This window comes from Palaemon carinicauda, chromosome 12 (assembly GCF_036898095.1).
Source record: "Palaemon carinicauda isolate YSFRI2023 chromosome 12, ASM3689809v2, whole genome shotgun sequence".
In the NCBI taxonomy this organism is placed as follows: Eukaryota; Metazoa; Arthropoda; class Malacostraca; order Decapoda; family Palaemonidae; genus Palaemon; species Palaemon carinicauda.
In genome coordinates, this window is record NC_090736.1 from 140818988 (window position 1) to 140891076 (window position 72089).

The 72089-nt window shown below is 41.0% G+C and overlaps 1 long non-coding RNA gene across 1 annotated transcript; it reads right to left on the reverse strand.

Annotated features, from left to right (window-relative positions):
- Positions 1–5527: 5527 nt before the first annotated feature.
- LOC137650669 (uncharacterized) lies at positions 5528–60267 on the reverse strand. The gene is made up of 3 exons (XR_011046036.1): positions 60173–60267; positions 38112–38246; positions 5528–5827 (listed from the first exon to the last, which is right to left on the reverse strand). It is a non-coding gene; the product is annotated as an uncharacterized lncRNA (long non-coding RNA).
- Between the last annotated feature and the right edge of the window lie 11822 nt (positions 60268–72089).

Consider the following 72089-nt stretch of genomic DNA (forward strand, 5'->3'; position numbering starts at 1 on the left):
GGTAGGAGGAGAGGGGGCGACTGACTAGAAGGGGCCAATAGGCATCTGTCAGGTCTATCGAAACTGTGAACGCCCCTTTTTGTAACAGGGTCCTTACGTGTTGAAGGATTAACATCCTGAACTTGTTGAGTGGTGACAAGTCCAGAATGACACCGAGTTTTTCAAAGTCCTTCTTGGGAACACAAAACAGCCTTCCCTGGAATTTAATGGACTTTGCTTCCCTTATAACCCATATGTTCAAGAGCTATAGGGTATATTCTTCTAATGCGGGGGTGGAGTGTTGGAAGAATTGAAGAAATGATGGTGGAGACTTGTTCCGTTTCCCTCCTAGTCCAATCTTGATTAGGCCGTGGGCCCAAGGATCGAAGGTCCAACGATCTTGAAATTGTTGGAGCCTACCTCCTACCGGAAGTGTCTCCTTGCTTCGAATGATCAGAGGGTTTACCTCCTCGACCGCATCCTCCCTTACCTCTTGAGAGATGTCTAGAGGAGCCCCGTCTGGATACTTTACCTGTCAACCAAGAGGTAGTGGTCTGCCTCTCAACCCGGGGTTGAATGCTGGTGACTGGGCAACCAGCTGTTGAGGCACCACTTGGAAGGTGGTCTGTGTTTGGGATGTTGTTGACCAGGCTGAGGGGAAAGTCTAGACTTCTTCGTCTTCCTTTAGGTTGGGGACCTGCATCCGGGGAAGACTTCCTCTTTGAAGAGATGCCCCACTTCTGGAGAAGGTTCCTATTCTCCGTGATGGCTTTCTCGACTACCTCTTTGACTACTTCGTTTGGGAAGAGGTCTTTACCCCAGATGTTAGAAGATACCAGCTTCCTGGGTTCATGTTTCACTGTTGGAGCAGCGAACACAAACTCTCTACAGGCTCTACTAGCCTCCATGAAAGCATACAGGTCCTTTACTAGGGTGGCCATATGCATTTTGGCCAGGACCATGAGCATGTCTGGGGTACTTCGTTGGCCTGCACACATCTCTATGCAATTTTGTAGGGATAAAGATGCCGCAAGTCTCTCCTTCGTCTCTTGTTCCTTGCACAAGATTAAGTCAGAAAGTTTAGGGAGATTCTCGCTAAACTGTCGTCCAGCGATGTCTGCGTCCAGTTTCCCTACTGAGAAAGTTAGGTGGACTTCCTTCCATTCCTTCTCCTGCCTGGGCAAGGCTAATGACAGAGGTCTGCACTCCTCTAGTGCAGGGCATGGTTTGCCTGCCTCCACTGCCTTGGCAACAGATTTAAATGCCTTCAACATAAAGGAGAAGGCTATTGAAGCAGGAGCAAGAAAGGTAGGGTGTTTCTTGCTCAAGGCGGACACTTTCGACACCGAATAGCCCGCCTTTCTAGGGCTACTTGACAAGAGAGCCTGTGCCTTAACGTGGTCGAAAACCATGACCTCCTTCGGTTCCGTCCCCTCTTTTGGCATTGGTTCATTCTTCAGTCGAATGAAGCAATCAGGGTAAGCGTTAAAGCTTGGCCAAAACTGGATGTCGTCTAAGGGGACAGCTCCCATCTTCTCTGAGATGTAGAGTTTGCCGTTCGAAATCGGCATAAACTCCGCATGCCTCCAGGGATTGGTTTTGGAGCAGGTCGGGAGGTCTTGGCCTCAGGGTTGCTTGTATGACCCTCGGGAGGCGTAGGTGGAGCTTCACGGAGCTCTGTCTCGAATTTCGCTTCCCTTGCTTCGCCTCGTTTGCAAATGTTCTACATTAAATCCGTAAGATGGGCCACTGCCTGGCTCACGTTGTCCAATGGAGGGGTAGAAGGTGAAGACGTCGAGGGTAACCGCTCCAGTGCCGGCAAAGACGGAAGGAACTCCAACTCGACATCATCATCATCTTCCAGAGGTAGAGTAGACTCCTCCTCGGGATCATCCTTTAACAGATCCTTTTCAGTGTCCATAGACACTTTCGACATCCTTACCTCCAGGTTAATGTCCATACTTTGCAATGCCTCCCTGACATCCGTCTCAATGGGAATCTGGACGCAGGGAGGTCCGCGTCGTGCTTTTGGGGCAAAACCATTTCACTACCCGCTTTCGGGAACAACAAGCTACGCATCCTATCGTTAGGTAGGTATGGTCCCAGAGTGTTCTTCTGGAACCCTCTTACCCACTTGCGCAGCTTTTCACGTGCCGCATCCCTCGACTCCGTCGACTTGGGGTAGTCAAAACCTTTGGTCACCAAGGTCCGGCAGATATTGCAGACTTGGGGGTCCCAATATTGCAGGGATTCGGTAATGATGGTGCAGGAGGCATGAGACCTGCACACTTCGTGACCGTAGAAGTTCCTACTCCTATGGTTGCAGAAGATCGCATCGCATTTCATCTGGGGTTCCTCCTGTAAAGAAAGGAAAATAAAATGAGTATGCGATTGTTTATCTCACATGATAAACAGATATGCAAATATTAATATTCTAATCATTATCGCTTAGGATAGTAAGCTAGAAAGAAATAGGGAAAGACATACTTATGTATCCCTCCCAGTCAATTGCTGTGACCTCCCCCAATAATAAAGATATAGAGTTTCCTTTATCAGGGCAACTCAAGAGAGAAGGGTTCTAACCCCTAGGGATATAAAAAGTGTACACTGCCACTGACCCTTCTTAATTATTTAACATTGTGGGGTAAGTATTAACTGATTTTCAATCAGAGTATTGAAGGTGTTATATTCTTTCAATATAGGACTGGTCTCGGCAAAAGACTGTACACGGGTACACAAGGTATGTTGGAAAATAACTACTGTATAATAAATACTATAGTTTTTTGTTTGCAGTATATACTATACTGAAAATATACTGGCTACGGTATAATCATATACTGCTGTTCAGCCGGCGTGTTGCCAGCATGGCTAGCACCTGGAGGCACAGTCCGGCCGGCATGTCGCCAGCTGGACTAGAAATTAGAAAAGACACATACTTGTGTATCCCTCCCAGCCAATTGCTGTGACTTCCCCTTCCAATATTAAGACTATAGAGTTTCCTGATCTGGGAAAACTCAAAAGAGAAGGGTTCTAACCTCTAGGGATAGAAAAGTGTACTATCACTGACCCCTCTAAACTATTTAATATTGTAGGGTAAGTTATTAACTGATTTCTAATCAGAGTATTGAAGGAATTCTATTCTTTCAATACAGGATTGGTCTCAGCAAAAGACTGTGCAAGGATACACAAAATATGTTGGAAAATAACTACTGTATAATATATACAATAGTTTTCCATCTGCAGTAAATACTATACTGCAAATATACTTGCTACTATATAATCATATTCTGTAGTTCAGCCGGCATGGCTAGTACCTGGCGGCACCGGCCCAACCGACATGCTGCCGGCTGGGTTAGTACCTGGCAGCACTAGCTGACAGAGAGAGAAAAAGCATGGAGTGAAGGGCTGACTTATTAAAATGTATGTTTACAATAAATAAGGGTGTAAGTGTATAACCTTACTGCCTTCCTCCAGAAGGAGGGTTCAAATGGAAGGGGAGAATACATCATTCAGGCTTCCATCCAGCCACAAAATCCATTGCCGGCATTGCCAGTTTCAGGAATGTGGATGGCAGTCCAAGGGAGGACTGAAGGACCTTCAGCAGCATAACGGAAAGACTGAGTGACTAAGCTGCTTATGTAGGATTGATTGATTGATTTCAAGTTTTCAGGCATCCTGACATCTAAGGTCATTGACGCCGGGCTTATGTAGGAGCCCGGCCGGCACCGCAACCCACCCGGCAAGTGGTGAGATTGCAGGAGAACGGCCACAAGATTGCGATGGCTAAGTCATCGCTAAAGGACAGAGAGGGGAAGGGAAAAGGGTCCTGTATCAGGTGTAGATGAAGGTAGCAGGATTTCCGCCACTTCCGCACAGGAGTGAAACAATGTTTCAGTATCGGCGCCATCCTAGGTGGCAGAAGAATAACTATTCTTCAGCCTAGGGATCTGCCGAATCTATCAGGTGTAGAAGAAGGCGGCAGGATTGCCGCCGCCTCCTCACAAGAGAGAAACAATGTTTCCGTATCGGCGACATCCTAGGTGGCAAAAGAATACTATTCTTCAGCCTATGGTCTGCCGATACAGGACTAGTCTTCTAGACTGCAAGGGAGAAGGTGGCGGCATCATACTACCACTTCAGGTGCGGCCTAGGGAGGCTTAGCCTCCTATGCCGGCAGCTGTAAGCTGGCAGGGGAGTGACTACGCACCCTGCTGCTCTGCCGCCGGCATAAAGACTGAATACTCTGAGGTTCTGTCGAAAACCAAAGCTGGGATCTCGCCGGCACAGGTGGGAGACAGAAAACCCTGGCCTAGTTAAGCCGGAGTGAACTACTCTATGGCAAGACCAGATAGGGTTGCCGCCTGCGATGGCACTCAGAGGGAAGGAAGGATTACCCTTAAATCTCCACAGGAGACAAGTATCGAGTTATATAATTCTAGGAGATGTACTCACAATAGACAAGTATCGAGTTATATAATTCTAGGAGATGTACTATCTCCCGTTGAATCAATAAAACGAAACACGAGGGTAAACGGGGATAATGTCTGAAAGTACTGTATACTATAGCACCTAGGCTAGGTAGCCTAGCGCGAGACGAGATCTCGGTTACCTAAATCGCCAAACCTCTAACGTATACGATCGACAGAAGGAAGAGGAAATTATGCATAAAATATATATCTTTATTAGTATAATTGTGCCTAAATAGCTTTCATAATTTATTAATGCTATTACAACCGGGAAAGTCGTTCTACTAACTAAATAACACTTGCCCATGGCGCCTCAGGTGACAGGTCTAGCTCCTTAACACAATAAATTACTCTAATTTCACTGTGAAGCAGGAGCTAAAAATTATACACTGTAAAGAATAAATCCTCAACTTTCCAGTGGCCAAAGAAGATGGAGATTGCATATCAAATCCTCTTATAAGCGATCAAAACGTTAGATCAACAGGGAACACCACTGTGCGAAATCGCTACAAAAATAGGAATGAGTGCCATCTAGATACTCAATAGTAGTACGGGAGGAAGGGTAACCTTGATAATGGCTCCCCTTCTATTTTTGCCGCTCTTCCCCCTCGAAACGAAAACGCTATTCGGGGTGAAGATTGCTATGTGTCGTATCAAGATATACGTTCCCTAATATTACGCGATAATCTTAGGAGAAATTCTAAGGATATTCGCGCCAGGAGTTAGAATTCTGAAGAGCTAAAGGTTAATTCTCTGGGAATATCACTGTGGCCAAATTTCTCTTAGAAAGCTACCTATAGGAACCTTCCATCAGGACGACATGGCTTGAGCCCAAAAATGCTATTTAACTTTTATAACATTTACTTTTCTGGTTTTAATTGAATATTCTTTTAATCTTTATTTAATGAACAATGATGCCAGAGAACTCCAAATCAATCAACCAATCTGGTAATATCGTTATTGTAAATTACTTATTTGCTGTACAGTAACTTGAATGATTTCCTTTATATTGTTAGTAATTTCTATTAAATCTATAGGATATAAATAACCAATGTCATAAACAACCCTCTAAAACCTCAATAACTTTTCAATTGAACATTTCAAGATATTTGAAGTATTATAATTATATTTCTCATGAGGGTTTTCAATACTCCAGAGAGGTTTGAAGATAGTGTGGCCACTTCAGATGAGACGATTTGGTACTCCTTTCTGAAATTAAAATTTGGTCTTTTTCGGAAACTTTGTTTTTTTTCAGTATTAAATTCCAAATTATTTGCTGATGATCATCATCTTGATGTCATTAGGAATGTCTCACATACAACAGTTTAATTATCTGGTTTGAGCTGGAGGCTATAATTTCCTTTTCTTTTGATGATTCTAGTCTGAAAAGTAAATAAAATAGGTTAATTGTACAGATCTGTCTTATTCAAATGGTCAAATATTTTACTGTGCACTTCAATATCAAAATCACTTTTAGTCAAAAATTTTGGATGATAAACTATAACGAACATGAAATATTCTTATGTAATGAAGAGGAGTTGGAAGACCCAGGCCTACATGGCTGAGGACTATGAATCGTGAAGTCGGGGATGATGAAGGGAGAAGTATTGATTTAAACGCTCAAAATAGAAACAACTGGTGAAATCTAACCGAGGCCCATTGCGTCAATAGGTGTAGATGATGATGATGATGATGAATAAATATAAAATATGACAAAACAGGCACATCCATTAAATTTACAATAGCAAATAATAACCAAAAGTATATGTTGTAAAGTGGAAAAGCATTACTTCCTAAATCCTAACAAAGAAATACTTCACTACAATAATCGAATGATTGACCGCAGGTATTCCACTGTCTTCTTCCAGAGATACTCAATAAACCACAATTCCCTGAATAAAACATTTTACCTTACACCACAGAGGATACCTGGTCAAAAACATACAATACTCATAAACAAAATTTGTATAAAATAGATGTGTATAAATTCTGGGCAAAAATAGAGTTTACTGACACGGTAACAGTTCCAGGAGTATAATATTACTTGGAGTACAAGAGTATTGTGCTGTGAAAATTAACGATCGTGTTGTTTTCACTCTTAAAACCATTGAAAAACGACATGCAGCGTGCAAAATTTATTAAGGAAATGTACCGTTCTCATAAATGAAATGGCATACTAAATTATATATTGTATGGATCCTCCATAAACTAACTCCAGCTATCCCACCATTACTTATTCATTTTCCAAGTGGATTTACTGGTTAACATTCAATCAATGGAACAGCTTATTCTCCCCTCACCATCTTAATTACCTTGCCTTACACTAAGGAAAACCTTATCACATACTCTGACTCACTTACCTTGTCTCGACAAGTTCACTGACAAGCTTAGTCATTTTTCATTTCATTTCATTTGATGGCTGCTTTCCCGGTCCCATACAGCAGGGAAACCCCACTCTCTACAGGACCTCCACTGTCTTTTTATCGAGTTCATTCAGAGTATTTAACGGTTCATATTGCGTATTGTTCATTTACTGTTAAATCGTCACTGTCAAAAGACTCATGAAATAAGAAAGTCTTCAGTTTCCTCTTGAAAACCTTAATGTCTTCAATCATTCAAATGTTTCGTGGGAGCTTATTATATAGTCTCGGGGCCGATGTTATTGTTTTTAATATACTGGGCTGCTTACGTGAATTGGACATTTCGCTTGAGAGTGACCTTAACCTTCGAAAAATTGAATCATTTCCAGTTTTTTACATAACAGTTAATCCGTGCCAGTTTCATTACTCTACGTTTAAAATTGCGGTCAGAAAGCTGTTCTCAAACACACACACAAGGGTAAAAAACGTAAACTCTTTTCAACTTCGTTGGCGGAGGTAATTATATAATCCTGCCTTTGCCCCCTGACTAACCTATCATTGCCTAATCGAATTACAAATTATATTTTACACCAATTAATAAGTTAATTATCATTTTGACCATTACAGTGTGTTTACATCGCCGAATCTTTAGCTAGAGCCGGCATGGCTATCACAATGGCAAGCTCCTAGATTTTAGTGTTCCTTTGTATGAATCTAAGCTTTAGGTTATATACTTTATCTAATAATTTAATAAAAGACAATGAGTTGGGTAGAACTAGCTATCTTACAACACTAAGAATTAATAAAAAACATCACCACAAGATGAGTCCATAATTCAGTCTTTTTCTGTATTAGAAGTATACAGTGAACCCTCGTTTATCGCGGTAGATAGGTTCCAGATGCGGCCGCGATAGGTGAAAATCCGCGAAGTAGTGACACCATATTTACCTATTTATTCAACATGTATATTCAGACTTTTAAAACCTTCCCTTGTATGTAGTACTGTTAACAAACTACCCTTTAATGTACAGAACACTTAATGCATGTACTACAGTACCCTAAACTAAAACAGGCACAAATATTAAAGGTGATTTTATATCATGCATTTCCTAAACACGCTAAAAAGCACGATAAAAAATGGCAACCAATGTTTTGTTTACATTTATCTCTGATCATAATGAAGAAACAAACTGGAGGTAGAGCTTTGCTTATTACCCAGACATATTTCCCATACTTTTCCCTTAGAACTACATCACATCTTCCTACTTTAGATAGATATATATATATATATATATATATATATATATATATATATATATATATATATATATATATATATATATATATATATGTGTGTGTGTGTATATATATATATATATATATATATATATATATATATATATATATATATATATATATATATATATATATATATATATATATATATATATATATATATATATTTATATGTATACACATATACATACCTACATATATACATAAATACATGCATACATATATATATATATATATATATATATATATATATATATATATATATATATATATATATATATATATATATATATATATATATATATATATTACTGTATATATATGGGTTATGGAAAAAATCCGCGAAGTGGTGAATCCGCGATGGTCGAACCGCGAAGTAGCGAGGGTTCACTGTATCTTTTTTATATAATCCCATCAGTAATTTAAAACATTTAATGAAATCTGATGTTGTATGGGTATGCAACTAAACTAAATAATAAATTAACTATTAGTTATATAAAAAAAACTATAATTTTTATAGAGGGTTAAAATACCAAATGAAAAATGCAGGCCCATGAAATAACTTATGGAACAAACTACAGATTTTTCTTATTGCAAAGTGCAATCAATTGTTAACAGGTCTGGGAGACTGCAACTTATTAGTTTCCTTTCTTCAAAACCTAAAATTTCTCTTTACCTTGGACTTTCAGCGATTGGAGACCTAGCTCGTAGGGATCCAGCGAGTGGGGACCTAACCGTGGCCGCCGTAAGAGTACACCACTATTCCAGATACAAAACAAGCGGATGGGGGAAAATTGGCCCATGTAGACAACATCTTTGCTCCGTGGAGGACAACTTCGCTAGCTTGCAAATAAATATTATCTTACTGCTCTCAGTTCTAGCAAGTTGTACATGAATGAGTTGACCATGCCAATCATGTGGCATTATTTCGGGGATATTTATTTTTACTTTTACATGAACAAAAAAATAGCTATATACTGGGGGATATTTTTACTTGAACGTGGGCAACAACAGCTATATACTGGGGATATTTTTTACTTTCACATGAGCAACAAATATCTATACACTGGCGGATATCTTTTTATTACTTTCACGTGAGCAACAAATAGTTGCGTATCTTCACTCGGCTGTGCATGTGTACTTTCACTTGTGTGCGTTTATGTACGTCGGATATTCTGTGGTTGCGCGCCGCTCCTCTTCTCGTTCAACCAAGAATCTGTTCATTAACTGTTCTAAATTTTCTAACTTATTCTCCAATTCTTGCGTTCTAATTTCCTGTCTATATTCTTCATCGGGAACGCTATATCCCACTGCTCCTTCGTTCTCATCTCCTGCAGCAGCAGCGTCTGTTATGTTAATCCTTGTGTATCTAGGCATCTTAACCTTTTATTTCACCGGCTCAAACAACACCTTCGCTCACAGCATACTCATACAGACGTATTTTTACACCTGACACCAATATGTCCCATGTCGACGGATATTGAGACGTCGGAATATGGGTTTTCTTCAGTTATTACAAAAGGTTCTTAAGTACGCAATATACTGTACACAACTGGGCGTTGTCAGTGCTAGAGTGTGGACGTGTTGTGTCGAGCTCTGCTATACATGCCCTGAATTGTGTTTTAGCTTTGCGTTTCTCGCTTAGAATATCATTGAAAAGATATATGGAGAAACCTAAGTGATAAGAAACAGTACACTATGTCTGCTTCATATGTAATGACACGGAGGGAGAACGGAGAAAATGGATAGTATGTGAATGTAATAAACTCTACCATAAGAGATGTGTCCACATAGTGACAGCCATCAAGTGAGAATGAACGGAATAACCTATACTGGTTATGCCCACACTGTGTACGTGAAGCCAGACAAAACAATTTAGTAATATCAAAATTAAAGGAAGATGTGCACGTGAGAGATCTGGCCCTGAACGAACAAGATGCGAAAATAGAAGACTTGGTAAACAAACTTGCAGACCTTATCGCATATGCAGCAAATTCCACCCAGACCACCGACCTCACTGAGAAAGTTGACATTCTTCCCATGAATATGGAATAAAACAACACTTCAAACATTGATAAACCCAAAACCGGAGAAACCGACATTTGCTGACAAAGTTAAGGAAAAAAATCTGTTGATAATTAAATCAACTAATACAACAACTAAAATTACTGAAAGAAAACGTGAGGTTGAACAAGCACTTAAAGACATTCCTACACTTCACACAAGGTCAACTACGATTGGAAATAATGTTGTAAACTTTGCAAACAATATGATCAGAGAAGAAGCGGCAAACAAAATTCAGAAATTGGTGGCTGACACTGAAACGAGAAAAATCGGAAACCTAAAATAATTATATGCAATGTATACAATGATAAAGATGATGTAGTAAATGCTTTGATTCATATAAATCGACCAAATCCAAAATATAGAAGAAAAGTGTAGTCCTAAAGAAAAATGCCTGGGGGGGGGGGGAACACCCACCATGTGCTGAAATGTGATCCTGAAGTTCGGAGGGCTATTCATAATAATGGGGACAGAGTTTCGTTACGATGGGGTATCTATAACATACGTGACAGGTACCACGTGATCACCTGCCACCACTGTCAGAGGTATAGACATTTTGAAAAAGATTGCAAGTCTAAGAATGAAGATAAAGTCTGCGGGAAATATTCAAGGAGACACTCCACCAGGGGGTGTAATTTGCAAGTGTCAAAGTGTATAAACTGCACAAAGTTAAACAGACCAAGTGACCACTCAGTAAATTCTAGAGACTGCAATGCTTATGACTTGGAATTGAAAAGACTAGCGGAAAATACTGATCATGGTTTCTAGGGATGTCATAAACTGTGGCCATGTAAATATACAATCTGTAGCTAATAAGACTGTTCAAATTTGTGAATTGATAAACAAAAATTATCTAGATATGCTGGCATTATCTGAAACATGGTTAAATAACTTGGACAAGGCAAAGATCACTGAAATGATGGCCCCCCCACACATGCCTTTTTTGCATAGCGAGAGAAGGTAGGTCTGGTGGGAGTGTAGGACTCTTTATTCATAAAAGTTACTCAAATCTCAAAACGCTGAAAAGAATTAGTGTAACAAGCTTTGAATATATAGAAATAAAATTTACGCCAAAAAATAGAATATCCTTTGTAACAATCTACAAACCTCCTAGAACAAACACTAGTATCTTTTTTGAAGAATTCGGTGCTCTCATTGAGAAGATTATGGAGAAAAACGAGTTAGTTATCTGTGGAGACCTCAATTTTTGGAAGGATGACACATCAAATCCCGACGCTTTGGCATTTAGTGAGTTACTAGAATCATATCGACTAGTGAATAATGTCGACTGTACAACTACTTTAACTGGGCATATGCTAGACTTAATTCTAAGTGATGACATGAATAATATTGTATCTGATATAAAAGTCGAAGAGAAATGTACTATCTCCCGAGTACACAAACTTATTACGTTTAGTCTACCTCTACAGAAACATGCATTAGTAAAGAAAATAAACTTCATTCATAAGTCAAATTTTTCCCCTACCATATTTATTGAAGTAGTTACAAGAAAATAAATGATGCTAAACACCCTCTGTGATCATGATGACCAACGTCTGTTAGGAGCTAAGAGTGCTAACTGTCTTATGACCACTTATAATAAAAGTGAGTAAAAGTGAATATGATACCATGTGCCCACCGATGAAAAGACTATAACCGTAAAAGACCAATCTCCTTGGTTTGATGGAGAGACTTTGGTAAAAAAAAAAAAAAAAAAAAAAAAAAGATGTAAAGAAAGAAAGTGGAATAGGTTAAAAACTGAAAGTACTTGGGTAGAATACAAAACTGCTGCGTGTCAATATAAATACCTACTAAGAAAGGAAAAAAAGTGAATACTATAAGAGAAATATCCTCGAAACAGCAACAGACATAAATAAGTTATATCGTCTCCTGAATGGTATAATGGGAAATGTAAAAGAAAAGAAGCTACCTGATGGATACAGTGACCAGGAACTAGCAAATAATTTTCTAGTATTCTTTAGAAACAAAATTGAAAATATAACCAGGTCATTTGTAAATACTCAACATCAGATTAATGATACACCAGGCACACAGACAAAATTAATATGATTTAACAACATAACACAAGATGACATCACCAGAATTAGCAAGAGCGCAAAGAAAACAAATTGCGCGATCGATCCTATGCCAATATCTGAAGCAATTGGAGAGAGAGACTTTTCTAGTCTAGCCGAAATAATAATGAGAATAGCAAATGCAAGCATTGATGAATGTAAGTTTCCTAAATCTGAGAAAATGGCTATTGTCACACCAGTTCTGAAAAATGCACCGACTACCAGGAATTAAGCTCATATGGACCTATTTCAAATCTATCCTTTGTCTCAAAAGTGCTTGAATATGTAATTCTTGAACAAGTCAGCCACTTAGAAGTAATAGAAGCTTTGCCTGACAACCAATCTGTTACAGAAAACTATACTCTAGGGAGATAGCCATCTGCTGTGTTTTAAATATGCTAGAAATGATGGATGAAAATAAATGTGGTATCTTAATACTGGTCGATCTCAGTGCTGCTTTTCATACAGTTGTGCATGAACTGCTACTAAATGATCTACGGTCCATCGGCGTTGAAGATCAAGCCTTTGAATACCTAAAAGACTAATTAGTTGGTAGAAATTACTGTGTACAAATTGGAAACACTTATTCAGCATATGAACCCTTAAACAGAGGGGTACCCCAGGGGAGTGTACTTGGCCCAATCTTATTCTGCATCTATACTATTGGTCTATCGAAAATGCTACAAAGGCATGGTGTGAAGTTTAAACTATTTCCAGATGACACAATTTTACTTCTCCATAAATGATATACAGTACATGACACTACTGAAACTCTAAACCAAATCCTTGATAGTGTTAGAGAATGGATGACATTTAAACAACTAAAATTAAATGAGAACAAAACTGAATTCAGGGTGGTGGGCAAGCGAAACAGCGTGAGAAACTTAGGTGATATTCAAATGAACATAAATAATGACTCGGTGCCGATATCTAGTAAAGTTCGAGATCTAGGTGTATTTCTTGACTGTAACCAGTCTCTAAATGCCCAAATAAATATTGTAATAAAAATGACAAACTTATAAAAGAGTTTGTATTTTTCCTAACATACAAACCCAAATTCTTTACTATAGGAGATATTCTAGCGCAAGCCGGAAAATACGGCAGAAAAACCTTAAAAAGGTCATTAACGACCGGGCAGGTAGATACCCCCCTGTTAGCGGTGGGGGACCTCCGGTCGGTAGCTACTGTTTACCTTCAATCGGATTCTAGCTAGGACTATTCTAGGGGGCAGTGATGGAGGGAAGATTTGCGTAAAGAATTCAGGTTTGTATGTTAGGAAAAATATAAACTCTGTTATAAGTTTGTCATTTGTTCCTACACTTGATACAAACCCTCATTCTTTACTATAGGAAAATTAGTCTTGAGGCTAGGGTGACCAAGGAGTTCCCTATTCTTAGGGAAGATAGTCCTCAGACTAGACTCTTTTGAAGAAAAAATCTCCCGTAAATATTCTTTCTTTGTAGATCCCCATAATCTTAGCACAGCTGAAGAGTTGTAGCTTTGTGGAAACAAATGTTTCAACATGAAGTGGGTCAGGAACATTCAACTCAGACGCCTTCATACTTAGGATTACCCCGACCTTGAAAAGGGGAAACCTCGTGACCACGAATATAACTTATACACTGTGAGAGGAATCAGATGAGTTTCATACCTTATTTCCATTGGCGAGTTCAGCTGAAACTGGCTACAGACTAGGATCCCCAGATGGGAAGGAGAAGGAAACGAAGAAGATAGATGGATGTCCTTCTTAAAACCTAGTGTAACCCATTATCCTCAGCCAATGGCTACTGTCCTCTGAAAGGGTGTAAGGTAGCTACAGCACCTGTTGACCTGCCACAATAGGCCCTATAGAAAGAGTCTAGAGACTTATGTGTCACGTCACTCAAATAGTGAGTGGTGAATGTAGATTGGCGTTTCTAGACCCCAGCTTTTAAGATTTGGGAGACAGAAATTTCTCTTGAACGCCAGTGAGGCAGCCACTCCCCTAACTTGATGGGTTTTGGGTTGTGCTGCCTCTGGGTCTCCGTGAAAAGCCCTCGCAATAACTTTCTTGAGCCAATAAGAGATGGTGTTGTGAGAGGTTCTCTTCTTTATCTTGTTGGTACTAAGGAAGAGATGACGGAGACGTGGTCTGAAAGGTCTGGTGCGCTTCAGTATTTCTTTAGCACCCTGACTGGGCATAGTGTTACCTTATTGAGGCTGGGAAATTGAAATTCTTGAAATCTCTCATCGGTAGATGAAGGATTATGAGTCTTAGCCACAAAGCCAGGTACAAAGTTGAGAGAGACTTTCCCCCCCCCCTTTCCCCTAGAATGGGTGACGTAAGACAGACCATGTAGCTCACGGACCCTTTTAGCCGAGGCCAAAGCTACGAGGAAGATGGTCGTAAGGGTCAGAAAGTAGTCTGAGGCCCTATTTAAGGGCTCATAGGGCGGACCCTTCAGGGAACGTAAGACACGTCTCAAGGTGGTGGTCTAATCTCAACTGGGGGACAAGATCACTCAAAACCTTGAATTAACAAGGCAATATCTTCCGAGGCGGAGAGGTCAACCCCTTCTCAGTCTACAGATGGGGCTCAAGGCTGAATGATAGCCCTTAATCACCGAGACTGAGAGGAGTTTTTCCTCCCTGAAGTACAAAAGGAGGTCTGGGAACTACTGATTCCTTCCTTTTGAAAACCCAATTGCCCCACATGGTCCCTGTTGTAGGAAGTCCATTGCCTTAGCCCCAGCAGTTAGGACTTCCTGTAGGGACTGCATGGAGTCTTGGTTTGACAGGTCCTCGTGACTCGCAAGGTAGCCGACTGTACCAGACAACGTGTCAAGCTAAGATAGAGCCTCCAGAAGGGACATTGAAGCCGCTTCCATTGCCAAGGCTTCTGTGGCTGAGAAGGAGACACGAAGAGTAGTGTCTCTTCGAGGAGCAGCCAGGTGTGAGGCTCGCTGTGAGGGGATCCAAGATTATAGAAGGGTTGGAGTCTCTGATCTTGTAAAAGGGCTTTTGTCTCTTAAACGGGAATTTATGGGATTCCTGAGACTTCAGGGAACCCGTTTCTCCCGAGACCGCCTGCGATACCTTCCTAAGATGGCCTGCAGGGTGAACAGACCAGGGGAGTTCAATTCTGGTCGTGGGGTTTGGTGGAGGACGACATAGCCTGTCTAAGGCTGGAGCGTCAAGAGGTTGAGGAGACAGATGCAAATCGCTGAGGCCTAAGATATTACACACAGTTCTTAGAGCCCTTAAATAGGAGGATTCTAAGTCCTTCGACAGCAGCTCTTCTGAGGAATCCTAAGGCTGCACTAATTCCTCGCATGTTATTACAGGTAAAGTGGAGACGCGAGTAGCAGACAAACCTTTTGTCTCACCCCTCGCATCCTTCTTATCAAAAGGGGAAGAGCAATAGAAGTCACTCCGTCTGGAGGTAATAGCGAAGACCATTGACGAGTCGGAAGACTCTGTCATGAGAGTAAAACTCTTGATGACGATGGTCGCAAGCATAGCGCTAATTGCATGCATGCACGAACACTTTATGCTAATTGTTATGAGCCCAAAGGCTCAGTGTAACTGAAACTCAAAGGTTCCAAGTCGTACGAACTCGAAAGTCCAGCGCGACAGAGGGCCTAAGGACTCCTAAGGTCATGAGAACCTGTAGGATCAACATGATGAGAGCCCGAAGGCTCACGATCACGCCAGCCCAATGGGTGATCGTCACGAGACCCCGAGGGGTCAACGTGAGGAGAACCAGTAGGTTCAAAAAGACGTCTCCTTACGGCATGAGGGGGAGAACGCCAGGGAGGGGAGGAGTTACAAACCCTCCCACCTTACGAACCTCCGGAGAGGAACGACTCCGCCCGATAGGAGACTGTTCCAGATCTAAAGATAACTCCTCCGAGGGAGAAGTTTGTTCTCCCGAAGGAGAACGTTGCTTAAGACAAGGCTCTCGCTCCACCCCTGGAGGAGAACCATAAGCGTAAGGGGGAGGATCATGGATCACCAAACTCCTACAAGTTTCCTCTCGTGAACGAGAGGCAGGTTCTCCTAAAGGATATCGCAAAAACAAGCTTTCTACCTGCTCTATGAGAAAAAGCATAGACATAATAAACTCACTCTCGTGAATGAGGGAGAAGTCCTCGCGAACGAGGGAGAAGTCCTCTCGAAGGAGGACATCGCCTAAGGCAAGTCTTCTCCCCGCTCTATGGGAAAAAGCGTAGGCATAATAATTTCTCTCTCGCGAATGAGGGAGAAGTCTTCCCGAAGGAGGACATCGCCTAAGACAAGCTTTCTCCCAGCTCTATGGGAAAAAAGCATAAGCGTAATAATCTCTCTCGCAAACGAGAGAGAAGTTCTCCCAAAGGAGGAAGAGCCTAAGACCAGCTTTCTTCCAACTCTATGGGAAAAGCGTAGGCGTAATAATCTATCTCTCGCGAACGAAGAAGAAGTCCTCCCGATGGAGGACATTGCCAAAGACAAGCTTTCTCCCAGTTCTATGGGAAAAAAGCTTAGGCGTAATAATCTCCCTCGCGAACAAGAGAGAAGTTCTCCCGAAGGAGGAATCACCTGAGACAAGCTTTCTCCCCGCTCTATGGGAAAAAGCGTAGGCGTAATAATCTCTCTCTCGCAAACGAGGGAGAGGTCCTCCCGAAGGAGGACATTGCCTAAAACAAGCTTTGTCCCAGCTCTATGGGTAAAAAGCATAGAAGTAATAATCTCTCTCGTGAACGATTGATTGATTGATTGATTGAAAGTTTTCTGGCATCCTGACATCTAAGGTCATTGATGCCGATACCATTTACTGTATATGAAAATTAAAAGAGAATTTGATTAAAACCATACAAATTAAGAAGTCATTAAAATAGTTAAATAGTTTTCAGAAGACCTGCTTCTGAAATAAATCTAAAAATTCCGCTCGCATAGTAAGACACATCATGTCCAAGAATCTTGGCAAGGATAAACCTGCCATCCTCACCTTGAGCCTCAAACAGATATCTATTTCTTAAGTTAGTAAAATTAGGGCATTCGGTCAACAAATGCCTCACTGTTAAAGGTACTAAGGAGTCCTCGCAATACGGTTGGTGTTGGCCCTTCAGCAGAAACTCGTGTGTCAACCGTGTGTGACCAATACGGAGACGACAAAGAGTCGTCTCCCATTTTCGGGGAATCATGTTATACCTCCAAGGTGATATGATATTTGTTACTTCCCTCATTTTATTGCCGTCTTGACTGTCCCAGTGCTGTTGCCATTTATCACAAACCAATTTCTTGATGTAAGGTAGGAGATCGTTACATGGAATGGGATACCTCCTTGGTAACAACTCGGATGCCGCATTCTTCGCCAGTAAATCTGCCTTCTCATTCCCAGACACACCTACAGTAGGGTCCCGAATTATGCGAGAATTTGGTCGATTAATGACCTCGTGGAAATGGAAAATCGCGAATTTCGAAACACAATTAACAGAAATAATTCCATTGCGGCCATGGCAACCAGCAATTTGCCTATTCAAATGTGTTTACTACCCATTTCCAATACTTTCTTTGTACTATACTGTATTTCTTTACAATATCAAATTGTTCTTGTAAATAAATAAAACATTTAATATACTTTAAAGTTCTAATAACTTGAAAAATGGTTAAAATTACAACCAGGATAGGTGTAAACACCATATATTTCCCGTTATAACACAACCCAAAATACAGACAAATTTTAATGTTTGTCATATCTATTGTATAATACAACTGGTGAATAGCAAAACCATCACTCTATAGACTAGCTTGTTGTATGATTGAAAATCCAGAATTATCAAAATAAAGGCGATTTTATATCATGCGTTTCCTAAACACGCTAAAAAGCACACTAGAAAACGACAACCAATGTTTTGTTTACGTTTATCTCTGATCACAACGAAGAAACAGACGCATTTATACATCTGTGTTTTTGAATTGACAGCAATTTTACCAAGTATAGATTATATGTTGAATTTGTTATAACCAATGTTCTAATTAATTTTTATTAGAACTTTCAAATAAATGAAATGAATGCCATTTATAAAATGTTTTTCTTTATGATGCCGCCTGAAACGGAAACCTTCCATTTGTTTACGCTCCATCTTCGATCATAATAAACAAACGAATGCATTAAACACACATGATCTAAGTCATAACTAATGATATTACAAACATTTAGTAAACATTATGTTATTACAAATATTTTACTTACCGTATCCATATAAATTCCTAAATTCGTAGCAAAGCTGGAATTTTTTTTTTCCTTATGCGTTTAATCCACAATAGCAAACTGCCGCTAATGACAGAGTGATAACTTACGATAATTCTAAACTGTTACGAAAGATAATTGTCCTTTCCATATCCAAAATACTTTTCCTAACTTCAGTTATAAGTCAACTTGTACCCACCTCAATCATGGATCCATATGCAAAAATAGGTAAAAGAAGAAAGTACTAGGCCTATTTTTAAAGTCATCGAACAATTAGGTTACCGCTATAACGTTCGATGTGACAGAGAGAGAGAGAGATGGTTTTAAAGTACTAAACAATAAATATGATAGGTTATAACACATTGGTGTTTATGTAATATTAACTGTATAGATGGTTTGAATAAGTTAAGAAATGGTGTAAACAATTCTTTGTTATTGTATTCGCGCGGAAGCTAGACATCAGCTGATGTGATCACAGCCAAAAGTAAAACAAAAATAAGTTAGCAATACTCGATTTTTAAAACACACCCGAAATTTAACAACATAAGTACATGTTTTATTATAGCGCAATTGACATTTAGAGTAAAAATTTTCTGGAATAGAATGGTGTTTCCTAAAAAATAGTGGTTTGCGGACGAAATCGGTTACCGTATTTTAAGCTATGATTGAAATGGATGTATACACGGTATACTTTTTTCGTTATGTATTTAATTGACACTTCAAGAAAACCGATTTTGGTTTCTTCATCTATTTGTACGTATTGTATAACGAGAGAGAGAGAGAGAGAGAGAGAGAGAGAGAGAGAGAGAGAGAGAGAGAGAGAGAGAGAGAGAGAGAGAGAGAGAGAGAGATTATGACGCAGAAGGTTACAGACCTAGAACAGGGGAGGATGAAGGGGGGAGGAGTGATGAGATAGGCTGGGTGGACTCGCAGGGGAGACGGTAGGAGACGGGGGAAGGGGGGATTTGGTTGCCAGTGGCTAAAAATAGATTCTGAAAGACGGTAAAGGGAAAAACGAATCCCATCGAATAAACAGAATAAGGAAAGGGAATAAGATCCAGAGGAATAATAGATATAATGGAATGAAAATGACTAGATGGTGTTAGTTGTGATAAGAATAATTTAGATATTTGAAATAAGAGTGTCTGAGGAGGTATAGAAGGAATTCGTGATAAATATAGAGGAATATCAAAGGATACAGTTAGTTTGCATTAAAGGGTTTGTTATCGTTTATCGGCAGTGAATAGCCTAAACTTCGGTAACGAGTCGTCAATATTTTGTCATATTTTAAACAGTATACATTTGATTAATGTTTGCAAATCAAATGTATACTGTTTAAAATATGACAAAATATTGACGACTCGTTACCGAAGTTTAGGCTATTCACTGCCGATAAACGAACCCAGTCTACTCGTGAAAACCTTGAACGCCCAGAGGGAAAAATAAGGCTTTTAAATATTCTGTACTAAACAAAAATAATGCTTTAATATACCATCATTAACACTACCATTACAATTATCGTAAGGTTGGAGAAAGATAAAGATTGCCGAGAACGTAACCACATTTCTGTTTACATTTTGTCAGCTGGACTCGCACAGTTAACAGTTGATTTCATTGTTGATGTGGAATTTTATCCTTAAATAGGCTATTCATTATGAAATTATGTTAATGAAATGTAATGTTGATATTGTTTTGTAACATTTATTATAAATCACCGTATTTAGGGCTACCAATATACTTAAAAAGACAATAGATTTGATACATTTTGTAGTGCTTGACTCGCGAACTTTGAACAGCCTCTAAGATACAGGAAATTTAATTTTTTAAAACTATTGATCGCGTAATTGAGGAATCGCGTAATTAGAACACGTGTAATTCGGGACCCTACTGTACATGTGCTGGAACCCAACAAAATCGAACAGTTATACCTTTCCGTCCAATAATAAAAAGCCATTCTAAAATCTTTAAAACTAGAGGGTTACTAGAATTAAAAACTTCTAAAGCTTGAAGAACACTCCTTGCATTACTAAAAACTGTAAAATTACCCTCCTTTTCCAAAGCTATTTTCTCAATAGCGGTTAATATGCCATACAGTTCGGCAGTAAATATGGAAGCTGTTAGAGGAAGTGCACCTCTACAATTAAAATCATTACTATGTACTCCAAATCCAACGCCAGCATCAGATTTGGAGCTATCAGTATATATAAAAGTCGATCCCCTATGTTCTTCGACATGTTCCATAAAAAGAGACCTGGATTCTAAGTCAGTCATATTCTTCTTAACTCCAATAAAGTATTTACAAAATGATATGTCAGGTAATTTCCATGGAGGTGTTGATGATACCTTGAATGGAAGTACCTTATTTCTAATTATATCCAGACTACTTAAAAATCGTTTCACCCGAAAGCCATAAGGTTGAGGAGATTTTGGGTGCAACTCAAAGTATGATGCGTGTCTTACAAGGCTTGCAGTCTGAAAGGCTAGAGAGCTAGGGAGTCTTTGCAATCTAAACCAATACCGAAGAATGGAAGACATTCGGTAAAGGTCTAGAGGTAACTCTCCAGCATCAACAAGGAGACTTGGGATAGGCGAGGTTTTAAAAGCTCCAGTAGATAATCTAATACCTGCATGATGTATCGAGTCTAATATTTTTAACCGGCTTGGGGTGGCTGAAGAATATACCTCACAACCATAACTAATTTTGGAAAAAATCAAGGCCTTGTATAATTTTAAAATAGTATTGCGGTCTGCCCCCCATGATGTATGGGACAATACTTTTAAGATATTCAGAGCTTCAACACATTTAGCTTTTAGCGCTTTTAGGTGAGAAACCCATGTAAGTCTACAGTCAAATATCAAACCTAAAAATTTGGTTTCCGATACACATGGTATCCGTTGACCTTTAATGTATATATCCGGGTCTGGATGTACTCCCCGGATACGACAAAAATGGACAATGGTAGTTTTACTTGTCGAGAACTTAAATCCATTCATGTCAGCCCACTGGATAATTTTATCAATAGAGAGTTGGATTTTTCTCTCAACCATTGCCATTCTAGTGCCAGCAAATGATATTGAGAGATCATCCACAAATAATGTTGAGAGAACATCCTGGGGAATGGCTGAGGATATCCCATTAATTGCTAGTGCAAAAAGGGTTACACTCAGCACACTACCCTGAGGAACTCCTTCTTCCTGGCACTTACTCTCTGATAGAGTTTCCCCCACTCTCACTTGAAAAACTCTACGTGAAAGAAATGCCTGAATAAATAGTGGCAGCTCTCCTCTCAATCCCAATTCATGAATGGTTTTAAGAATACCATATCTCCATGTGGTATCATATGCCTTTTCAAGGTCAAAAAATACTGTAACATGGTGCTGTTTGGAAGCAAAGGCTTCACAAATAGATGACTCAAGTCGTATCAACACATCAGTCGTTGAGTGCATTTTTCGGAATCCACATTGAATCGGTGATAAAATACCTTTCTTTTCAAGGTACCATATCAGCCTTGCATTGACCATCTTCTCCATGATTTTACATAAACAAGATGTCAATGCAATAGGACGATAGTTTGCTGCTAAAAACTTGTCTTTACCGGGTTTTAAAAAGGCTAAAATAATGGCTAGTTCCCAAACACTTGGGTAGCTATGATCATGCCATATTCTATTAATAATGCTTAAAATAAATAGCTTTGTATTAAAATGTACATGTTTAATCATTGCATATGGAATTCCATCGGGTCCAGGGGCTGTATCGTTGCAATGAGCAAGTGCGGAATCAAATTCTCTTTCAGTGAAAGGAGAATTATACGACTCTTCCCTTCTTGTTGCAAAATTTAAAATTTTCTTTTCTTCAGTGCTCCTATACTGGTGACCAGGGGCTCCTTCATACTTGCTGGATACATTTGAAAAATGATTAGCCAGGGCATTGCTAACTTCATTTGCTTCAGTTACATACTGGCCATTCACCTTCAACACTGGTGGTGGGTTGGGGGTGAATTTGCCAGCTATCTTTTTTACTTTCCTCCACACAGAAGATGGTGGTGTTCTACTGTTAATAGAGGAAACAAAAGACATCCATGACTGGCGCCTTGCTTCTTTCATGGCACGACGGAACTGTGCTCTACATTTCTTGTACATTATTAAATTCTCATCAGTTCTGCGTCTACGCAATCGTGTTAGAGATCTTCTTGTGGCTCTGTGGAGTGCAGTTAGTTCTGAAGACCACCACGGGACTGGTCGTCGTTTGAATAACCCTGTTGTTTTGGGAATTGAATTGACTCCTGCTGTATGAAGAGTTCCATTCAGTAGGTCTATGGCATCATCAACACTTTCAAACTGTTCTGCTCTCCCTTCGATTTCACTTAGCTCACAAAATTTAACCCAGTCTGCCTTGTCTAGATTCCAACGTGGCGATCTTTGCAAAGGCGGACCCTTGTTGGTGTTTATAATGATTGGTGCATGATCACTAGTATGCCAATCATCTAATGTCCTCCAATCAAAATCAAGAAGGCAGTTAGAGCTTGCAATTGAAAGGTCAACGCATGACAAAGTACCTGTCTGAACATGGAAGTGTGTGGGCTCTCCTGTATTAAGGAGTCCCACATCCTCATTCTCCACAATTGATGAGATAATATTGCCCCTTGTGTTGGCCAAAACATCACCCCATAAAGGATGTCTACCATTCATATCTCCCAGTAAGAGAAAAGGTTGAGGGAGTTGTTGAATGACCTCTGCTAAATCATCATATAAAATATTATCATTTGGAGGTAAGTACAGAGAGCATATTGTATATTTTCTCCCTATATCAATTTGTACAACAACTGCCTGCAGGGTTGTACGTATAGACATGGGTATTTGGGGAACATCTCGACGAATGTACATGAGACTTCCGCCATGGCTCCCTGCTTGTTGATTATATGGTGTTCTATAGCTAACATACTCTCGAGGACTAGGAGTGTTAGAATCAAGCATACTTTCCTGTAGACATACAATTATGGGGGAATGCTCATGAATTAGGAGCTTAAGTTCTTCATATTTCACCCTCAAACCCTGACAGTTCCATTGCAAAATGGAGGAGAAAACTATGGATTATTTCTGGAAGACATCTTGGATGAGGTCTTCCCATTAGCAGTTTTTAATGTAACATTATTACCAGTAGGTTTCTTCAGAGGTGGTCTTGTTATGTTGGGTTTAACGTTGGTGATTTTCTTTGTATTCTTTTTATCTATTTGTTGAGGTGGATGGTGGACCTCAACTTGAATTTCTGATTTATTCAGTCCATCTTCTGGTTCATTAGAAACATCAACAGACAAAACATCAAATTTATTTGATGTCATAACCTTAACGTTTCTAATGGAGGGTGGAGAGAGAGATGGAGGTCTCTCTCTTTTGCGATTAATAGATGGTGGGATTCGAGGTTTTTGCACCTTTCCCACAACAGGTGCATCAGGTAAGTTAGTCTTAAGTGGAACCTCCATCAGATCAGGCAAGGACATGGCCTGAGAGAGGTTTGTATTACTTTTTGTAATGGCGGCTGAAGGCTGTACAGCAATGGGCAATGACCTAGTGTTAATACACCGTGGTAAAGCCTCAGGAGGTGATAAGGTTACCTCGTTATTTGACATTTTGTCAGATAGTATACTTTTTTTGGAGCTATTGGCAGTGCTAGGTTGGTTTGATTTTAATGCCTTAGCATATGTATTTGATTTATTTAATAATCTTTTGGCATGGGTCACACTTATGTGTTCTAAGTTTGATTTGTTGAGGGCAGCTTCCTCCAACTTATATAGCTCGCAAATCTTGTCTGTGGATTTGTGATTCGAGCTGCAATTTAAACACCTGGCTCCAAGTGCACACTCTCCATGGTAAGATTTGGAGCAAATACCACACATCTTCTCATTTTTGCAAACTTTGGACGGGTGCCCAAATTTAAAACAATTAAAGCATTGCAATGGCTTCTGCTTGAAGGGTCTTACTTTAATCCTTTCGTTCTCGATAATAATATGAAAAGGTACATCAGCATCCTGGAACGTAAGGATTATCATTGATGTACCTGGGACTTTATGAACTTTCCAAACATTTAATGGACACATGGCCAGTATCTCCTCCTCTGTAAAATCATATAGGTCTCTGTTAAAAACTACGCCCCTTCCGTAGCTAAAATTTAGGTGGGGTTTGACATCTAACTTAATGTCATCATTATTTATTTTCATATTGGACAATATTACCGACTGTGTACTGGATTTGGCATGGATAAGGAAACTATTTTTTCCGAAACGAGATATATCGCCTGGTGCAATAGTTCCTACTTTTTTCTGAATCAATTTGCATATTTTAAAATAATTCCCTGTAACCCCCTTTGATTCAGCTATAAGCCACATCGGTGGTTTTGGATTTCTCTGGGAGGGCATGACTAAATCTGTGCCTTTTTCCAACCAATCGGCAGGCCTGTACACATCTAAATCTTTTGGTACCTTATCGCAGAGAGCAGCCGCGACATTCAAGTTATTAATTTTAATATTATTCAAATTACTTATTGCACTAAATGCTTCGTCATAACTACTATAAGATATCCATGAATCCCAAGTTTCAGCTTCAAGTTTCATCCTTATTTCTTTTATGCATCCATAGCATTCAAATGCTTTACATAGATCATCATAATTTGTTTCTATTGAAATTTGTGTAACATGGAGGATTCGAAGTTTCCTCGTGTTACCCAAATTACTCGATTTAGAAATATCAGTAGAATGGTCCTTTCCCGTTCCGAGGTCATCAACAGAGCTATCCCTTATCACATTAGCAGAGGTCGTCAACAGTGCCGGGGGAGAGTCAGCGTATCCAGGGGATGGGGGTTCGTTCCTTAAAGAATCCATAATAGTAAAGAGAGGGAAAAGAGTTAGTTTGATGTACCTGCTCGAGAATGTTAGGCCATCACGCGTCGGAAAGGAAATTTGCACTCTCTACTATCGGCACAATGAGAGTATACTTCCCAGATGGTCCACTCCATACCCTACCCGAAGGATAGCATCAAAACAGATATAGAGGCACAGGTGTAAGCTGAACCCGCCTGTTAGGACTGAGACCAAGAAATTATGGAATCATCCTCCCCATATCTATAATGACGGGCTTCCGGCCAAAAGCCGAGAGTCCTACCCCAAGCATTGGATCCCCCTGGATTCCGAAGACCCAACACTTGAGAATAGTTACGCCAAAAAGGTCCAAACCATCTTCGGGATGGCTGAAATCATCCAATACTCTCATATATAGCTTTGAATGCAAACACCTCCCAACCGCGATACCTCCTCCCACTCATCAAAGCAGGCAGCAATAAAGGATGTATGAACATCCCCGCCGGGGCTACAATGGATGTGAAAACATCCAAGCCATAGGAGAAAAGAAAAAAAAAAAATAAATAAATATATATGTACATAATATATACACACATATAATGAGGGAAATTTTTCTCATAGAGTTTGGAAAGCAAGACTAAAGAAAGTTTGTGAAATTAGGATAAGGTTGAAGTAGTATTGAGAAAAAGAAAAAGGTAAAAGAGAGAAATTTAGATTCGAACTGGGGGAGCAATTTCCCCAAGTTCGAGAGCCCTCTTGCCCGTCACCAAGTTTCAGCACGGGAATTAAATGCCGTGCTGAAGCTTAATGACTTCATCAAGGCATTCTCTCATTAAGAGGGTCTCGTGAACGAGAGAAAAGTTCTTCCGAAGGAGGCATCACCTAAGACAGCTTTCTCCCCACTCTACGGGAAAAAGCGTAAGTGTAATAATTTCTCTCTCACGAACGAGGGAGAAGTCCTCCCGAAGGAGGACATCGCCTAAGACAAGCTTTCTCCCAGCCCTATGGAAAAAACTATAGGTGTAATAATCTCTCTCGCGAACGAGAGAGGTCCTCCCAAAGGAGGACATCGCCTAAGACAAGCTTTCTCCCAGCTCTATGGAAAAAAACGTAGGCATAATAATCTCCCTCTTGCGAACGAGAGAGAAGTCCTCCCGAAGGAGGACATCACCTGAGATAAGCTTTCTCCCTGCTCTATGGAAAAAAGCGTAGGCATAATAGTCTCTCTCGCGAACGAGGGAGAACTTTCCCTCGAATGAGGAACAAGCCTTAGACTTGCTTTTTCCCAGCTCAAGGGGAGGAAGCACAGTCTTCGGGGACGAGATAGCAGAGGCAAAACTCGTCGAGCTGTCCACAACTTCACGAAACAGGGAAGGTTGCTGAATTCCTGTAGTGGGGAAGCTCTCCCTCAGAAAGGGGGACAGCCCAATTCCGGGGAAGGTTAACACTCCCTTGTAAGGGGAGGTTCTCCAACCCCTGGAGGTGAACCTCCAGGCAGCAAACTGTGCTTCCCAACAACAAGTTGTTCAAGTTGAAGGTTGACAATGAGTGCTACCTCGTAACATGGGCAGCTCACGAGCTGCCACGTGAAGCGCAGGATAATAAACAGAGCAGCCAAAGCCATCGGCCTTGTATTCTACGTCGCTGCTACCTGGTTGTGCTTTCTTTTTAGCTTCTCTAACACGTTTCCCCTTTTCCCTTTGCTCTCAACCGAAGAGAAGAAGGATCAAACCCCTGCATCTTCTTCCGAGGTTTTCGTGAGACTCGTATTCCCTAACTCATTAGGGAGCAAAGGAACTGGGGAGGTTGTCCTGTCTGAAACACTCGAGTGAGGAGATTGACCCCATGAGTGTATGACCGGAGATTTGCGTGCGTAGCGCTAATTGCACACTCGCGAACACTTTGCGTGACAAGAGTCGGTAGACTCTCTGTCATAAGAGTAAAACTCTTGATGGTCACGGTCGTAGTGTTGGTTGCGCACGCGCGAACACTCCACGCGACAAGAGTCCGAAGACTCTCTTGTCATAAGAGTAAAACTCTTGGTGACTTGTTTTACGAGAACCAGAAGGTTCAGCGTGATCGTTTGTGCCTCTAGAGATCGTGTTGCGAGACCCCGAAGGGCCAGAGCAAAGGGAAATATGATATTTTCATGATAAAATAAATTTTTGAACATACTTACCCGTTGGTTATATAACAATACCTTTATTCTTCTGTCCGGCAGAAATTCAAAACTCGCAGCAATCGCATAGATATGCCAGGTAAACACCAACGCCACAACGGAGCTAGGTTGAACTATTCCTTCTAGTCTCAGATTTTCCATGCCCATAGGTCTCTAGAGGGGAGGAGGGCGGGATTTTAAGTTATATAACCAGCAGGTAAGTATGTTCAAAAATTTATTTTATTATGAAAATATCATTTTTAAACATTTAAACTTACCCGCTGGTTATATAACAATAGCTGATTGACACCCTTGGTGGCGGGTTAGAGACAGCAACATTAATGGAATTTCACTTAATTGTTAAAAACAAAACTAGCTTAAGGGTTCGTACCTATTAATGAAGCTGACTTCAATGATTCTCTGCATTATTAAGTCTGCTCTCCTTTGAGAATCAGCGATTCACCCAGGGGGCTGAAGAACTCTAGGAGCTGTCAAACGGTGAATAACCTATATGCTGACAGGACCTCAACTAATACCCTTGTTCCGGGCACTCTCAAGGAACAAATAACTACTTGACTAAGTCAAAGATTGCGGAAGATTGTCTAACAATTTCCTCCAATCATAACAATATATACAAGTTCCAAGAAGGGAAAAGGGTACTAGGGATTAAGGGAGTGTAGTGGTAGATCCTTCACCTACTACTGCATTCGCTGCTACGAATGGACCCAAAGTGTAGCAGTCCTCATAAAGACTCTGGACACGTTTTAAATAATGTGATGCAAATAGAGATTCACTTCTCCAAAACGTTGTATCCATTATACTTTGCAGAGAACCATTTTGTTTAAAAGCTACAGAAGATGCCACAGCTCTAGCTTCATGAGTCTTAACTTTCAGGAGCTTAAGGTCTGCCTCACCAGTGTGTGAGCTTCTTTAATCGAAAGTCTTATGAAATATGATAAGGCGTTTTTAGACATAGGTAAAGCAGGCTTTTTGACTGCACACCAAAGAGCTTCTGAATTGCCTCTTAAACCTTCAGTCCTGTCTAAATAGAACCTTAGTTCTCTAACAGGACAAAGAACCTTCTCCAGCTCCTCACCCACCAAATCAGAGAGGTTAGCAATTTCGAAAGATTTTGGCCATGGGTGAGAAGGACGTTCGTTCTTGGCTAGAAATTCAAGCTGCAGGAAGCATATAGCTTTGCCGTTTCTAAAGTCAATGTTTTTGCTAAAAGCATGAACTTCACTGACCCTTTTAGCGGTTGCTAAGCTTACTAAAAATAAAAGTCTTTAAAGTCAGATCTTTAAAAGAAACAGAGTTCAAAGGTTCGAATCTGTCACTCATAAGAAATTTTAAAACCACGTCTAAATTCCAGGCTGGTGAATCCTGTTGATGTTTCTTAGAGGTTTCAAAGGATCTAAGGAGATCTTGAAGGTCCTTGTTATTCGAGAGGTCTAAATGTCTATGCCTGAAGAACGTTGCTAACATACTCCTGTACCCTTTAATGGTTGAGGAGGAGAAATTGTGCCTCCTTCTAAGCTCTAAAAAGAAATCGGCAATTTGAGCTATAGAGGTACTGGATGAAGAAACTGAGTTAGCTTTACACCATGCTCTAAAAACTTCGCACATGGATTGGTACACCCTGATAGAAGAAGTTCTTCTTGCTCTAGCAATAGCCTTGGCTGCTTCCTTCGAAAATCCTCTAGATCTTGCAAGTTTTTCGATAGTCTGAAGGCAGTCAGACGTAGAGCTTGGAGATTTAGATGGCTTCTTGCCAAGTGGGGTTGTCTGAGAAAATCTATTCTCAATGGCAAGCTTCTTGGAACATCCACCATCCATTCCAGTACCTCTGTGAACCAACCTCTTGACGGCCAAAAGGGGGCTATTAACGTCAATCTGGTTCCCTCGTGAGAGACAAACTTTTATAGTACTTTGTACAGCACTTTGAATGGAGGGAAAGCGTACAGGTCTAGGTGTGACCAGTCCATCAAGAACGCGTCTATGTGTGACGCTTCGAGATCCGGAACTGGGGAGCAATAATTCTCTAGTCTTTTGGTTTATGAGGTCGCGAATAGATCTATGAGAGGGCGGCCCCAAATCCGCAAAGTTTCTTGCATACATCTAGATGCAGTGTCCACTTTTTGGGGAGAACTTGATTCCTCCTGCTGAGGCTGTCTGCCCTCACATTCTTTTCCCCTTGAATGAATCTTGTCAACAGGGATACCTTTCTTTGATGTGCCCAAACGAGAAGAGTTCTTGCTATCTCGTAAACCGGCCTCGAATGCGTTCCTCTTTGTTTCGCTATGTAGGCCAAAGCTGTGGTATTGTCTGCATTGATTTGTATTACTTTGTTTAGTACTAGCTTCTCGAACCCCTTGAGAGCCAACAGGACTGAAGTTACCTGACACTCAAGATCCAGGTCTGCTACTCTTGTACAGTATGCAGGCCGACAAACTAGCATGAGCGAGGAGAGCTTCTGTTGCAAATCTAATAACGTAATAAAAATAGGGTCAAACCGTTGTGGTACAGGAGAAGTCATGTCTACCACAAGCTCTCTTTCTACACCGTTTAAAAAACACGCAGAGCGTCCAGAAGACGATAACCAGTTTGATGGTGGAGAAGGAGCATGAACTGAAGCCATTCTAGGCTCAGACAACTGTCCTGCAATTGAGAGAGTTGGACGTTATTTGACAGTTGCTGACATCCTAAAAGGATGTTTGGTAGGAGAGTTTTTCTTTGGTAGAAAGAAAAAAATGCTCAGAACTGTTCGAAAGACTACAACCAGAAGCTTGCGATGTTAAGAAAAGACGATGATTGACCGTGTCCATCTTCCTCTTTAGAAGTCTGGAAGTTGATGTCAGCCTCGTCTGGGTGCTGAGTCATCTGAAGACGACGCTTTCACCTCACCTTTCCTATGATGAAGGTGAGAGACCTGTGAGGTGTCAAAAGGTATGCTCGAGTAGGCGACAACTCGGGAGCTAAAGCCTCTCGTTTCCTTTATCGTTCGACAATTTTTCTCTCCGGGAAAAGGAAGCTGGAAGAAGTTTCAAATCGACAATCCTTGGAAGAGGTCTAAGGTTAAGGATAAGAAACAACGATATGTCCTCACAGACGCACCCTCTATTTGAGGGGTGGTGCTTAGCCCGAAACAAAGAACTCAAAACTGGACAACTTCCTCCAATACACGAACTTTCCGGTAGCTTGAAGTTCGGATGGATGGGGAAGTAAAAGTAAGCATCTTTAAGATCTAAAGAGATCATTCAGTGGACCTTCCTTACTGCTGCAAGCATAGCCTTATGAGTCTCCATAGAGAACTTTTGACCTCTGGACGTAGCTTGAACAGTATGCGACTAACATTGGACGGCACTGTTTGTTTTACGTTCGACGTCACGAGCTTGTTGCTTGACGTCACGTTCAGCTTGACGCCCAATGCTGCGCTTAGCTGCCTAGCGATTGTTGCCGCACTTGGAAGGTAATCGTTCGATGACACGCTTGGCCGTTTGATGTCTGGTATCAAGAGAAGCACACTCTCAATGGGATATAGAAGCCTTATCACGCTGTTCAACATTTAGCTTGCTGGTAGGTTGCCTGTGCGACAACGCATCCTGATAAGAATCACGACGAACCATCGCTTTGCTAACAGCAGGCTGATAAGACTGCATAACAGATGAGAGCTATTGCTTCATGCCAGCAGCATAGTCCAATTAGGATCAACATTAGGTGACACCGGTGTAGAAAACTTTGTTCGCGAACTCGCCTTCCTCATCACTTACATAACGCTCTGCATTTCAGCAGACGGAAAACAGTCTGGCGGAAGCGGCGGTGCCTGTACCATAACACCAGACTCAGGAACAAGATCCTAATCCGCCTGAACTAAAGCTTTGCCAACTTCTGACATCCTGACAGGACGTATACAGCAAAAAAGGGGCACTGCCTTCTCTTACAAAAGCCCTAATGCACTTCCTGCTGTTACAGCTGAAAGTGCTGCTGCACCAACATCTGCAGTTAGGTTTTTTATGCTGCATTGAGGACGCCCTATAGCACTGCCCTATCAGCACTGTCTTTTTGACTTTGTTACTTTTCTCAGAATGATTTATTGTTAATTTATTCTCATCATTTATCTATTTCCTTATTTCCTTTCCTCACTGAGCTATCTTTCCCTATTGGAGCCCTTAGGCCTATAGCATCTAGCTTTTCCAACTAGGGTTGTAGCTTGGCTAGTAATAATAATAAAATAATAAACAGAGACTCTTTTGACGTCTTCCTTAGCGAAAAACTCTGAAGGCGGAACGAGGAGCAGTAGGTCCAAAATAAAATTGAAACTTCAGAAAAAACTTGAGTTTCTGAGTCACTCCCTTCCTCCTACAATTCTCTAACCTAGGTAGAGATGTCTTGTTTCCTAGGAGTCAACTCCTTAAGGTTCTGAATTCTGACCTTAATGCTTTAGAGGTTTAATTCTCGCTCTCCCAACCAAGAATTAGTTAAAGCATGCCTTCGTCTGAGAACATAAGATCTTTCTAGTTAATATTTATTTCTCAATATAGCGCCTGGCGTAACAATGTTCCAACGCTAGACGCTCATGGCCACGTAGACATCAAGTTCTACTGACGCTCGGCGCCACGTGATTTTCAGAACAATAACGCTTGCTATTAAAAAACACTTGTGATTCAGACGCTCGGAACTATGCCAATCGCGTCTAGAACGGTAGATCATCGGACAAGAGAAACCAAGAAGTTGCATTAAGTTACAAACATCATGTCAAACTCTTACAGCAGCATTAGTAGCTAACCTTGCTGAACGCTTTGTTGTCGTCACGCTCATCTTGGCGCAAGGCGTCATGCTCAGCTTAGCGCGAAGTGTCACGTTCAGCTTGGTGCGAGGCGCCGTGCTCAGCCACCTGCCGAGCGCCATCATGCTCAGCTGCTTGGCACGCGCCATCAAGTTCAGCTCTTTTTGAGAGGTAAGAACATTTGAATGCTCATTACCTGTCAAGAATGATTCTAATTCCTTATTTTCAGCTTTGCGCCCGATGCGCGCCATCACTTAACGTTAGAAAACACTTTTACCTCGCCTTACCTACGGCGAGGGAGAGCGTTCTGGGGATTGTCAACAGAAAACGCTCGAGGGGACTTCTGCTCGGGTCTTACAAGACGGTAGGCGCCAGGCTACACCTCTCACTTCCCTTCGCCGCTCGACTTTACTTCTCCCATGGGTCCGGGAGCTTGAAAGAGGTCTAAGGCTAGGATAACGACAGGTACGAACAGATGCACACTCCATTGTATCGAATAAAATTCACTGCACTAATTTAGCACTAAAAATTTGCATTTTAAACTCTTTGGTATAAAACCAAAAGTATACACGCCCGTAGAGGGAGATCTTACTATTCTGACTTCAAGGGCTTGAATGGGAATGCAATAGTCACTGAATCCCATATAAAATGTAACAAAATATTTTATATAAAATATTAACATATTAAATGGATATATATAGGAATAAAGAATATATCTATATATTTAAACCAACGCTTATCATCAAGGGGTTCCAATAAAAGACGAATAAACAGGTGGAACATTTATAAATATTATACGAAAAAATGTAGTATTCCAAAAACGAACAAGTAAACAACGATACAAAGAATCGCGAGGCTATATCGATTGTCATGAATACTATGTCATATAAAAATTAACTGAACGCTAATTTTTTTTAATCTTTGTAAACAGATTAGCTAAAGAAAAAATACTAAAAGGACCTATATAATTGGAAAATGACAAATTCCTTTTATCTAATATAACTTAAAAACTTAAGTTTTTAAAGAAAAATTTACTTTTCATAAATATCCATACAAAGAGTAATACTGTAACGATAGACTGAGGACCGCGTAGCATAAATAAAAATGAACGCTAGATAATCTTTTAAACAGATTGAAGATTATGCAAAGAAAGCATACCAAAAGGACAAAAATATTCTTGAAATAACATAATCCTTTTATTTTATATAACTAAATATTTTGTAAGATAGTATTAACTTATCATTCTTTGTAGCAAAAGAAAGAAAATGCAAGTCATGCTCAAGCTTACGTCATATGACTGTGACGTCATTGATGAGGCGAGATGTTTACCTATCGCCATAATGCTTTCGTCGTTAAAAATAGGCTGGAAATTTTTAATCCTACCTTCTAAGCTATAAGATAGCGATAAAATATCAAACAAAAACCTAATAAGTGAATGCTAAAACACGTAACAAGAGTACATCACCAATATGCTGCTAAAATCCAGGTTAAACACGAGTAAATTTCTTTCTCTGTTGCAAGTATGGTGGCAGAAGAAAATCTGATACTAGAAGGAATAGTTTGACCTAGCTCCGTGGTGGCGTTGGTGTTTACCTGGCATATCTATGCGATTGCTGCGAGTTTTGAATTTCTGCCAGACAGAAGAATAAAGCTATTGTTATATAACCAGCGGTTAAGTTTAAATGTTTAGAAACAGAAGTTTCCCTGTCACGAGACACTGAAGTGTCAACGTGACTAAATACACGTTCAGCAACTTGTGTTGCGAGACAACAAAGGGATAGCGCAACCGGAAACCAAAGCTTCTTAGATGATCCCTCGCGAGAGGAAGATGACAGCGAAGCAGAACGATGAAGAGAGGGAGCGCTCTTCTTAGGTTTGTTTCAAGAGTGCTTATAGTCTCAAGGTAAACATCTCGTGGAGAGACAGAAGACGAGGAAGAGCGAGAGCGATGATGTCTCTTCCTATATCGCCTGTCTCTTGGGCGAGAACGTCTAGATGAAGGTGTGCGAGCTCTCCTTTTCTTCTTCTCTCTCTCTCTCTCTCTCTCTCCTGACCTCCGAAGAGGGCGATGACGAGGAGGAGGAGGAGGTACTGCGATGTTTGTGCTTGCGACGCTGTGTATTGTAGAAGCGCAAACGGTGTGAGAAGTAGGTGCAGGAGGAGCTGAAATTACTACACCCACTGAAACTTCAGGGGGCGCCGCCTGAGTTGACAGGAGATAGGCGATGTCCGGAACTCCCAAGGGTTCCAAAACAGAAGGGATCCGAGGCATAACCTTGCCCGCGAGGAACTGGTTCCAAACTTCCTCTGAAGGAGACCCAGGAAGTCCAAGGGAAGGCCATACTGCTCGTACATGATCTGGAATGGAAGCAGTAACAGAGACATTCCCGGTGGCGTAAAACATTGCCCCATTAGGAGAGGCAATGGGATCTGCCTGACCAAGAAGAATGGGGGTTAAATCAATGGTGACACTTTTCCTTGACTTCCCCCCGGAGGAGGGAGGCAAGGAATAGTCTGAAGGGAGAGAATGAGAGGCCGAAGAGGAGGCCCAAGACTCCTTACCTTTCGACGGCGAACCTGGAAGTAATGAGTCCTTCTAGGACTTCCTATTCTACCCCTCTCGAACTTCTCTCACTGAGAAGACGACCACTCTACATACTTGGCAGGGGGAACCTTCAGAACACCTATGACCTCTGTACCCAGGGCATAGGGAAAGAGGATCCACCTCCAGCGGTGACACAAAGGTGCCTGGAGCACTTCCTCACAATTGAGGACATCACATCTAACAAAGAAAAAAGAAAAAAAAGGATTAATCAAAAACACCAAAAAGAAAGGCTAGTCTGCCAATCAAACAAAAGCAAGAGCAGCAGTGTTACCACTGCGACGGATAGAATTCGATTGAAGGTAAACAGCAGCTACCGCTAACAGGTGGGTAACTACCTACCCGGTCGTTAACGACCTTGTTTAGTTATTTATGCCATATTTTCCACCTCGTGCTAGAATATCTCCTATAGTAAAGAATGAGGGTTTTTATCAAGTTTAAGAACAAACTGCTGGTTATCATCTAAGAAATATTGCGTTTATAAAAAAGTACCTGGACGAAAATTCTGTGAAGAAACTTGTGATAAACTGTGTTATTACCAGGATTGACTACTGCAACTATCTATTACATTTTACCAAAACTGCAACTTGAGAAATTACAAAACATAATAAACAGAGGAGCAAGACTGATAAAAGGTGTCCCACCTAGAGAAAGAATCACCCCTATACTTATCAATTTACACTGGCTGCAATTAAGCCAAGAAATTGAATTTAAAATATGTACAATAACCCACCAAGTTATCAGAACCGGGTGTCCAAAATACTTAAGAGAACTGCTACATATTGTGAGGCCAACAAATCGTGTCGACACAAGAATAGTTACAGATGGTTTCAAACTCTTGGAACCTAGATTTATGTCTACTTTAGGCTCCAAAGCCTATAAATATGCGGCCCCGAGACTATATAATAAGCTCCCATGAAACATTCAAATGATTGAAGACATTAAGGCTTTTAAGAGGAAACTGAAGACTTTCTTATTTCAAAAGTCATACAACAGTGACGATTTAACAGTAAATGAACAATACGCAATATGAAACGTTAAATACTCTGAACGAACAAGGTAAAACGACAGTGGAGGTCCTGTAGAGAGTGGGGTTCCCCTGCTGTATAGGACCGGAAAAGCAGCCATCAAAGTAAAGTAAAGTAAGTAAGCTATCACTCTCTCAGGTACGAGAGCCTTGTCTACTTGAGCGCACAAAGGCAATTAAACTCCCCTTGCTATCAAAATGCAATCTTGCTACAACAAGAAGCTGAGTTATAGGTTTTTGTGGAATTCTCATGATTATAGAGTTCATTTACCTTGACGTACAACACAAATCTACATACAAGAATTAGGAGAGTTATAGACTGGGGGATATTTTTTACTTTCCCATGAGCACCAATAGCTATATATTGGGAGATAATATTTACTTTCACTTGAGCAATAAATAGCTATATACAAGGGTATATTTTTTTACTTTCATATGAGCAACAAATAGCTATACACTGCGGGATATTTTTTACATTCACATGAGCAACAATATCTATATACTGGGGGATATTTTTACTTTCACATGAGTAACAATAACTATAAACTAGATATTTTTTACTTTCACATGAGCAACAATAGCTATATAGTAAGGGATATTTCTACATTCACATGAACAACAAATAGCCAAAAACTGGGGGATATTTTTTACTTTCACATGAGTAACAATAGCTATATACTGGCGGATAAATTTTTACTTTCACATGAGCAACTATAGTTATATACTGGTAGATATTTTTTACTTTCACATGAGCACAAATAGCTATATACTGGGGGATAATTTTTTTCTTTCACATGAACAACAAATAGCTATATACTGGGGGACATTTTTTACTCTTACATGAGCAACAAATAGCTATATACTGTGGGATATTCTTTACTTTCACATGAGTAACAAGTAGCTATATACTGGGGGATACTGTTTACATTCACCTGAGCAACAATAGGTATATACGGCGGGATATTTTTACTTTCACATGAGCACCTATTGCTATATACTGGTAGATATTTTTTTACTTTCATATGAGTAACTCCTCACCAAGTCCCTCCCACTCACTGGGTCTCACTGATATAAACTCCTATATGCTCCTACCTACCTCCCTCTCAGGGAGGCCAGACTTTGCTGCCATCTCCTCATTTTATCAGTATCCTTTCGAACCTCTTTGGGCCCTTCTCACTTGGTCTAAACTTGATCACCTATCTTTTGTCTCACCCTAAAACTCTATCCTCATACTCAAAAACCTTCCTATTTACACAGTCTCTACTACTAATTAGGTCTTGCTACTATAAACTTTTACCTCCTCCTGCAGGTATCAGTTGGTACAGAGGCTCAGTCCTAAACTTCTGCTTCCTTTTGGCTCCAGTTGGTGTTTTTTATAGCTAAAAATACATGAAAAGCTTGTCTATCCCTTATTCTCATTTCAAAAAATAAATAGGGCACAGTACAAATACAAAATATCAATCACATAGGTCTTCAGCCTTGCCAGGGACCTCCTTTGCAGTCTTGCTCTCTAAGCTGAGCCTGACTATAAACAGACTGTACTCCTTGAGCTGATTACTACTTACAAGGCCTGGCAACACTGGTGAGGATCAAACCACCTTTGGGGACTATAACATCTAGTCTAAGAGCCTCCACTTGGAGAGAAGCCCTGGGCAATCTAAAACCATCCATTTATCCAACCATGAATATTGGGGCAAGACACCTGTTCATGAATTTTCCTACCCCTACCCCCATATAACAACAATTATGTGGGACCCCATTGAGAAGGCGTGACACTGAGTAGTGGAACACTAAAAACGAGTGATTTGCAGCAATACTAATGGTGAAAAATGTATATTAAACACAAGATAATCAGAAATATATATGGTTAGTATAAGTGGTGTGAAACTAAGTTATTATAATTACCTATGATTCACATCACATCCCTCAAATGGTTTTAGCCGTAACTAGCTTAGCTCACAAATAAACATTACCTCACTGTTCCTCTGTTCTAGCAAGCGGTATATGGAAGTGCTGTGCACACCATTCATGTGGGTTACTATTGCATTATGATTATCGATAATGTATATCACGCCCCTCAAATGGTCTCTGCTCTGTCATGGCTTGCTTTCCTCATAAATTAGCAATCTCATTGCTCCTCTGTCTTGGCAAATGTTACATGGATGTGTTACGAACGCCATCCGCATGAGCCACTATTAAAGAATTATAAGTAGGCCTTATTTACAATATTCCTTACCATACGTTTTGCAGGTCGAAGCTTTAGGGACCTCTATAGATGCTGAGAGCACTGGGGGTCCCCTCTCATAGATGGATGAAGGTACAATCTGGCAGCTTGGAGTAGGAATTGATGTAAATGTTCGAACCTCTTGTGCTAGGGAAATAAACATATATTAGTATGAGAGTTCATAAAAAAATGAAACCAAAGGTTTAAGAATATGTATTATAATGAATTTACTTGGTGGATAAAGATATAACCAGATAAATATTGATTAAAATATTCCTTTTGCATTTCACCATGGAGAATGTAACTTTTAACATCTCGCCTGTATGTACACCTGACTGTGGATCCACTAAATGTGCTGAATGATCAACATTGAGTTGCACATACCACTCAGTGGCAAAATGTTTATAGCGTTCCCAGGAATCACTGTGGATTGCGCTGCCTACATTGATAAAACGTTTTATCAAGGGCACAAGAGTCTCTGCGTTACTTGGTGTGAAAGTACAACAGGGAACTTGTGCGTAAATACTTGCAAGCTGTTAATTGTTAAAAAAAAAAGAATAATCAGCTGGTGAATACCTCATTCCAAAAACACAAAGCTTCCCAAAGGTAAACAATAGATGTACTCAGAAATAGTGTTAACATTTTAATCGATAATATGTCCCAGCCCCCATTAACCATGGAGAAAAATGCCAAAGTAGCTACACCAATCCATTTTTTATAGCGAATACCAGTTTTGCTAGAAATATCATACATTTTTACTATCACATGAGCAACAATAGCTAAAACTGAACCGGATAATCTAAACAATCAATGACCAAAATCAATTGAATCACAAAAATTTTGGAATAGATTAAATTCCAGAGTGGGAGAAATCTTCCAACGATAGTCATGATGGAACTGAAACATGGGACAAAAAAAAAAAATGGCTCTTGTAAAACAAGAACTGGAACTTATGCATAAATATTTGGAAGGTATAAATTCATTTTAAAAATCAGCTAATAATTATGTCAACAAAAACCAAAGCTGCTAAAAGTAAATGCCATCAACATATGTGCAGTAACCCCCAATCAGTGTCTTAAAAGTAAACAATGGACTTTGGCAATAAAATGTTGTTCACGTTCTAATCGAGCATTATGTAACTTATCAGATCCCTGCCCCCCATTAGTCATACAGAGAAAAATGTCCATGCTTTTGAACGAACATGATAAAATGACTGTGGAGGTCTTGTAGAGAGTAGGGTTACCCTGCTATATAGGACCAGAAAAGCATCCCTTGAAGTGAGCAATGTAAAATAGCTAATACTCGGCCATTTCTTGTAGCAAATTCCAGTTTCTCTAGAAATTAAGTACTATATATTAACAAGTTCCATACACATTTGTCTCTCTTTATACAGTACTTAGGTTATTATTCCCTTGCCTTTAAGTTTGAATAAAATATGCCTAAACGGTAAGAAATCTACGACAGTGATACCTCTGGATACGAAAGTTTCTGCTTACGAAAAATTCAGGATACGAAAAGTGATTCGAAGATTTTTATGCCCCAGTATACGAATAAAATTTCAGGAAACGAAAACCTTACGAGATCCCAACTCTTCGCCGAGAGTAATTTTAAAAAGTGCGCGCTGCCAAACTTTGAACTTGGGTAGACTCACTTACAGCCTCCCGCTCACCCATTGGTTATCTCCCTACTCAGATGCTAGCTGACGCCATAAGATCCTGCTTTCCTATTGGTCGGCAACTATCCCAGCTTGCTTACGCACGGGCGTTCATCTCTCTCTCTCTCTCTTTTCGTTCCGACCATGGTATCGTTAACAGACATTGTGTGCTTTCGCTTGTTTGACGTAGTGTTGATATACAGTACATTCGTACGCCATGTGTTATCGTTATTAAACATTCGTTACTGTGCACTGTACTGTATTAGTGTTTACTATACATAGTACTGTATATAACATACGTAGTGTATTATATTACGTATTACTGTAGCCATGGGTCCCAAGAATGTTGCCGAAGGAAAGAAGACGATGCTCTCGATGGAGACGAAATTTGAAATCGTAAAAAAGTACGAGTCTGGCATGCGTTTAAGTGCGATCGACAAGGAGTATGGCCGAAATCCATCTACGATAGGCATCATCCTGAAGCAGAAGGCACCTTCTAAGGGCGTCACTATTTTCTCCAATAAGAGAAACCACGTGCATGACGAGATGGAGAGGCTGCTTCTTGTGTGGATCAAAGACAAAGAGATCTCCGGAGACACCATCACTGAGACTACAATTTGCCAGAAGGCCTCCGCCATTTTCGGTGATCTCGTGCGTTCTCAGGCCGAAGAAGGGGCAGGAGAAGGAACATCCCAGCAGGAACCCCCAGAGTTCAAGGCTTCTCAGGGGTGGTTCGAGAAATTCAAGAAAAGGACTGGCATTCATTCAGTGGTACGGCATGGGGAGGCAGCCAGCTCTGACCCGAAGGCCACCGAAGCCTTTGTTAAAACGTTCCACGAGTTGACTCTGCAGGAAGGCTACAGTTCGCAGCAAGTTTTCAATTGCGACAAAACTGGACTTTTTTTGGAAGAAAATGCCTCGTCGGACGTTCATCACGGTGGAGAAGAGGCTACTCGGACATAAGCCTATGAAGGACAGGCTTACCCTTGCTTTTTGTGCAAACGCCAGTGGGGACTGCAAGATAAAGCCCCTGCTGGTGTACCATTCAGAAAATCCCCGAGCCTTCAAAGCCCACAGAGTCATCAAGGAGAACCTTCCCTTGATGTGGAGGGCGAATGCTAAAGCCTGGGTAACGAGGCAACTTTTCATTGATTGGGTGAATGTCTGCTTCGGTCCGACTGTCCGAAAATATTTGGAAGAAAACCGCCTCCCTATGAAATGTCTGCTGGTGTTGGACAATGCTCCAGCTCACCCTCCTGGCCTCGAGGAATATCTTCTGGCCGAGTATTCCTTCATAAAGGTCCTATATCTACGGCCTAACACCACCCCTCTCCTCCAGCCCATGGACCAGCAAGTTATTTCTAATTTCAAAAAATTGTACACGAAGCATCTCTTCCAGAGATGTTTCCAAGTCACAGAGAGTACAAACCTCACTCTGGGTGAATTCTGGAATGATCACTTTAATATCGTGATATGCCTCAAACTCATCGATCTCGCTTGGCAGGAAGTTTCGAGGCATACCCTGAACTCATCTTGGAGGAAGCTGTGGCCTGATGCTGTCTCTGCACGAGACTTCGAGGGGTTCGGGAAGCCTGGAGGCGAAGCCGAGATCGTTGACGATCCAGAACCCATTCAGCAGTCTGAGGTGGATGACATCGTACATCTTGGTACGTCCATGGGGCTGGAAGTTAGCGCCGAGGATATAGATGAACTTATCGAGGAGCACCACGAAGAGTTGACGACGGACGACCTGAAGGAGTTGGAGACGATGCAAGTGAGTGTTGTTCAAGAGCAGTTCTCTAGCGGTGATGAGGAGGATGTTACACCTTTGAAAACGGCAGACATTAAGGAAATTCTCGCATGTTTCCATAAAATGGCAGACTACGTCGAAAAGGAACATCCAGAAAAAGTTTATACCAACCGTGCGCTTCAACACTGCAATGACGTTTGCCTAACGCATTTTAGAAATGTGTTGAAAAGTAGGCAGAAACAAGCTTCAATGCAGTTTCTTATTAAAGAGGCCAGCGGTATTAGTAGGCCAAGACGAAGGTGAAAGTGAAGAAAAGAAACAGAAAAGAGGAAGTGATGAAGAATTAGAAGGTGAAAGTTAAGAAAAGAAACAGAAAAAAGTAAGTGATGAAGAAGTAAAAGAGATTTAGAAAATATGAAAAACGTAAAGTTATAAAAAAGCAAAAAAAAAAATTCAATTTTAAGTTTTATGTTACCGTTAAGTGTTAAAGTAATTTTTTCTTTCATTTTATAGTTTTCCATACGTAATGTTAAGTGTTGATTATTTCTGCCATTTTTTTATTTCGTAAAGTTTAAGTGTTAATGTGTTAAGTGTGTAAATTACTGTACGTAGTCTGTCACTTGTTATGTTTTCTGCCTTATGCCATCCTCCTCTGCCGCGACTTCACTATCGGACATCGTCTCAATCAAAAGGTAAGTTTCAACTTTTTTGTTACACTAATTAACTGTAACCTTTTTTTCAGGGTATCAATCCTTAATTTAGGTGTGCGTACAGGTAACAATACACCTTCACTGATTTAAATGCTTTACATACAGTACGGTAACTTTTATACAGTAGGAAAGAAAACGGACCGTTTTCTTAGGGCTTGGGGGGTGATAACTAGGCTATAACTACATTATTGAATAATCTCATAGTGGTTTCCGGAATGGATTAGGCTGTTTTTAACGGTTGGGTTAATTATTGAATGATAGAAATGGCTGCATTGCAAGTTTATTACTACAGTTTAGCGTGTTTATGGAAGAAAAGGTGTCTTTTCGTAAGGCTTGGAACGGATTAGGCTATTTAAATGTAAAACGCGACTCAGGATACGAAAAAATCAGGATACGAAACCGTATCCTAAACGGATTACTTTCGTATCCTGAACGGATTACTTTCGTATCCTGAGGCATCACTGCACTTATAAGCAAATCCAGTTCTGACAAGATATTTAACTTTCACATAGTAGCCAAGTGTTTTGTTGTGAATTTTTGTTAGTTGTGCCTTAGATAAAATTTTGATAAGCCAAGTTGAATAATTCTTTATATTACAATGAAATATAAAGGTACAGTAAATGTTTTATGACTGTTTGAGTTGAGTTTTAAACAGGAATGTGTTGTGCAATAGGTTAAATTAAGATATACAGTACCTCCATAATTTGATTTAATCTACAGAATTTTAGGTAAACTTGGGATATAACCTCAATTTAAGTATCTACAGCACTGTAAGTCACATTAAGGATGGGGTTGGTATCCTATGTCTTGCTAGGTAAGAATCCCACATCCTAGGTTAAGCTTAGTAAAGATTCCTGTAATATTGAGAAGTGGTAAGGTAGGGAAAGGCAGTAATTCTTGTTTAAACATATGAACCAGCCACATCTTTGGCTTTATATCATAGGCCGCATTGTGGTTGCCTTAAACTTTATGTCTTGATTATGATTTCGGTTGTAGTGTATAACCTTGTACGCTAGATTACGGAAGGAATGTCGGGATGCATTGCCCTAACTTGATTTTATTTGCATTTTCTTGGGTCTCGTTGGTGGGAGAGGAGTTCAGGCTAGCTAGATTAGGACCTGGTGCCTAGGGTAAAACATCCCTATTGTTCTCTATGTATCCATATATATGGTAGATTATATTTGCAATATTACACAATGAGCGAGGATTTTTTTATGTATAGATTATGACAAAATTTAGGATTGTCTCCCTTTTCCCAATTAGGGCATTACATTCAATATGTGCTCAACCCTATCCTAAAATCCCGAGTTTCCAACCGGGCCCTCCATAACCTGAGTGTTGACATGTTTACTTAAGCCTTACTGGGTGGTTTAGGCCTACCTAAAAGGTGTCATGCCTATTCTACTTTTTTCAAGGATCTAATATGCTATTATATCTGTAGAATAAACCAACCTGAGACAATTCGGTGCACACAATCGCTCAAGCTACCAAAATTCTCAAATTAAAAATATTGCACATCATTAGTAATATTTTACCTCCCATATAGTTTATTTGAACATTAGGAAGGGAAAAAAATGTATTCTATCTATTTTTAATAGTTGAGTGTCATATGATTAAAAGGCAAATATATGATACTTTAATTTCTAGCCAAATACTGTAGGCCTATATGAACCATATATTTTTCATACTCGTTATCCTTTTCTGAACATGAATATTATGGTAAACCACCAGCCCATGACTTTTCCCACATCACCCCGCCATACAATAACAATTATGGGGTACCTCAGGTAGAAACAGGTTTTCTTTGGGGGGAGGGACTGGTATTAAGGGGGGAGGGACTGGGGTTAAGGGGGAAACTGGGATTTAGGGAGGAGCCGAGTTTAGGGGGGAACTGGGGTTTTAAGGGGAACCAGAATTTAGGAGGAAAACTAGTGTTTTGGATGGGAAGACCGGGTTTTTGGGTTGGGAAACCCCTGGAACGAGTGATTTTCAATATTAATAATGGTCAGAAATGCATAATAAACAAATCCAGTATGGAAAATATACGGCTCGTGTTAGTGGAGTGAAATGAAAGTAAGATTATTTATGATTCACATCATGTCCCACTAATGGTTTTTACTCTGATGTGGCTCACTTCACTAGCAAATAAACATTATTTCACTGCTCCTCTGTTCTTGCAACCGGTGGATGGATATGCTGTGCATGCACCTGTGAGTCACTTTTAAAGTATCATAACTGCCTATGATTTATAGCACATCTCTCAGATGGCTCAGCTCATCCATGGCTAACTTCGCTCGCAAATAAACATTATCTCACTGCTCCTCTATCCTGCCTAGAGTACATAGATGAGCTGTGCACAGCAATCATGTGGGCCACTATTACGGTGATAATTTGTACGTTCACAAGAGCAACAATAGTAATACAGTATACTGAACGGAGACTTGCAAATAAACATTATCACACTGCTCTTCCCATCCTGCCAAGCGTATATGGATGAGCTGTGCACAGCTATCGTGTGGACTATTACTATGGTGATAATTTATACATTCACATGAGCAACAATAGTAATTTACTGAACGGAGACTGCTTTAATGCGGGTTTACACTGATGGTCCAGCACTTTGCTGCAGTAGAGGGGCTTGAGTGTCCCAATGATGGGCTGGGCAATGGCAGTGGGGTAGTTTATCCACCCTGGCAGGCTCAACCATACCGCTAAGGCCAGTTCTGAGAGACCAAACCAAGACTGGACCCCTATAGGCCTTCTCCTTTATTTTAAGATAGGCAAAGGCTAGGAGAAGGAAAACTCCAAAATCAAACCAAACAAGACCCCAACGGCGGAGCTTCCCAGCGCCGGCGGAAGAGGGCAATGCCTGTCGGGCGGGCAACAAGGCGGGCCTTGACATAACAAGAACCCGGCAGCCCGATGCAACCAACATCGGAGAAGCCGCCTGTCTCATATGTCTTGAGCCGCGGTGAAAATGATGTGGGCCAAGTGTGTGTGCGTGGCCGTTGCAAAGCCACGACCACCCAAAACAATATACCTAGCTACTGGCATTCTATCGTTTCCTCCACCCTTCTTCATCTCTTTCTCACCATCATCATCATCATCACCACCAGCAAGTCCTGAGGCGACAGCACCGTGGGTGAAGGGGGCAGGCCTGGATAGCTGGAAGCCCTTAACCCACAACTGCACTCAGGCGGCGAGTCTAAGATTCAGTCGCTCTCTGGTGACGGTGCCGTGACACCAGAGTTCGGCAGCTGGACCCGTGACTGGGCTGGCCTATTGAGGACACCGCAGCCCACCCCACATGGGGAGGCCCCTAGAAAAGGTGGGGTAAACATCGGACACGGCAAACACGTCTGGTCAGCTCACCGCGATTGGCGGACATCCCACTAATGCGGTCGAAATAAGAAAAAATATTAACCTTAGGTGCGTGGAACATCCGCACCCTCCAAGACGTGACGAACACCAACCGCCCGGAACGACGTACAGCCCTCGTCTGCAAGGAGCTAGCTCGCTTCAATGTTGATGTGGCGGCTCTTAGCGAGACCAGACTACCCGAAGAGGGCAACATCAGGGAAGCTGGAACAGGCTACACCATCTTCTGGAAAGGTAAGGCCCTAGAGGAGCCTCGCATCCACGGTGTCGGCTTCGCCATCCGTCCCCAGCTAGTGCAGCAGCACAACCTCGCTCCCAAGGCCATCAGTGAGCGCCTGATGACTGTCCGCATCCCCATCACGCGGGACAGACATCTCACCCTGATCTCTGTCTACGCCCCGACTATGACCTCAACCGATGATGATAAAGCTGCCTTCTACACCCAGCTCGACCGCACCATCCAGGCAGTGCCCGCCAATGACAAGCTCGTTGTGCTTGGCGATTAAAATGCCCGAGTAGGCAAAGACCATCGCCTGTGGGAGGGAATCATCGGCCGCCATGGCATTGGAAATTGCAACGCCAATGGCCAACTCCTACTGGGTCTGTGTGCAGAACACCAACTTGTGGTAACCAACACCATCTTCCAGTTACCAAAGCGACAAAAGACCACATGGAGACACCCACGGTCTAAACACTGGCACACCCTGGACTACGTCCTGACCAGAGCCAGAGACCGAGGAGACGTCCGCATCACCCGATCCATGCCCGGAGCGGACGACTGCTGGACGGACCACAGACTCCTCATCTCCCGACTCTCCGTGACGACCCTACGACCACCCAGAAGGGCACCTGACAGCGTACCACACCAACGCTTTGATTGTAGTAAGCTCCGCAACCCACAGGTGGCACAGAACTACAGGGAGGCCTGCGAACAATACCTCGCAGACCCTGTGGGCCAGGCCACTGTCGAGCACCACTGGACCACCCTCAGAAACGCCATGGCCCATGACGCGGAGGAAACACTAGGCTACACCACCAAGAAACGGCAGGATTGGTTTGATGAGAATGATGCTACCATCTCTCTTCTCATTGAAACCAAACGACAAGCACGCCTGACTTTGGAAAACCAACCAACACCAGCTAACAAATGTGCTCAGAAGGTGGCTGAAGCTGGTTGCCAAAGAGGTATCTGTGAAGCCCAGAACACCTGGTGGCAAAGAAAAGCTGCAGAAATACAGAGTTTCGCTGACCAACGTGACCTGCGCAGCTTCTATGCAGCAACAAAAGAAATATTCGGTCCTACACGGTCATCAGTGGGCAGCCTGAAGGACGCGGATGGGGCCACGACCATCACCGACAGCGAGGGCATCCTGGCCAGGTGGAGGTCTCACTTTGAGAACCTCCTGAATGACCAAGCAGACACCCCAGACGATCTCCTGCGAATGACCCCGCAGCATCCCGTCCGTCACTGGATGGCACTACCACCCTCCATCCATGACTTCAACAAGACCCTGCAGCGCATGAAGCCCGTCAAAGCCCCAGGGCCAGACAACATCCCGTTGGAGCTCCTCACTCACGGTGGCCCCGGCTTGAGGAACCGTTTGATGCTCCTTATACTGAAAATATGGGAGACCAAGACCCCCCCCCAGTGACTTCCGCGATGCAAACATCACTACCATCTTCAAGAAGGGAGACAGGGAGAACTGTAACAACTACCGGGGAATATCACTACTAAGCATCGCGAGTAAGATTTTCGCTCGGATTCTCCTTGACCGCCTCCTTATTCTCGCAGAAGACGTCCTGCCAGAGTCCCAGTGCGGCTTTCGACCATCCCGCGGGACCATAGACATGATCTGTGCGCGACAACTACAAGAGAAGAGCCTCGAACAACAACAGCCCATAATGTTCATCTTCTGGGATTTGAAAAAGGCCTTCGACAAAGTACCTCGACCTGCCATGTGGGCTGTCCTCAAAAGATATGGCTGCCCACCTGATTTTGTCAAGCTGGTGCGTGCCCTCCATGCCGGAATGGTTGGGAGAGTCTGCCACCAGAACTCTCTTTCAGACCCATTCCCCATCAACGGCAGCCTGAAGCAGGGCTGTGTTCTGGCCCCGACGTGTTTCTCGCTATACACCGCAGCAATGCTCAACGAGATTCCCCCAGACACACCCTCAGTCGACCTACGTTTCCGCATGGATGGAGGCGCTTTCAACCTCGCTAGACTCCGCGCCAGAACCAAGACCACCTTGTGTGCAGTGCTTGAACTGCAGTATGCTGACGACAATGCCACCCCAGGTCAGACGGCAGAGGACCTGCAGTCGTTAGCTGATGCATACAACTCTGCTTACAAATGTTTTGGGATGCAAGTCAACTCAGACAAAACCAAGACCCTCGTCCAACATCCACCAGGACTGATGCTCCCCAACTTCAATACCACAGTGAATGACCAACCGTTAGAACAGGTGGACCAGTTCTCCTACCTAGGGAGCATCCTAACATCAGCTCCCACAAGCAAAAAGGACGTGGAGAACAGGATCAGGGCAGCCCACTCCGCCTTTGGCCGACTCAACTGCCGCGTATTTAACAACCACGCACTAACAATGACCACCAAAATAATGGTGTTCAGGGCAGTAGTCCTCTCCACGCTCCTGTATGCATGTGAAACATGGACGCTATATAGAAACGATCTTAAAAACCTAGAACGCTTCCAACAAATGAAACTGAGGCAGATCTTGAAAATCCCCTGGGAGAGCCACACCACCAACATCGAAGTCTTAGAACGTGCCTCGCTGACCAGCGTGGAGGCCACCATCATCCACCACCGCCTCCGCTGGATAGGACACGTGCATAGGATGGATCCATCTAGGCTCCCAAAGAAAATATTCTACGGAGAACTGACCCAGGGCACCAGACCACGAGGAGCCCGGAAAATGCGCTATAAAGATCAACTAAAGCGCACCCTGGCTCTAACTGACATCGATCCTTCCTCATGGGAAGAAACAGCCAGGGACAGGAAAACCTGGAGAAGTACAGTACACCATGGCACCGTGGGCTTCGAGGAGAGGAGGAGACAAAATGAGGAGGCTAGGAGGAGAAGAAGGAGAGAGCGATTAGAACAGCCCCGCCCACCACCTACCCTCCCTTGTGAACACTGTCCGCGACTCTTCCACCACAGACTAGGACTTAACAGCCACATCAGGCATAAGCACCCACCCCACAGATAGGAGGCTGATGGCTAACGACAGAACCCAATACTCGGACACGAGTGGGCGCCGACGACGACACTGTCGAACAGTTCGTCAAACGCGATTTGACAGACAAGTGCAGAGATGTTCCAACGTGTGGACGAGGTATTTGGTTTTCGAACGGTTCGAAGAAAGTCTGACTTTAGTGGGCGGGGCTTCATTGTCCACAAATCTTATGCATTTGTGACTGACTCCGCCTCTTCGAGCCGTTTGACAAGCAGGTTTAACAACCGGGTTCGACGAACCGTTCAACTGTGTAAATCCCGCTTATAACAATGACCGAAATAAATGAAATTACATGATATCAAGAAATAGATTGAATTCTGTCAAATACGTCTTTTGAAGGTAATCATGGTTTAACTGAATCCGGATGGATAAAAATTGCTTTTGTAAAACAACATCCGGGAACTTATGCATAAATATTTGGACAATCTTAATTGGTTAAACAGGCCAACTAGTGATTACGTCATACAAAAAAAAAAAAAAAAAAAACAGAAAAACTATCAAAATTAAATACAGTATAAGCAACACTGTAAATAACAATCACTCTATCAAAAGTAAACAATGCACTTGTAAAATTAATTGGTGCTCATAATTTAGTTGATCGATGTGGAAGTTACTGGGCCCCAGGTCCCATAACACAAAGAAAAATGCGAAAATAGCCAGCACTCGGCCACTTCTTATAACAAATTCTAGTTCTGCTATAAATTCACTCAAAATCTATTTTTGGGTGAGATGGCCATGTCGTCCTGGTGGAAGGTTCCTTCAGTAGCTTCCTTAGGGTATATATGACTACAGTAGATATTCCCAGAGAATTAAACTAAAGTTTTCAGAATTCTAACTTCTGGTGCGAGTACCCTAAAGGTTTCCCTCTAGGATATTGTATATCAACAGGGGACGCATGCATTAACACGCCACATGGCTATCTGCACCCCACAGAGTGTTTACGCTTCGAGGGGGAAAGGTGGCGAGGTAACTGAGGAGTCATTCCAAAGTTACCCTCCTTCGTTACTATTACGGTACTCGCAACGTAATCAAACAGTCTGCCATACTGTGTGACGTCACGTCCGTCCTCATTCTTAAGTCCAGCTTTCTACAGGCTTCCGCGATACAGTATAGCAGGGAGGGGCCTGGCAAGCTGAACTGGAACAGTTGGGCGGGTCCATCAGGACGACATGGCCATCTCACCCAAAAATGGAAGTGTACTAGAGAATTAATGTACAGTATCATGGATTTTTCCCATTTCAAGTGCCTTCTACTTCCCGCCAGGGAAGTTCTAATTGGACAAGAGCAACATCTTGAAGTAACCTGACAAAGATAGCCTCACCTGGATGAAGAGATCGTGCCAGTCTCGAAGACAGATCAGAAGGTTAAATATTTGTGTAGGAACAAATTTATACCATTAGGTGAGTGTTTATTAGGTAGTGGGTATATTAATTATAATTAACCATAGAAATAGGATCAAATAAAACAATAACAGCAATTTATTTTCATATGAAAGGTAGGAGCGAAATCAGACGCGTATGGTAAATAAAATAATTATTTTATTTGAAAATTGCATGGAAATATGGAAAATTATTTACAATAATAATAATGGATAATACATAGATTTTCAGTAAGACGGTGATGTGGAATCTGAAAAGGAAATATTTTGCCTTTAAGAACAAGTTCCCGGGGGAACGCCAGTCTTTAAAATCATTATACACTTCATGTCCAAGAACATGTGGCACACGTGTAAGAATCTATGTCACTTCACCTTGATGAAGAACAGTCTGCGTATTAGTGACACTAAGTGTCCTTTAAAATCACTATGTATCGCACTAGGGTCAACACAGGCACCAGTTTGAGTTAAAGTCCCGAAAAAACTCACTGTTCTATGCAGCACTAAACAGCCGGTTTCATCACACTACCTGCTGCTACCACAAATAGTTTTATTTCGTGCACCTGCTTTGCATAGTGTTTGAAGAATACTCTAGGTGACCTCCAGCCTGTGAAGGATCGGAGGCTTTCAAAATCGATTCCTTGGAAAAAGTTCAGGGAAGAGGCGACTTTCCTAGGATCATGACCTGCGGGTGTACTGTCAGGATCCGCTCTGCAAATAAAGTAGGTGATTTTCGCTCTTAGTTGTTTTAGTGACAGGTCACTACCCGAAGTTTCTCCTTTAAAGAGTTGTCCTCCGCCAAAGTCTTTAGTTCTTTGAAGATAGACCTTAAGGCTCTCCACTGGGCATAGAGAGACATCTTCCTTCAGTGGGCAGATTCTCCAAGGGCCCCATCTTTTGGTGGGAAGTTCATTTTTAACGAGAAACGTGGGGTCGGGGAAGAGGGTAAGTTCCCCGTGTCAGCGAACTGTATCTGGCCCTCTTCTATTTCGCTGACTCGGGCTCCCGAGGCGAGAGCAAAAAGGAAGATCACTTTTTGAGTCAAGTCTTTCAGAGGGCAAGATTCGTTGTCCAGGTTAGAGGCAAAATGGAGCACCTTATCCAGGGACCAGGTGATGGGTCTCGGTGGAGGTGCTGGACGGAGTCTAGTGCACGCCTTCGGGTGTATTGAAGATTCCCTGGATAAATCTATTTGGAAGGCGTACAGAAGTGGTCTAGTCAAGTCCGATTTGCAGGTGGAAATCGTATTGGCTGCTAAGCCTTGTCCATGAAGGTGAATAAAGAAGGACATGCAGAAATCTATAGAGATTTCCGTAGGGTTTTTCGCCTTGACGAAGGATACCCACTTCTTCCAGGATGATTCATATTGCCTTCTGGTAGACTTTGTTTTGTATTCCTCTAGGCAGTCTAAACTTTTCTTCGAGATCCCAAACCTTTTCTTCACGGCTAGGGAGAGAAAATCATGAGATGAAGGTCATTGACTTTCTTTGATGAAGCGAAGACAGTCGACTTCTGCACCTGTTGGGAGAGAACTGGGACCGGCAGGGGATCAGCTTGACCTGTAGCTCCAGGACTAGGGGGAACCAGCTGCTCCGGGGCCACTTGGGAGCCACTAGGGCTGCTGTCCCTTTGAAGGTTCTCAGTTTGGAGAGGAATTTCAGCAGAAGGTTGGGTGTAGGGAACAGGTAAATCTTGGACCATCTGTCCCAAAGCGGAGGCAGTGGACGCCATGTCCACTGCTTCCGCTTTGGGGTCCTCATAGGGGGCTACATATCAAGAAAGTTGCTTGTTGTCGCTCATCGCGAAGAGGTCGATCTGTAGTTCCGGGACTTGACGAGAGATGAAGGAAAATTATCTTGCGTCTAGGGACCATTCCGACTCTATGGGGCTTGTCCTTGATAGAGCGTCCGCCATCACGTTGCGGAATCCTTGTAGGTGAACTGCAGATAGGTGCCATTTCTTCCTGTCCGCCAGGCGGAAGATGGGTAATAGCACCTGGTTTATGTGGGGCGATCTCGAGCCCTGACGGTTGAGACATCCGACTACTACCGAGCTGTCCAGAGTTAGACGGATGTAAATCGAGGGACAAGGGGATAATTTCTTCGGGGTGAGAAGAACCGCCATGGCCTCCAAGATGGTGATGTGAAACGTCTTGAATAGGGGAGACCATGTTCCTTGAACTTGCCGTTGATGGGAGTGACCCCCCCAACCCTCCAGAGAAGCGTCCGTGTGGATGTTGATCGATGGAGGCGGAGGTTGGAGAGGGATGGATCTTTTCAAGGTCCTTGCTTCTGACCACGGTCTTAGAAGGGAGCGAAGCCTGTTCGGTAGGGGTCTCTTGAGATCTCTTCGAGCGATGGATGCGTTTCGTCTCCAGACTCCTGATGCATCCTTTAGCTGTGCTCGTTGCACTGGGTTTGTCACTGAGGCGAACTGTAGGGAGCCGAGTACTTGCTCCTGCTGTCGTCTTGAGATACGTTTGGATTTGAGAAGTCTTCTGACAGACCCGGCTATTTCTTTCCTTTTCTTCAGCGGGATGGAAAGGCGGTGTGACTGAAGACCCCAATGGATTCCTAACCATTGGAACTTCTGAGCTTGAGTGAGGCGAGACTTCTTGGTGTTTATTTTGAAACCCAGATGTTCCAGGAACTGGGTTACTTTGTTGCAAGCTCTCAAACATTCTTCTGGCTATGTCAACCAGACCAGTCAGTCGTCGAGGTAGGCTATCACTTGGACGCCCTGAAGGCGTAGCTGGTGGACGATTGTGTCTGCAAGCTTGGTGAAGATTCTCGGAGCCACGTTGAGCCCGAAGGGCATGGCTCTGAAGGCGTAGCTTCTTCTTTGGAGCCGGAATCCTAGGTAGGAGGAAGCGTGGTGGTTCATTGGGATTTGCCAGTAGGCGTCCGCCAGGTCTATTGAGACCGTGTAGGCCTTGTGAGGCAGTAGGGCTCTTATTTGTTGAAGGGTCAGCATCTTTAATTTGTTTTTCGCAATGAACTTGTTGAGGGGGGACAAGTCGAGAATGACTGAGTCCTTCTTTGGAACACAAAATAGTCTTCCTTGGAACCTGGTGGACTTTACCCTCTTAATCACCTTCGTGTTCAAGAGTTCTAGGACATATTCTTCCAAGATGGGGGTTGAAGGCTGAAAGAAAGTGGTTGAAGGTTGGCAGTGGTTGCATCCAGCTCCAACCTAGTCCCTTTTTGATATATGCTGTGTGCCCAAGGATCGAAGGTCCAACGATCCTGAAAGTGGCAGAGTCTTCCTCCCACCGGAAGCACTTCATTGCTTCTGGTTTCCCGAGGGTTTGCCACCTCGGCCGCTAGCTCCCCTTACTCCTCTGCCCCTGGAGGGGCGGCGAGAGGAGTCTCTGTTGGAGCCTCTACCTCTGGGACGAAAGGTAGTAGATGGTCGTTCATAGGCAGGGGTGAAGACCTGTGATTGGGACACCACCGGCTGGGGACCAGCTGAAAGGTCTGCTGTGGTTGTGCAACCACTTGGGGAGTAGCGGGAGCCGGAAGCTGACGTTTGGGTTGACGCTGCTGGGGTCGTGGTTTGGAGGATTTCCTCTTAGGCTGAGGGCCTTCTTCCTGAGAGGATTTCCTTTTGCGGGACATGCCCCACTTGTTGAGAAGGTTCCGGTTCTCAGAGGCGGCTTTGTCCACGATCTCTTTCACCAGAGCTGTTGGGAAGAGATGCTTTCCCCAGATGTTGGAGGAGATTAGCTTCCGGGGTTCGTGTTTCACTGCGCGTTGGCAAACACGAATTCCCTGCAGGCTCTCCAGGCCTTGATGAAGCTATACAAGTCCTTCATCACGATCACTAGGCAAGTCTTCGCGAGAACCATATACAAATCTGGGACCCTAACGTCCCCGGCCATGACCTCAAGCTGAATTTGATGAGACAGGGGAGGCGGCTAGTCTCTCCTTGGTCTCCTGCTCCCGACGAAGAAGGTGGTCATTCAGCTTTGGAAGATCCTCATTGAATTGACGGCCAGCCGCGTCAGGTTCCAGTTTCCCGACCGTGAAAGTGAACTGGATATCTTTCCAGAATCTGTCGTCGGGGGGAAGGGCGAGGGAGAGAGGCCTACACTCCTCCAGGGTAGGGCAGGGCTTTCCTTCCTCCACCACCTTCATGACCGCATTGAAAGCCTTTTCAACAAAGAGAAAGGTCGCAGTAGAGGGAGTAAGAAAGGACGGGTGCTTCTTGCTCAACGCCGGCATTTTAGAGTTGGTAAAACCACGACTCTTAAGACACACTGCCAGCATGGCCTAGGCTTTCGAGTGATCGAACCGATAACTTCTTTGGTTTCGGTCTCTTCCTTGGAGGCCGGTTCGGACCTGAGCCGGACGTAACAGTCTGGGTAAGCCTCAAAGTTAGGGAAGAACTCCACTTCTTCCAAGAGGATGGACCCAAGCCGATCATTAATGAAGATTTTGCCAATTGTAACTGGCATATGCTCGGCGTACCTCCAAAGGTTAGACTCCGAGCAGGAGGGAAGATCCTTAACAGAGATCTTCTTCGGTAGTTTCATACCTAAAAGATGAACTTTGAGCTCCTCTTGGTTCTTACGGAGCTTTTCGTCCATCAGTGCCACCAATACCCGGATGGCGTCTTGGGTGGCGGGCAGCAGTGGTTCTGAGGCGGCGGAGGTAGAGAGGACTGGCTCCTCGACCACAATGGGTTACTGGAGGTGTTTGGGCGACCTCGCCCTCCGAATCAGGGAACTCCACCTGGTCTTCTTCCTCCAGATCCTCACCCATTAGGGTCCTCTCGGTGTTGTCGGAGACTTCCGACATCTTCTCCACCTCGTCCAGACTGACACTTTCGGAGTGAAGCCGAAATGTCGGGTTCAACTACTAGCTGGACGCAGGGAATCTGATCCTGGGGAATCTCAGTCCGACAGAGCTTTAGGGAAAAGCAAGGCCCTCATCTTCTCGTTGGGGAGATAAGGCCCAGTGGCGTTCTTCTGGAAACCGCGCACCCACTTGCGCAGTTTCTCTCGAGCGTTGTCCCTGGCCTCCGCGGACGGAGGGTTGTCGAACGCCTCATCAAGAAGGCCTTTGCAGGTTGAGCAGCACTGTGGATCCCAATACTTAAGATTGCCCGTTTTTGCTGCACGGGGGGCGTGGGTCCGGCACGCCTTATGCCCGTAGAAGTCCGGGCGGCGAACTCCGCAGAAGGAGCTCCCACACTTCACGTTCTCCTCTTGTAAAAGAAAGAGATCATGAGTACGTGGAAGACATAGTTATGGCTTACATTACTCTTAAGATTAAGATTCACTAATCTGTAGAATTGGTTTTTATGTGAGTTCAGGATAGGTGAGCTAGAAAGGAAGTAGGAAGACACATACTTGTGAGTCCCGTCCAGCCAGTTACCGTGACCTTTTCTGCAGTCAATTCCTTAGGACCTGAGGTTCTAAGGGAGGGAATGGTATCCTTATGGGTGAGCCAAAATTAGGCTTCCTTATAAAGGAATTGTCTACAGAGTGGAGAAAGTCTGAAATCGTTCAGAACCTAGAGAAAAGTAGGGGGAAAATAGGATAAAACCCCCTTATATTGGGTAGGTCCCGGCAAGAGACTGCACTGGGAAGCACAGAGTATGCTGGAAATATTGTACTGTACAACCGTACACCCCAGCCACTGTTTTTAAGGTATGAAATACCAAAGAAAAAGCGGTCAGGCTATCCGGCTGTATTAGATCGACTGCCGGCACGGGGCCGGCAGCCGGAGGGAGGGGTGTTTGTCCATGGAAGCCGAAGAAGCGTCGCCGGCAGGCCGGCGGAAAGCCGGAGGTCGGTCTGGCGGGGTGAATCCATCTAAGGCTACACACTGAGCAGCAGAGAGGCAGAAGACACCTAGAAGGGCGACCATCGGCACGGCGGCAGGGCGGCGGCCTCCGGCAGCCGGCGCTGGTGAACCTAGCTGGGTACATAAGATGGAGGGTTGTCTGAGATGTCGGCGGCAGTCCCCGCCAGGCCGCTGCCTTAGGTAATCCTCAGATAGGAACATCCTATGAAGTAGGAAGGTCACATGGGGTGTCGGCGGCTAGCGCCGGCAGGCGGAGGCAGCAGTGGACCGGCACCAAGATAGAAGAGAGAAAGATAAGGAGGGAGTGGGGAAGGGTAATGTCCGATACCCGACCTGCTTCCCTCCGGAAGGAGTGCTCTCATGATAGGAAGGGATACGCCTATCATCCGGCGGCACGGGGGCGGCAGACGGCTGGATGCCTATGGTAATCCAAGGGAGGATCAGAGAACACTCAAAAGGGAGAGGGAGATCTTCCGCCGGCACTACCCTATAGTTCGACTATGAGGGGGAAGTGTAGCAGAGCGGCCAGCCAAGCAGAAGAGCACAGCTTAACCTACAACTCTCCTCAAGGGAGGAATTGTAGGACAGCAGACAGGGGTGTGAAGGCAGCCAACACAAAGGGATAGAGTGGGGAAGGGGTTAGGGGTCTGAGGGAGCAGAAGGGGTCGCAACCCTAAAGCTCCCAAGGGGTGGGGGGAATCTGTTAGAAACGCACTCCAACCCTAGAGTAGGTTAGCTCAGAGTAGGCACAGCACTGGTGTACTGTCCTAAACTATAATAAAACAGAATCCCCCAAAGCCTAACCTAAACCAGGAGAGTCTTCTCCTAGATTAGGGAGGGCTGGGAAGACATATCGCTAAGCTACAGGGAGGAAGGGACGTGTCCCAACCAAGAGCAGTCTAGGGGGAAGGGCAGAGCCCTTCCACCTTCAGTCTCAGTCGATACCTAAAGGGAAATGTGTTCCCTAAGGGTGGACTGGGATGAACAATAGGTACTCTGGGGTTCTGTCTGAGGTCCCCCCATATACTATGGTAGGGAAGAGGGAAGAACGATCTAGCCTAACCTACCCAAAAATTATTCCGGGTAAGGGGGCTAAGATATAGCAAAGCTACCCAGAGGGAGGTTACCCGAAGGTAACAGGGGAGATAAGGAAGCATACAAGGGCCCCAACGTTGGGTTAGGGGAGTGTGACATGGATGGACCAGGCACGGTCCCTTGTATGGTCCCTAGAAGGCGAAAGAACATGTGCAACACTGAATCTTGTGTTTAAAAATGCCTATATCTTCATTAACATTAACACTAGGAACACTTATGGTAAATGTGTAGGAGAGCTCCGCGGAAGATCTTGAAGAAATTAAACACCTACAATTCACTATTATATCATATAGAACGCTTATATAATAGTCAATATATGAGCAGCTTCTATTTAACGAAGATATTCGTGTGTATAGTTACGTTTCACTTGGATTTTTTCTAAGTGTTTGTTTTTGTTTACTGTGTGATGTCTTGGCTAAAATGAGCTGTTTCACCGCCTTACTGCGTATGGCAGACTAGTTCTCAATGCTATTCTAACCAATAACAGGTGTTTTCTTGACGTCACACTGTTTGAAAACCAATCGTGGCGGTTTTTACAAATCTAGCCAATGCTGACACTTATTACTTCACTTATCCCTGCTATTTTTCCACCAGTTACCACAGTTTACGTGAAGTTCCGCGGAGGAATATATTTGCACGTCTCGGATCTCCCTTCAAACTGAAAAGCTCATTTTGCCGTGAAGTATGGAGCAATTAGCAGGACCTTCATCCCGTTCCGACTGTGTCACTTGTGACAATTGCTTTATTTCTTATGGGGATTTTTGTGTACATTATTCAGGGAAAGTTGATTTGCTAATTGCATTTGCTTAACGTCATGGTTTGATTTTGGCAGAGAAAAAGTGCGCTAATTGTGAAAATGTGTGCCGTATAGATTACAACAAATTATCATTCCGGTGTGATCGTAGTGTGGTTACTCGTGGGAAAAGGAAGAGGAGGTGCAATTTTTTCGTGTCTTGTTTCAAAGGTACATGGTTTGGAAAAGATTTGTATCCACGTACACCATAACAGTAAGGTATGTGGTAGTTTGCAGTTTACGTTAACGTTGTGTAACCTCATTAATAGTCGAAATATCAACTATCAAACTCACGCTACTCTTGTCTTCCCTGAATTTTCTAAGTCTGTTGTTATTGTTGACTGTGTCTTATTTTTGCTCAAATGAGCCCTGTAACCACTATAATCCGCAGACAAACTAGTGCACTATGACCCCCCCCCCCCCCGGTAGGCCTAGGTAGGGATACAGGGCCCCATAGGCTAGGTTAGGTGGGTGTCTTAGGTTTGGTGGTGCCCTGAAAATTACTGTGGCCTTAAGGGGGGGTCGCAGGGGGGGCGGAACCCCCCCCCCCGGTAGGCCTAGGTAGGGGTACAGGGCCCCATAGGCTAGGTTAGGTGGGTGTCTTAGGTTCGGTGGTGCCCTGAAAATTACTGTGGCCTTAAGGGGGGGGTCGCAGGGGGGGCGGAGCCCCCCCCCCCGGTAGGCCTAGGTAGGGGTACATGGCCCCCAGGGTAGGGTAGGTAGTTGTATTAGGTTTGGTAGTGCCCCGAAAAATCACTTTTCTCCTCCTCCCCCCACCCAAAAACCCCGCTTCCCACTGGGGTCCCCCATAATTGTAGTAGTAGGTTTATGCTTACATTTTCTGTGTAAGAGTTAGGTGGTTGTAGGAGGATTATCTCACAGTTTCAAGGCAACTGTAGCTCTAATTTACTGTTTTCTTTCGTTTTCTACTTTTAGAAACTTTTAAATTGAGCGCGGAGGTCTCCTACACAATTACCACACTTATTATATCATGCAGAAGTAAACATGAACACTAGGCTGCAGCCTAGGCTAGGTTAGAAGTCTAGTATGGGGTCGGCTAACTAAGAACGCTGAAGAATACCATCGGCATAATATAACTAATTCCTAGCAATGAAGACTAAATTACTAATGATATTTAATTAGTTATAAGGCCGGGAAGGCTGTTCTGGCTAACTAAATAAAACATGCGAGGCGAACAGCGGCGTCATAAAATGGCGCCTCCGGGCAAGGCACAGCTCTGCCACAAAACACAAGATTTAAGCGTAAAAAATCACTACTTTACGGCCAGAGCTTATTTAAACAATACAAGAATCTGGTACTCAACTTTCCAGAAGAAGGCGAGGCCGAAGGTTGCGACATGGCGAAGGATGCAAAAGATAATTAGCGATCACTGGGAAAAACCAACCAATGTAGGAAGCTACAGGCTTAAGAATGGGGACGGACATGACGTCACACAGTATGGCAGGCTGTTTGTTAACGTTGCGAGTACCGTAACAGTAACGAAGGAGGGTAACTTTGGAATGACTCCTCAATTACCTCTCCACCTTTCCCCCTCGAAGCGTAAACGCTCTGTGGGGTGCAGATAGCCATGTGGCGTGTTAATGCATGCGTCCCCTGTTGATATACAATATCCTAGAGGGAAACCTTTAGGGTACTCGCACCAGAAGTTAGAATTCTGTGAAACCTTTAGTTCAGTTCTCTGGTAATATATACTGTAGTCAAATATACCCTAAGGAAGCTACTGAAGGAACCTTCCATCAGGACGACATGGCTTGAGCCCAAAATTTAATTTATATATTAACCCTTGAAAACAATGAGATGGCCTGTTATTTTCTTTCGGTTATAGGTAGGGTACCTTAATTCAGATTTAGTCAAAATACTTCTGTAGGTCCTCTGGACCCAGCAGTAACAATTTCGTTTTATATTTCGAAATAAACATAATTTCACATAGAATAGAAAAAGAAATTGACGAATCATCTACACTAGAGGCCTCTAAATAAATTGTTTTAAAGTTCTATGGCCGATTACAACTGATATTCATTACATATTAGACTTGGCCTTACGCAGCACATGGGATTTTAGTGCTACGAAGTTATTCCATTTGTAAAATACCTTAGCCTATGACTGCCAACTCAAATCAATAGGCTTACCAACATTGCAAACTACATATCTCTCTATATTCTTTATTATGGAAATAAACCTAATGATACTTCAAAATACCTCATCTGGTATGTCAATCAATTGTACTGTACCAACCTTTGGAAAAACGTAGGATGTATAATTACAGAAAATATCAGAAAGAAGTTGAGGTATTCTTTCTCCTGTTTTCCTTCAACACCAACGTTAGCGTAATGATGACACACCCGACTGCGGAACAATACATCTTTTCCAGGAACAACTGGAATGTAGAAAAATTTTTTTTCCTTGTTAACTCATTATTCAATATTGTCTTTCTTGTTAATACTATGATATGGATATAGAACAAAATAAACTATATTAAATGCATGCTCAACTCAGCTGGTTTTACGATAAAAGGGAGGAAATACTATGAACTACTTTTCTGGCATATTTTCCCCAGAATTTTGGGGGGATTTTTATGTAAGCAAATAAATGCATGGACACCATTAATTAAATGCACACATCCATATGTCCTCACATACACACACACACACACACACACACACACACATATATATATATGTAAATATCACCCACGAAATGCATTTAATACCGAATTCTATCTTGGGAAAACATATCCACTTGGAATTCATTTTATGGTAACAGCTTCTGGCCGGGTGGTGATTCGAACCACCACCTGTACGGCTTGAAACTATGCTAGCAGGGACCCTAACGACTCAGCTATCAAGCATAGTTTCAAGCCGTACAGGTGGTGGTTCGAATCACCACCCGGCCAGAAGCTGTTACCATAAAATGAATTCCAAGTGGATATGTTTTCCCAAGATAGAATTCGGTATTAAATGCATTTCGTGGGTGATATTTACATTAATTAAAATCACGTGTGCTTGTGATATATGTTCATATATATATATATATATATATATATATATATATATATATATATATATATATATATATATATATATATATATATATATATATATATATATATATACGAAGGATTTCAGGGGGATAATGTTAGTATTAGAGGATAATGTTCATGTAGCATTTTATGTTTATACGTTTTTAGAAATGTTCATATGGCTTTCTTTCTGCGGTGCTTTTGATAGCCTTTTGTGACCTACCAATAAAAGTGATCAAAATGGACTAAGTTATTAGCTATGGTGAGGCTATATGTGACTGCATTTCATAATGACTGAATAGCGTATATGATTTCAATACGAAGAGATTGGAGGGATGCTGAGGCATTCGATGTTGATCTCAGGAACAGAAAACAACGAGGACCGAGTAATTGATTATTATTATTATTATTATTATTATTATTATTATTATTATTATTATTATTATTATTATTATTATTATTATTATTATTACTTGCTAAGCTACAACCCTAGTTGGAAAAGCAGGATAATATAAATGCAAGGGCTACAACAGGGAAAATACCTTAGTGAGGGAAAGAAATAAGGAAATGTACCACAAGAGAAGTTTAAGAATAACAACATTAACATGAATCTATTATACAAAAACTATAAAAACCTCAAAATAACAAGAGGAAGAGAAATAAGATAGAATAGTGTGCTCGAGTGTACCTTCAACGTAACATATACTGTATGACTGGAGATGGGGCGCTGGTCCTATGTATGGTCAGTCTCTAGGGCATTGTCCTGCTTGATAGGGCAATGTCAATGTCCCTTGCCTCTGCCATTCATGAGTGGCCTTTAAACCTTTAAACTGGAATAATTGACAAAGAGAAAACGCTAATTGAGACGTAAACTTTTTACGAACCTACAAAACTTTTTAAGTTACTTTACTTACTTTATACTTTAAGGGCTGCTTTTATGGTCCTGTACTGCAGGGGAACCCCACTCTCTACAAGACCTTTCGCAATTAGTTTTATTGTATGCATTACAAGGCATTTAGCATTTCAAATATAGTTTTGTTGTGTTGTTGTTCAACATCTTTACGGAAGGGGTGATATGAGGCCTACATATATAGGAGCAAAGGGGAAATGTATGTAGAGGAATTGTGTGTAGGTTAAGGGATGACTAAATTTTTTGCAGGTAATCATATCAAGTTGATAATTATCAGTAACCGATTCATTTGATGAAATTACCTCAAGAAAAACAATTGTGAATTTCATATGATAATTCAGCTTGGTTATGTAATTTCTATTTCCGGTGACACTTTTTTTTTTCTAGAAGTGGAGATTAATATTTGTATTAACTTGAGAATTATAAGTAACTGATTACTTTAAGAAAAGGAAAGTTGCTATTTTTAATATTTCAATTGTCAATTTGTTTTATTTTACTTATTTTAAATTATGGGGATTATTTATTCTAATTTCTAATCAAATATAATTTGTTTCAATTAAGAAAAAAAAATCCTATGAAATCATCTTGGTTATGTAATTTCTATCTCCAGTAACTTGTCTCTAAGGGGAGAGTTATAGTTGTATTATTATTATTATTATTATTATTATTATTATTATTATTATTATTATTATTATTATTATTATTATTATTATCAATATTACTAGCTAAGCTACAACCCTAGTTGGAAAAGCAGGATGCTATAAGCCCGGAGGCTCCAACAGGGAAAATAGCCCACTGAGGAAAGGAAACAAGGAAAATAATATTTTAAGAAGAATAACAACATTAAAATAAATATCTCCTATATAAACTATACAAACTTTAACAAAACAAGAGAAGTAGGATAGAATAGTGTGCTCAAGTGTACCCTCAAACAAGAGAACTCTAACCCAAGACAGTGGAAGATCATGGTACAGAGGCTATGGCACTACCCAAGACTAGAGAACAATGGTTTGATTTTGGAGTGTCCTCCTAGAAGAGCTGTTTACTATAGCTAAAGAGTCTCTTCTACCCTTACCAAGAGGAGAGTGGCCACTGAACAATTAGTGCAGTAACCCCTTACGTGAAGAAGAATTAATTTGGTAATTGTGTTGTCAGGTGTATGAGGACAGAGGAGAATATGTAAAGAATAGACCAGACTATTCAGTGTGGATATGCGTAGGCAAAGGGAAAATGAACCGTAACCAGAGAGAAGGGTCCAATGTAGTACCATCTGGCCAGTCAAAAGACCCCATAATTCTCTAGCGGTAGTATCTCAACGGGTGGCTGGTGCCCTGACCAACCTACTACCTACAGTAACATGACTCGCAAGAATAGGCTTATATCTGTCCTCTTTAGTGAGAATATATTGCCACAGCTGTAAAAACTACTAAAAAAACAATAAGGTTTTTGTCTTTGTAGCTTTTGAAATCGAGGCTTATCGTTTAACATTTAAAATGACTTTCGATTCTGTTGTATTGATAAATATGTAAAGTGACTTTCAATACTTTACAGGGGTTATCTTGTGTAGTGACGTAATGTTCGAGGTATGAAATACTTTACAATGTTCAATATTTGTAGTTTAGTTCATTAGTGACGTATTGTTAAATATCTAAATATCGAGAATTATATTTACTTCGCTTCTGCCGAACATTTACTCTTTGATTGAGGGTACACTCGGACACACTATTTTACCTTATTTCTTTTCCTCTTGTTTTTTATATTTTCATAGTTCATAAATGAAAGATTTATATTAATGTTGTTACTATTCCTTAAATATTCTATTTAGTTCATTACTTCTCTTGTAGGTTATTTATTTCCTCTTTTCCTTTCCTCACTGGACTATTTTCCCCGTTGGAGCTCTTGGGCTTATAGCATCCTGCTTTTCCAACTAGGGTTGTAGCTTAGCAAGTAATAATAATAATAATAATAATAATAATAATAATAATAATAATAATAATAATAATAATAAAATGTTTGTCTCCGTAATGCTGTCAAATACTAAAGTGTCTGCAAAACGGAAGAGTTCAGATTCCTTAGGACAGACCTTTGCAGAATCTCAGTCATGCATATATGAAATATTCGATGTCTTTGGAGCAAGAGCTAGTAATGTAGAAAAAGAGGAATCATAATCTAAAACCAACAACAACTAGAAGGGCATTCAGTAGAGTGCAGAACTCCACCGCAGCAGCTTATTTCTCGACCTTTTGTTCGACCTTGACCTTTGACCTTAACATGTTTAATTGGAGTGGATTTTCATACACTCAAATATGAACCAAGTTTGAAGTCCCTGTGACAACGATGCCCAAACTTATGGCTGATTACGTGAAATGGACATTTTCTTTGACTGTGATCTTGACCTTTTCTTTGTCCTTCTAAAATTTAATCATTTCCAGCTTTTTACATAACAGTTAATCCCTGCAAGTTTCATCACTCTACGATTAAAATTATGGTCGAGGAGCTGTTCACAAACAAATACACACACACAAGGAGCAATACATAACCTCCTTCCAACTTCGTTGACGGAGGTAACAATAAAACCAAGCATATCAAAAGCAAGTAACTTGAAGGCAACGCAATACTCTTGACACAAGCTCAATGTAATTGAAAAAGGACTCAAATTATGTTGTCATTTGAGAAGGGAAGGACAAATTACTCTTTGCATAACCAATGAAATATTTGCTAGTTAATGGTTAAAGATTGCAACTTTCGATATTTATTTTTATCTTTGGTTTCGCCTTTTTTTTTTTTTTTTTTACCGGACATCACCGAGACTTAGTTGTTTTTTATGAAGAAGAATTGGAAATTGCATCAGTTTGGTGAATGGTACGTAAGAATTATAAAAAATGCTAAAATAAAGGAGAGAGAGAGAGAGAGAGAGAGAGAGAGAGAGAGAGAGAGAGAGAGAGAGAGAGAGAGAGAGAGAGTTACAAGGATTCTGGATGTCTCAAAGACATTTTAGTCCATCTGCAGAGAGAGAGAGAGAGAGAGAGAGAGAGAGAGAGAGAGAGAGAGAGAGAGTCTTACATTTATGACATGCCTCTTTATTTCTTCTCTCCGATAATGATAAATGATTGTACGCGGTATTCTCTCAACCACGGGGTGGAACTTGATAACTCAAGCGTTCGATCTGCAAAATAATCAATGAGTGATGCCTTACGGAAATAAGATGTCCTACTGGCACCAGTAGGCGAAGAGAATACAATATTGGAACGCGACTTCCAACAAGGCACTTCCAATATGTCAGTGTGGCAACATACGAGTGTCTGTTTATTTGTGAGCTAGTTTACGCGACCCGTCAATAATGACGGATACATACCTCTTACTAGGGTATGACTACTCCTTCTCTCCCCTACCCGAGGGACGGGAGAGAGACCGAGTGGTTATGCAAATGGTAATGTTGAGCGTGACTGAATACACACACACACACACACACACACACACACACACACACATATATATATATATATATATATATATATATATATATATATATATATATATATATATATATATATGTGTGTGTGTGTGTGTGTGTGTATGTATATATGTATATGTATATATATATATATATATATATATATATATATATATATATATATATATATATATATATATATATATATATATATATATAAAATGCTCTGGCAATTGCTCTTTACTATATAGAAAAGATGGTCTAATGCCTTTATTTACTTTGTGCAAATATAAGAATAATTACAAAATTATCAATTATTAACTCCCTTTGTTTCTTGAAGCAATTTGTGACCCATGAACTTATGAACGCCGCTTGTAACAGTGTTCTAGGCCTGTTGGGAGGGCTTAAATGCACCCCTTCCCTCCATCCAGCCCGAATTATTATTATTATTATTATTATTATTATTATTATTATTATTATTATTATTATTATTATTATTATTATAAGCTAAGCTAAAACCCTAGTTGAAAAAGCAGAAGCACAAGGGCTCCAACAGGGATAGATAGACCAGTGAGGAAACGAAATAAGGAAATAGATTATATGAAAAGTAATGAACTATCAAAATTAAATATTCTATAAACAGTAACAACAGTCAAATAAATTTTCATATATATACAAGAGAAATAAGATAGAATGGTGTGCCCGATTGTACCCCAAAGCAAGAGAGCTCTAACCCAAGACAGTGGAAGACCATGGTACAGAGGCTATGGCATTACCCAAGACTTGAGAATAATGGTTTGATTTTTGTGTCATCCTAGAAGAGCTGCTTTCCATAGCTAAAGAGTCTATTTTACCCTCACCAAAAGGGAAGTAGCCACTGAACATTTAAAGTGCAGTATTTGACCCCTTAAACGAAGAATTATCTAGTAATCTCAGTGTTGTCCGGTGTATGATGACAGAGAAAAATAAAGAAAGAATAGTCCAGACTATTCGGTGTATATGTAAGTAAAGCAAAAATGAGCCGCAACCTGTTCAACATAAAAGCATTTGCTGCAAGTTTGAACTTTTGAAATCTACCAACAGCTACTGATGGGTAACAGTAAGGCTTGAAACCCACAGCTTTTCCCCTCTGGCCTTATTATAACAAGAGAGCTATTCAGTTCTTGATTCCCTTCATACAATGATCACAGATGAGTCTGTTGGTGGCAAGATAATCCATATTATAGCGGATAATTGCCTCTTGTCAGTGGCTGATTTGCAATGCACTCGTCAACAGCTGATTTGCAATTATTGCACTAAAATGAAATTGGACTCGCTTCGGATGAATTAATTTTGGATTTTATAGCGAATGATTCTGTATCTATTTAGTTTTCCTTTTTTTTAACCGATCGATAAATTAGTCAGAAGAATAAAGTTTTGTTGATATTAAATATTATGAATTATTCTTCCTAACTCTCGTTTTTCATAATGTTTTTATTTATGAAATTTTCATTTATTCTATCTTCGGTTTTCCTACAGACCTTCCCACTATGATTACTATTATTCACTAATGTTTTACATAAGGCTTCTCTTATCACTTAATATACATTATTACCTCCGCCAACGAAGTTGGGAGTAGGTTATGTTTTCACTCCTATTTGTCTGTTTGTTTGTTTGGGGACAATTTCCTGGACAAAATTTTACTCTTAGAGTGGTGAAAATTTCAGGGATCAATTGTTATGTTGAAACATGGAATTGATTTAATTTTGAAAGTCTTAGGTCAAAGGTCAAGGTCAAGATTGAGCAAAAGGTTGACCGAATTAACCCTAACCTTAACCTCAAGTTCGCACATGGTTATCACGCAGACTTTAAATACATTTACAGTCTAAATTAGTTCTGTAAAATGCAAGCGGGTTTCGAGAAATAAGCTGCCATGGCGGAGATCTGCACTCTCAGAATGCTTTTTTAGTTATCTTTTTTGTTATTTATTTGCTTCCTAACAGTATTTTTAATTTTTCAGGGCAATCCTTTTTTATATTATTTACAGCAATATTTTATGCAAGTTTTCCTTAATGGAAATTATAAATTTTGGCAGCTTTTAGATATGCACAATGATTATCTTTATGGTAATTTTCCTCTATTTGTATTATTTCCCCTTATCTTTTATCTTTCTCTCCCTTTATCTTCTACCCACGGAGGTAGACACCGTTTCATTCATATGCGAGTCATACAGTAGAAGGAGAAAATTCTTTTAAAGGAAAATATAATCTTGTTAGTTATTTTCACGAATTCTTAAAATAGATATGAAGAAGAATCCGGGATAAGTTCATTAAAGGACTTGGAGAGAGAGAGAGAGAGAGAGAGAGAGAGAGAGAGAGAGAGAGAGAGAGAGAGAGAGAGAGAGAGAGAGTTCCGAATAGTGTTATATATTTTCAGTTTGTATTCGTTACCTTTGGACTGAGAGAGAGAGAGAGAGAGAGAGAGAGAGAGAGAGAGAGAGAGAGAGAGAGAGAGAGAGAGAGAGAGAGAGAGAGAGAGAGAGAGAGAGAGAGAGCATGAATTTTAAATCTGAGAAATACAAGCAACTGGTGGATTTGTTCGAATGTTACACACACACACACACACACACATACACACACACACACACACACACACACATATATATATATATATATATATATATATATATATATATATATATATATATATATGTATGTATATATATATACATCTCTACTAGTCAGGGCCACCCATTCTAGGTTGGTGTGCTGTGAGCGATCAGGTGAAAATCTCCCACCATCACCAATCTGTAGTGACCAGAGTGGTGATGAAAACTGGCCAAACCCCAAACTAAATCGTCCAATCGGTGATATTGACCGTAGTATTTGTGAAGGAAGTTAAATTCAATTTTCTTTTCATAAAAAAAGTATTTTCCGATTTTCACTAAAAATCATGGACGTCGATGTTTGTATAAATTAGATCTTAGTAAACAAATTAATTTGGACTTTTTCTAATGCATAAAAAAATAGAGGGGCACTCAGTAGCGCGCAGACCTCCGCCGCAAAAGCTTATTTCTCGACCTTTTGCTTGACCTTGACTTTGACCTTTGACCTTAACATGTATTAATTGGCGTAGATTTTCATACACCCTAATATGAATCAAGTTTGAAGTTTCTGTGACAACGATGTCCAAACTTATGGTTGATTACGTGAATCAGGCATTTAGCTTGACCGTGACTTTGACCTTTGACCTTGACTTTCCAAAATTTAATCATTTTCAGCTTTTTACATAACCGTTAATCCCTGTAAGCTTCATTACTCTACGAATAAAATTATGACCAGGAAGCTGTTCACAAACACAGACACAACAAACACACAAACAAGGGGGTAAAACATGACCTCCTCCTTCGTTGACGCAGATAAAAAAATGTGTATTATGTTACCAGAAGGTTTATTCATCGTTAACAAAATGTGTATTATGTTATCAGAAGCTTTATTCATCGTTAACAAAATGTGTATTATGTTATCAGAAGCTTTATTCATTGTTAAAAAAAAATGTGTATTATGTTACCAGAAGCTTTATTCATCATAAAAAAATGTGTATTATGTTACCAGAAGGTTTATTCATCGTTAACAAAATGTGTATTATGTTATCAGAAGCTTTATTCATTGTTAAAAAAAAATGTGTATTATGTTACCAGAAGCTTTATTCATCATAAAAAATGTGTATTATATTACCAGAAGCTTTATTCATCGTTAACAAAATGTGTATTATGTTATCAGAAGCTTTATTCATTGTTAAAAAAAAATGTGTATTATGTTACCAGAAGCTTTATTCATCATAAAAAAAAATGTGTATTATGTTACCAGAAGGTTTATTCATCGTTAACAAAATGTGTATTATGTTACCAGAAGGTTTATTCATCGTTAACAAAATGTGTATTATGTTATCAGAAGCTTTATTCATTGTTAACAAAATGTGTATTATGTTACCAGAAGCTTTATTCATCATAAAAAAAAATGTGTATTATGTTACCAGAAGCTTTATTCATCGTTAACAAAATGTGTATTATGTTATCAGAAGCTTTATTCATCGTTAACAAAATGTGTATTATGTTACCAGAAGCTTTATTCATTGTTAAAAAAAAATGTGTATTATGTTACCAGAAGCTTTATTCATTGTTAAAAAAATTTGTATTATGTTACCAGAAGTTTTATTCATTGTTAAAAAAAATGTGTATTATGTTACCAGAAGCTTTATTCATCGTTAACAAAATGTGTATTATGTTACCAGAGGCTTTATTCATCGTTAACAAAATGTGTATTATGTTACCAGAAGCTTTATTCATCGTTAACAAAATGTGTATTATGTTACCAGAAGCTTTATTCATCGTTAACAAAATGTGTATTATGTTACCAGAAGTTTTATTCATTGTTAAAAAAAATGTGTATTATGTTACCAGAAGCTTTATTCATTGTTAACAAAATGTGTATTATGTTACCAGAAGTTTTATTCATTGTTAAAAAAAAATGTGTATTATGTTACCAGAAGCTTTATTCATTTTTCATATCCACGCGTGTCAACACATTAAAATCTAACAAACATAAAAGAATAATTATATTTTTTTTTTATTCAATATTCGAACTTGACTCGTAACGCCTGATTGACGCGATGGGTTATGAAACCTGTCAATCAATTTCAATCGTAGCTTAATAGGAGGTAAAGAGACTTAATTGAGTATGTCTAATAACAATCTAGGTTGTTCAATTAAATTTGTTACACTGCATGTTAAATTACTCTGTTATTTTCAAGTAATTTATCTATAACTAGTGTACACAACCCGTCAAAAATGACTGCGAAATAATTAGACAGATAAACACGCACATATGCACAGATTCAACCTCTCCCATTCCCTCCCCTTCGCTAATTACAACCCCTCTTACACTCCCCAGGATATGACTACTCCCTCTCCCCCCCACTCACCAGGATATGACTACTTCCCCTCCCCCTACCCGAGAGACGGAAAGAGACCTGTAGTTATAATTCTTGCCGCTAAGCGTGACCGAAATGATATATATATATATATATATATATATATATATATATATATATATATATATATATATTATATATATATATATATATATATATATATATATATATATATATATATATATATATAAATTATATATATATATATATATATATATATATATATATATATATATATATATATATATATATATATATATATATATATATATATATATACATATATATATATATATATATATATATATATATATATATATATATATATATATATATATATATATATATATATGAAAAATTTTGAACATTTAGACGTGTTTGTAATATTCAAATAAGCCATGTATACCTTAATGTCTGGATTCTCTCTTATACCTCGGGATCAGAGACCCAAGGGGGGAAGTACTTAAAGACAATAGCTTCTGGTCGGCCAGGGAATCGAACCCTGGTCCAGGAAGACAGGTATGACATTGACATAACATTTAGCCACGACACTTGCTCTTTATCATATAGCGGAGATTTTTTTAGGATTTAATATGTCAATTTTGGAGTGACAATACTGAAGTTAAATGTATTTTTCTAATTGTTGATATATGAAGAATCCTTTTATGATATTATCATTATCATTATTATTATTATTATTATTGTTATTATTATTATTATTATCATTATTACTTGCTAAACTACTAATCTAGTTGGAAAAGCAGGATGCTATAAGCCCAGGGGCCTCAACAGGGAAAATAGCCTAGTGAAGAAAGGAAACAAAGAATAAAATATTCTAAGAACAATAACAACATTAAAATAAATATTTCCTATATAAACTATATATAATTGTTTAACTTTGAATTCAAATATACAAAAAAAAAAAAAAATATGTATTTTCCTTTCCGCAGTGGCTTCAAAATAGTGGAATTCTAAACCTGTTGACGTTTCCCCCCTTTCCAAATTCCTCTCATAATTGTTGTCATTCATCTAGATTTCATGAAAACTGTCACCCGATTATACAGAGTATTTTGCAGTCGAGTACCTCAAAGCGAGAGCAAAGAGGATTTCTATCTTTTAGAATTTGGAAATAGAAGTAGAATGAAAATACCTTTTCCTACGCTTAGACATATATTTATTATTATTATTATTATTATTATTATTATTATTATTATCATTATTATTATTATTATTATTAGCTAACCTACAACCCTAGTTGGAAAAACAGGATGCTATACAAAGAAAAATAGCCCGGTGAGTAAAGGAAATAAGGAAATGAATAAACTATATGAGATGTAATGAACTGTACCTCGTATGCAAGTCAAAACTATGTTCTATCTTTCTTAAAGTAGGTATTGTGAACTGCAATATTTATTTTTCTTTATTGTAATAATTCCTACAGACGAAATGGTTTCGACAGAACTTTAGAAATCGGTAAAAACGAATTCAACTACTATACAAGAAGTGTGAAGGAACTGTATTTTATCCATCTTTAAAGGCCGCTCATGAATGAGAGGCAAGGGACAGTGACATTGCCCTTTGAAGCAGGACAATGCCCAAGAGACTGACCATATATACACATGATCAGCGCCCAAGCCCTCTCTTCACCCAAGCTAGGACCAAGGAGGGCCAGGCAGATAGACCTATAGGATCCCCAAACACCCCATCCTTAGCTCACAAGGATGGTGAGATTGCAGCGACTAAACACACTAACGAGTTTGAGTGGGACTCAAACCCCAGTCTAACGTTCACCAGTCAG